The 72089-nt window shown below is 36.0% G+C and overlaps 1 protein-coding gene across 4 annotated transcripts; it reads left to right on the forward strand.

Moving 5' to 3' along the window:
* Positions 1-3599: 3599 nt before the first annotated feature.
* F13B (coagulation factor XIII B chain) lies at positions 3600-46252 on the forward strand. 4 transcript variants are annotated; one of them, XR_011975593.1, is made up of 12 exons: positions 3600-3724; positions 7572-7772; positions 23432-23617; positions 25083-25259; positions 28587-28763; positions 33090-33269; positions 33365-33550; positions 34231-34413; positions 39018-39224; positions 42336-42518; positions 43868-44010; positions 45187-46252. XR_011975593.1 is itself a non-coding variant. In XM_072648314.1 (12 exons), exons 1-12 carry the CDS (start codon positions 3661-3663, stop codon positions 45218-45220), a joined length of 1989 nt encoding a protein of 662 aa, XP_072504415.1. In that variant the 5' UTR covers positions 3604-3660; the 3' UTR covers positions 45221-46252. The 4 variants fall into 4 exon arrangements, 2 of the variants coding, with proteins under 2 accessions (XP_072504415.1, XP_072504416.1); XR_011975594.1 differs by having other exon boundaries at positions 43868-43970; XM_072648314.1 differs by lacking the exon at positions 43868-44010 and adding an exon at positions 43605-43815 and having other exon boundaries at positions 3604-3724.
* Positions 46253-72089: the final 25837 nt, after the last annotated feature.

Genomic DNA, 72089 nt, shown 5'->3' on the forward strand with positions numbered 1-72089 from the left:
GGAAGTTTTAACTAAAATTTTTTTTTCTATAAATCAAGCATTTACAAAAGTATATTTGCAAAAGGAAACCTGGTAAATATGCAAAGGCCTTGGTTTCAGATCTTTTCTTGTCAATTTTGTCAGATTCAAGAGGGTTTTGTGATAAATTGTTTTAAGAGAGGAAAATGTATGAAGAAATTGTATGAAGAAATGTTTTGTAAAATCTTTTGGGTGATTTTTGGAAGGCCTACCAAATTTATATTTGTAAGCTAATTTGTTATAATAACTTGAGGTTTTATGGGGGTTGGAAAATAAGAGACAAGATAAGGGAGACCAGGAATTTTATGACTTCAGGAAGCTCTGTGATAAATTTAAGACAAATGTACTCATGGCAGTCTCTTCATTTACCTAGCCTCTGGGACCATTACTAATTGAGTTCTACTACTCAGAGAAGAATGTGACTTAACAGAAGTTGACCACAGGGGACAGTGCTGTCCTCAGCCTGGGATGGGATCCTTCTGTCTCAGTTTCCCCATTGTGTAGGTAGAAACTGAGCTAAGAGTGAGACCACTCTCCCCAGAAAGGCCAGGTAAAAAAGAGTATTTCCCTGAGGTTTTGTGGGAGAAAACTGTTCTTTCCCCCCCCCAATATATCTTTGAAGTTAATACCCCTTTGTAAAAGCTAATTGATGTAAAGTGGTTAAATAGAACTGAGGCCTTATTTACTGACACCTAATGTAACAAAAGCCATTCAGATGATTGACATACAATGACTACTGAGAACTTACAAACAGTCGATAAAATGTGAAGCACTTGATGAAGCAGATTTAGGGACAACATTTACCAAATGACTACTAACACAACAGGAACAGAAGTCTGTTACACATTGGAATTTTCACTGCGTCACTGAACATGCAAGAACCTGTTCCATCTGGCATCAAAGCTAGGATCTCACAGGGCTAACTAGTTTAATTTATGCAGCTTCCCCAGCCTATCACAAACACACTAGATTTTTTCCACTTCATGTTTCATAATTGATACAAAAATCTGTGTCATTCAGCGGTGAAAGAGCTGCAAGAAAACAGATAAGTTAATTCATTGTTGGTGGAACTATGAATTGGTCCAGCCATTTTGGGAAGCAGTTTGAAACTATGCCCAAAAAGCTGTTAAACTGCATACCCTTTGGCCCAATCATGCCACTGCTAGGTCAGTACCCCAAAGAGATCAAAGAAAGAAGAAAAGGACCTATGTAAACAAAATATTTATAGCAGCCTCTTTTTGCAGTGGCAAAAAATTAAAAACTGAATTAAATGCCCATCAGTTGGAGAATGGCTAAACAAGCAATGACATAAATATGACGGAATACCACTGTGCTATAAGAAATTATGAAAGAATTGGTTTCAAAGAAATCTGAGAGGACTTATATGAACTGATGCAAAATGAAATAAACATAACCTAGAGAACAACTTGTAAAATAACATTAATATTGTAAAGACAACCCATTTTGAAAGGTGCAGGTATTCTGATCAACACAATGACCAACCACAATTCCATAGTACTCAAGAAGAAAAATGCTATCCATCTCTAGACAGAGAGGTGATAGAGTCACAGTACAAGCTGAGGCAAATATTTTATTTTTTGGACATAGATTTTTTTGTTTTGCTTGACCATACATGTTTGTAACACATTTTATTTTCCTACTTTTTCTCAGCAAGGATGGGAGAAGAGAGGAAATGCTGACCTTAAAATAAAATTAGATTAAAAAATAAAACAACAGCTAAAAATTGTCACTCAATAGCCATGGTTGATAAATAAATTTTGTTTCCATTTTAAAATTCAGCATGAAGAATATATGTAAAATGCCAAAAAATTTCCTGATGACAAAATGTGTTAATTGGTGCTATCTATGCTTTTCAGTTACCTTTAGTACAGTTTCTTTGTTTTCCTTAACCCCTCCTTAGCCAACATCTGAACTAAAAGAGTCCTTTTACACATATACCATATAATCACAGAACTGAAAGGCCCTTGGAAATCTTCCTCTGTCTCTTTGTGTCTTTGTCTCTGTCTTTCTCTCACTGTCTCTCTCACATAGTTCTTAAGTAGCAAAACAAAACAAGACATTTTCCTTTCCCATATACTCTTCTCCCAAAAGCCTAAGATGTTAGATAGTTTGATTGACTTTTAGGAATCTCCTCATATTTGAAATACATTGTTTGAAATAAAGCTTTTTTTTTCTCTGTCTTTTTAGGTAGTATTTGAATGAATTGGGAAAGTGGTCACAAACACTTAACTTATCCTAACTGAAATTTAATAGATTTGGAGGTCTAATGAATGTTAGAGAATTTTACTGTAGGCAATATGCATGTCTAGCAAAAAATGAAATAATTTTCTAAAATGTGTTTTGTTTAAAATAAATTTATTTTTTAAAAGTAGCATGGCAGAAGTGTTCCTGATTGTTGATTGTAACTAACTCAAATTACCACTAGATGTCATCATGACTCTGTCCACTATATTTTTTACCTCAATTTAGTGTGTGTGTGTTATGTGTGTGTGTGTGTGTGTCTGTGTGTGTGTGTAACATGTTAAATCATACAGTTTGTACAAATACATTTAAACTGTATATTCACATTTCCATAAAGAATTATAACTACCTTCAGTGGAACCATTTTACATAAATTCTTAGTTTTTTTCTAATTGTTCAGCCCGTTGAACTTTATCAGTGTAGGAAATTTCTTCCAGTAGTGAAAATCACCAATTTTTGGTAACTTATTGACTTAGAAAAGTACTTGAATACTTGAACCCAGATTTTCATGACCCCAAAGTCTACCCTCAGACTGCCTCCAGTTTTAACTTTTAAAAAAGCTTGACATCTAATGAACATTTGTAGGCTCTGTTTTGTTTATCTCATTCAAGCGTGTGTTGTTATTGTTTTACTGTTTATTTAAGACAGACTTATTTTTTTAATCTTTTTGGATTTTTTTAAAGTGAATTGTCCTCTTCACAGTTCACTCTAAAAATGCTTCTTTTATGGGTTTTGCCCAGGATCATGGCCTTACCTGTTACCTGCTAATGGAACTACCTCCTATAATGTCTTTTTCCCATCACCTCTTTTCATAGCTCTTTCTTACTTTCTTGATTCACAACTCTGTTAATTCTACCTTAGGCATTTTTTTGTAGCCATGCATTATACTCAAGTACTCTTTAACTATCCCACCTCCTTTCTACTTCTTGACCAGGTACAGCAGGAAAACATTCTTTTCTTTCTCCTCTCCAACCCAATTCTTTTTACATCTGTAAGACTTTTCCCTCTCCAATAACAGACCTGAAGAAAAAAGTCAACTATTCAGACTTTCTTAGAAACAATTTTAAAGAGGTCACTAGTTCTTTGTCCAAATCCCAAATTGGTTAATAATAGTAAGAGAAATTGGTGGCACCAGTGACCTTTACCCTATGGACTTAGATTTTACTCAATTTGGGATTGTTAATTTTTTCCCCTCTTTTGAAGGTTGCCAAAGTTAATTGTTAAATGATTTAGATCAAATGTATAAACTGTGTTTAAAAAGAGCTATAGACAACTATTGTAAATGATTAACATTTTTTCCAGAGAAATGCTGTGTATATTCACTAAGGAAAACTTTAGAGTACTTTCAGCATAGTTCATGGCTTTATTAAACCATTGAAGATGAGGCTAAAAGGACTGACTTTTACCATGATACTGATTTTTTCAGGAGAACTCTTTGCAGAAGGTAAAACTATACTTTTTAAAATATAAATCTGAAGTGTCATCTAACCTATATATTTATATGCTCTTATTGTCCTTTTGCCCTTTGAAAAGCATTATTATGTTTTCTGTAAATATTACTTTCCCTACTATTTAACATAGACTTTTCCTTGAATGAAAATGGTAATTTTTCTTTACAAAAGATTACCTCATTAAAAAAGTCTATTCAAAGTTAGGAATAATAAAAAATCAGACACTGAAATAGCTGACAATATTATAAGAAGTTGAATCTAGTCTTGTTTTCAAATACCATTTTAGAGATTTCAGTATTTTTAACTTGTATTCTAAAGTCATATCACACAACAGATTGATATTACAAGAAAGTTCAGAAGAGTAGAAATGTTTAAACTCACCTAGCCTCACAACAACCCAAGAAGGATGGTATTGTTAACATTATTATCTTTATTTGTCAAAAGAACAAGCATTTTATTAAGGTTTAAGTGGCTTGACTAAGTTAACACAATTAGTAAGTGCTGGAACTACCTCTTGCAATCAGTGTTTATAGCATTACTTTTATATATCTTGCCATCTCATCCCTTTTTATTCTATTGTGTCTCACTCCTGGAAGTATCAATTTATGAAAAAGGAACTCTAGATAGAAGCAGAGTTGTAGGGTAGAAATTGCCCTGTGTACCAATTCATGTAGTCCAGTCCTACCACCTAACTTCCCCGGGATGATTCTCTATATTATTAGTCTCACCATCTTATTCTTAGGTTTAAAATAATCACCCTAACCCTTCTGGGTGTCAGTCACTCTTAAGAATTTTCATTTCCAGTCTCTTGAGGCCCCCCCTTTTTTTTCTACAGAGACAAAATTCTCTCAAAAATTAAGAAAGAAAATATTTTTATCAAACTCTTATGAGACAAATATAGTCCTAATACACAAAGCAGGGAAGGGTAGAGAAAAGAGAGAAAGAACTATAGACCAATATTATTAATGAATATTGATTAAAAATTTTACACAAAATCCTGGCAAAAAAAAGGACCACAGCAATATATCCCAAAGCCATTCATTATGATCAAAGTGGACTTAAATCCATTATCTATAGGGGAATAACTTTTGGTCTTATTATTTTGGTATTAGTTGGTTGCATACCTTGGATATCAAATTCTTATCAGAGATATTTGATACAGAAGGTTTTTTCACAGTCAACCACCGTTCTTTGTTCTTGTGAAAGTTTTTCAAATTCATGTAATCAAAATTATCTGTATTATTCTCTGTAATTGCTTCCATCTCTTGTTTTGTTAAAAATTCAACCTTATTCTGATTCTTCTTTCACAACATGACTAATTTGGAAATATGTTTGATATGATTGTACAAGTATAGCCTATATCAGATTTGTGCTATTTTGAGGAGGGGGGAGGAGAGACAACAGAAAAATTTTGAAACTCAAAATCTTATAAAAATGAATGTTGAGAACTAAAATAAAAATTTCCCCTTATATAGAACTGTGAAAGATATATAATCTCCTTCCCTTCTAATTTCTTTATGATAAGATCTTTAACTATTTAGGTCAGTTATTCATTTGCAACTTGTCAAATATGGTGTAATATGTTTGTCTAAACCTAATCTTTGCCAAACTTTTCCTGTTTTTGTAGTAGTTCTTTATTTGTTTCTGATTTAGGGGAACATGTTTTGGGTTCTAAGTTTTTATTTTTACTAAGTTTTTATTATCTTTTTGTTTTTTTTTCACATCACCAAAATTTTAGCTCTCCCAACCCCTTCTTCTGAAATCCTGGAAAATGAAGCAGAACCAATTCTGATGGAGGAAATTCCAAAAAATTCACAGACAATCAATTTTCTAATCTAGGGAATCAGACAGAGAAGTCTGTAAAAACTGGGAAAAGGGTTTTCTCAAGATCCTGCATAGCACTCCAGTGAATAGAGAGGCTAGGCTGTAGGAAAAGAGGAGGTCCTAGATCCATACAGGGCCACCTCATATTGGGTACAGGAACAGATATCACCTGGCAGCTTTTTCACTCACTACTTGAGTCATAGATATAGGGCAGACTAAGGAAAGATCTGCCTTCAGGGGTGAAGGGGTAAGGGAGGTCAGGAGTAAGGAGTGGTGGAGGGTATTGTGCAAAGAAGACATTCATAATCTTGTAATAGTAGTGTGGTTTACACACCAGGAGCAGAGTGGTCTCTCAGTTCCATATCAGTCTGAACCCTTCAGGGAATAACCAGGGCAGGAATCTTAGATGAAAGAGAAGCTTTACTTATGCTCAGGTGAAAATTCTCTAAAAATTAGAATGGATCAAATAGAACAATGACTCCATGAGAAAACAAGAAATATCAAAACAAAATTAAAAGACCAAAAAAAAAAAAAAGAAAATGCAAGACATAGCAAAACAACTGAATTGGAAAATAAATTAGGGAAAAATTAAAAAAGCTATTTAAATACTTGAATGCAATGACATAAAAAAAGATAGTAGACATAATATTTCAAGAAATCTTAAAAGAAACTGTGCATATATCTTGCAACCAGAAGGCAAAGTAGAAATAGAAGAATCCACTAGTCATTTCCTAAAAGAAACCCCCAAATGAAAAAACCAAGGAACATTATAAGTAAAATCTAGAACTTCTAGCCAAATCAAAAATACCTCAAGTAGTCATAGAGAAAGGATTCAAGAACTGAGGACCCATGTTGGGACCACAAACAATTTAGCAGGCACCGAATATGATGTTCTGGAAAGGAAAAGGACATAGGCTGATAGCCAAAGATAATTTAGTGTATATAAATATATAAATATATATATATACATACACACACATACATATAGCTTGGTATATGTGCACATATATATATAATATAAAACTTTTTTTGGTATGTGTTTATTCATTCACTTTTAGTTGTCTCTGACTCTTTGTCATCCCCTTTTGGAGTTTTCTTGGTAAGGACACTGGAGTGGTTTGCCATTCACTTCTCCAGCTCATTTACATATGAGGAAACTGAGGCAAACAGAGTAAAGTGACTTGCCCAGAGTTCCATAGCTAGTAAATGTCATGAAGATGTCTTCCTGATTCCAAGCCCTGTGTCCAAATTCTATCCACCGTGTCATGTAGTTGCTGTGAGTATAATCCTACAGAGGAAAAAATGAATCTCTAATGAAATAGAGGACTTCCAAGCATTCCTGATGAATAGACTAGAGCTGCATAGAAACTTTGAAGTTCAAACACAGAAGTTATGAGATACCTAAAATGATAAACACAAATGAACAATAAGGGACCAGACAAGGACAAACTGCTTACATTCTAATATGGAGAAATATGCATGTCTCCACTCTGAGCCCTATTATCATTTGGAGTAACAGAGAAAGGTTAATTAGACAGAAAGCCTGAGAATAGTTTTGTTATATCTTAGTGATCTTAAGAGAAGAATGGAAAAAGAGGGGGAAGAGAATTATATTGGAATTGGGGGCAAAGGAAAAGGTCAAAAAAGGTCAAATCAGTGTAATAACCAATCACAAGTCTAGAGGACAGATGATAAAAATATGCTCCTGTTAGAAGAAAGACTCAGTACAGATTGATACACACACATATACACATACACACATACATGCATACACACACCTACATTTATATGCATATTTTTAGTTTAGTTATGACCAATGTTGAAATTTGTTTTGATTGATTACTGTTTGTAAAAGTTTTTTGTTTTTCTTTCATTCTCAGAGGGTGGGGATGAGGTGGAATGGGAGGAAGAAAGGGTGCATTTTGGTTGATTAAAATAAAATTTAGTAAAAAAAAAAAACTTTCAACAGTATAAAAATAAAATATCTCTCCCCCATCTGTACTTATTGTTTTTTAGATAAGTCCTGTGACATGCCTAATGTTGAACATGGAAGGATTGCTCAATATTACTATACTTTTAAAAATCATTACTTTCCAATGAACCTAAACAAAAAGCTTCCATTTTCTTGCTTGGCTGGATATTCAACCAAGACTGGGAAACAAGATGCTATAACTACATGTACATCAGAAGGATGGTCTCCAAAGCCAGAATGTTTCAGTAAGTCAGCTTACATTTACCAATGAAATGTCTTTGATTGTGAATGCAATTAATTTGAACATCTCAGGGACAAAATAAAACCTTTGAACTGTTTAATAAAAAACAAAAAGTATGTGGCATAGGGAAATGAAGTGCTGGGCTTAGAGTTAGGAAGAGCTAATTTCAAATACTTCCTCTGACATTTAGACCAATGTGACAATGAGTATACCACTTATTCTCTAGATGCCCTCAAGAAACTCTCTAGGATTTATCCAGTAAGTAAAAGATGAATTGTAGGGGGTCGAAATCTGTATTGATAGAAAGAGTTTCTACACCAGAATTTCCCCTCTAGAAAATGACCAATGGTCATAAAACAAGTCTGAGGACTTGGCACAAAACATATCCTGGCTATTGATAATTTAGAGGTCTTTCTCCAAAAACTATCGATTTATACAGGGCCATCTCCAGTCATCCTGATGAATAGCTGGTCACTGAATCCAGGTGGCTCAAGAGGAGAAAGTGAGGCTGGTGACCTTGCACAGCCCTGTCTTACTCAAAACAAAATCAAGTGAAAGGCATGTCATCATTTCTCTGATGTCATGGTCTTCTTCAAAAAAGGATGGACACAGCCTGTGAATAAACCAAACTGCCTGAGTGGGGTGCCATTTAGCTGGGTAACCCAGCTCATCCTCTCCCTTCTGTATCCCTCTCCTCTTCCTTTGGGGTTTACTGTCTAAATGTCCTTCCTTCCTTCCTTCCTTCCTTCCTTCCTTCCTTCCTTCCTTCCTTCCTTCCTTCCTTCCTTCCTTCCTTCCTTCTTTCCTTCCTTCCTTCTTTCCTTCCTTCCTTCCTTCTTTCCTTCCTTCTTTCTTTCCTTCCTTTCTTCCTTCCTTCCTTCCTTCCTTCCTTCCTTCCTTCCTTCCTTCCTTCCTTCCTTCCTTCCTTCCTTCCTTCCTTCCTTCCTTCCTTCCTTGTCGTTCCCCAAACTTTAAACCCAGACCACTCTGAAGCCCACAAGTTCAACAACAATAGGTCCCTGCCCAAGCTCCACTTAAAGGCTGGCTTACAGTGATTCTCAATAGTAACAGTTTCTGTTTTCCTCCCAGTTTGATTTACTTATTTTTTTCTTGTGTTTATTAAAAGGGCCATTCCCTGACCACTTCTTAAAGAGGTCTATGAACTCAATGGACTTTACCTCCCCCTAAGTAAGTATGTGAAAAGGCCCAGCGTAAAAAAGCCAAGGTCTCCCATTACATCCTCCAGATGAATATCTGGTCACTGGATCCAGATGGCTCAGCAGGAGAAAGTGAGGCTGTTGACCTTTAACAACCTTCCCTCACTCAAAACAAAGTCAAGTGCAAATCATGTCATCATTCCTCTGATGTAATACTTTCCTTGAAAATGGAGGACAAATACAACAATAACAATCTATTTATATCCCTTAACAATTTGTCAGTTGGGGAAAGGCTCAGTCTCATAAATGTGAGTAAGTTCCCTATATCTCTCAAAACTGAGATATTCATCAAAGAAACTTGTGGCAAAGATCTCTCTCTCTTCATATGACTTTTCTCTTCTAATTTTAGATTCATTAAAAATAAAACCTTTAAAATTTTATTTGATGAAAATTATTCATTTTAACTCTGTGAACCTCTCTATTTTTTGTTTGGTCATGAACTTTTCCCCTATCTATTGATCTGGCAAGTGATTTCTTCCATGTAACTTTAATTTGTTTATGATCTCATGTTTGATATCTAAATCATGTATCCATTTGGAGCTTATCTTGATATCAAATGTGGGATGCTGGTTTATAATTAGTTTTATCAGATGTATTTTTTCTAGTTTTCCCAGCAATTTTGATCAAATAATGAGTTCATACTCTAGTGACTTGGGTCTTTGGATTTATCAAACTCTGTGCTACTGTGCTTACTTGTTTCTGCATACTATGTGCCTAACCTGTTTTACTGTTCAAACTTGCTGCTTCTTATCCAGAAAAAAACTTAACTTTTTTTGAATGATTATAGCTTTGTAGGATAGTTTGAAATCTTATATTACTAGGCTCCTTTCTTCCCAATTTTTTTCACTAATTCCCTTGATATTCTTGGTTTTTGTTCCTCCAAATGCATTTGGGTGTTATTTTTTTCAGCTCTATAAAATGAGCCTTTGGTAGTTTGATGCATATGGCACTGAATAAGTGAGTGAAAAGGTAATATCATGTTTATTATATTGGCTTAACCTACCCATCGGCAAGTAATATTTCTCCAGTTATTTACATCTGTCTTTATTTCACTAAAAAGTATTTTGTAACTATGTTCATATAGTTCTTGATTGTGCTTTAGCAGTTAGTCTCCCAAGTATTTTATACTTTCTGTAGTTGTTTGAAATGGAATTTGTCTTCCTACCTCTACACCTATCTCTTTACGTTGTATTATGTTGATAATATACAGAAGTGATGATGATTTCTTTTGGTTTATTTTGTATCCTGAAGCTTTGCTGAACTTATTGTTTTAAGTAGTTGGGTTTTTTAGTTGACTCTCGAGGGTTCCCTAGATTAACTATCATTGTCTGCCAAAAAAAGATTTTGTTTTCTCTTTGCCCTGTATTTATTCCTTTAATTTCATTTTCTTGTCTGTGTTATGGTTAAAATTTTCAAACTACATTGAATAGTAATGGTGTTTAATGGACATCCTTGCTTTACTCCTTTAGAAAGGTCTCTAGCTTATCTCCATTACAGGTAAGGCTGACTCCTGGTTTTAGATAGATAACTACTTGTTGTTGCTGTGTTTTGTCCTTCATTCTTGAAGAGGACCATGACATCACTTATCATTTTAAGGAAACTCCATTTATTCTTTATATATACATATATATATACACACACACACACACACATATATACACACACATATATACACACATATATATACATACATATGTATATATACATGTATATATACATGTACATGTATATATACATGTATATATACATATGTATGTATATATATATGAAAATTTATTTTTCAGTTTTCAACATTCACTTCCACAAGAATTTGAATTCAAATTATCTCCACATCTCTCCCCATCCCCCATCCCAGGACAGCATGTACCCTATCCATCTCTTCCTCCAGTCTGTTCTCCCTTCTATTACCTCCCTTCTTCCATCTCCCTCCCCTCTATTTTCCCATAGGGCAAAATAGATTTCTATACCTCATTGCCTGTACATCTTATTTCCAAGATTCATGTAAAAACAATTTTTAACATTCATTATTAAAGCTTTGAATTCCATATTCTCTCCCTTCCTCCCTCCCCACCCACCCTCATTGAGAAAGCAAGCAATTCAATATAGGTCATACATGTGAAGCCATGCGAAACACTTCCATAATAGTTATGTTCTGAAGGATTAACCACATTTTCCTCTGTCCTATCCTGCCCTCCATTTATTCCATTCTCTCCCTTGACCTGTCCTCCCACAACAGAGTTTGCTTCTGATTATCCTTTTCCCCAATTTACTGTCCCTTCTATTATCTTCCCTCTCCTATCCCCTTCTCTCCACCTTCCTATAGGGTAAAATAGATTTCTATACCCACTTGGGTGTGTGCTATTCCTTCCTTAAGCCAAATTCCATGAGAGCAAGGCTCACTTATTCCCTTTCATCTCGCTCCTCTTCTCCTCCATCGTAAAAGCTATTTCTTTGCTCTTTTATGTGAGATGATTTGCTACATTCTACCTTTCCCTTTCTCTTACTCCAAGTACATTCCACTCAAAAGTAAATCTTATTTTTCAGGTATTCTCCCTTTATATTCAGCTCAACCTGTGCCCTATGTATGTATATTTATACCATACACACATACACCCATGTAACATATACATATTTATACATATATAATATACACATGCATATATACCCATATATACCTATTTTATATATATATATATATTCCCTCTAAGTGCCCTAATACTGAAAAAAAGTCTCATTGATTACAAATATCATCTTTCCATGTTGGAATGTAAACAGTTCAATTTTATTAAGTCCCTTATGGCTTCTCTTTTCTGTTTACCTTTTCATGATTCTCTTGATTCTTTATTGGAAAGTCAAATTTTCTATTCAGCTCTGGTCTTTTCAGCCAGAATGCTTGGAAGTCCTCTATTTCATTGAAATTCCATTTTTTCCCCCTGAAATATTATACTCAGTTTTGTTGGGTAGGTTATTCTTTGTTTTAATCCTATCTCCTTTGATCTCTGGAATATCATATTCCAAGACCTTCAATCCCTTAGTGTAGAAGCTGCTAAATCCTATGACATTCTGATTGTGTTTACTCAGTACTTAAATTGTTTCTTTCTAGGTGCTTGTAATACTTTCTCCAAAGTTTTCTGGAAACTTTGGACCTTGGCTACAATATTCCTAGGAGTTTTCCTTTTGGGTCTCTTTCAGAAAGTGATATGTGAATTCTTTACATTATTATTTTACCCTCTGGTTCTGGAACATCATGGGAGTTTTCCTTGATAATTTCTTGGAAGATGATGTCTAGTCTCTTTTTTTGGTTGTGGTTTTCAGGTAGACAAATAATTTTAAAATTATCTCTCCTGGATCTACTGGTCAGTTGTTTTTCCAATGAGGTATTTCACATTATCTTCTGTTTTTTTCATTCCTTTGTTTTTGTTTGATAATTTATTGACTTCTCATAAAGTCATTAGCTTCCATCTTCCCCATTCTAGTTTTTAAAGAACTATTTTCTTCAGTGAGCTTTTGGACCTCCTTTTCCATTGGACTAATTCTGCTTTATAACGTTAATCTATTTTTAAAGATGTTATTTTCTTCAGCATTTTTTTGGGTCCTCTTTAGCAAGCTGTTCACTTGTTTTTCATGACTTTCTTGCATTGCTCTCGTTTGTCTTCCCAGTTTTCTCTCCATCTCTCTTATTTGATTTTCAAAATCCTTTTTGAGCTGTTCCATGGCCTGAGACCATTGCATAATATTTGGTAGGCTTTGGATATAGGAGACTTGACCTTGCTATCTTCCTCTAGTTGTATGCTTTGGTCTTCTTCTGATTGCATGCTTTGTTCTTCTTTATCTTCCAGGATGGAGAAAACACTTTTCCACCAAGAAAGCAGCCTTCTATAGTCTTATTTTTCCCCCTTTTTGGGCATTTTGCCAGCCTATTGCTTGACTTTTGAGTCCTTTGTCAAGTGCAGGGTATACTACCCTAGGCTTCAGAGGCTTTTTGCAGCTGTTCCCTGAGATATCTCTAGAGACCTGTAAATTTTCAGTTTCTCCAACATAGCATAGTTAAGTGAGAGGTATTTACTCCTCTCCTAGCCTGTGCTCTTGTCTTTGAGCATCCAAAAGCACTCTTTTCTGCCCTGGAACTGTGAGTAGGATTCCTTCTCCACAACCTCCACCAGCTCCACCATGCCAGTACTCTTTCTCACCCCAGGACCACCACTCAAGACTGAGACCCAGATCATCTTCTTGATTTCCTCAGGGTCTGAAAACTCAGAGCTCTAGAAGTTGCCCCTGCTGTGCCAGTGGCTGCAGTGTCCCTAGAGCAGGTGCTGGGACTGGGGCCAAGGCTGGGGCTGGACTGTGCTCTTCTTGCACCCAGATGAAAGAGCTTTCTCACTCACCTTTGAAGCTATCTTTGGCATTTGTGGGTTGAGAAATCTGGAAATCACAGCAGTTGCCCATGATTCTGTGCCCTGAAGCTTGTTCCAGTCCTTTCTATGCCTGCCCTGCCTATGCTGGACTGGCCTATGCTCTGCTACAGACTTGGTGCAATAGACCCTTCCTGTCAGACTTCAAAGCTGTCTTGGGCTAGAAATCTGTTTCACTCTGTCATTTTGTGGCTTCTGCTGCTCTAGAATCTATTTTGAGTCATTTTTTACCGGTATGTTAAGGAGTTTGGGGAGAGAGCTCGTATGTGTTTCTATTCCATCATCTTGACTCTGCTACTGAAACTCCATTTATTCTTATGCTTTCTGGTATTTCTTTTTTTAAAAAACAGGAATGAGTATTGAATTTTGTCAAAAACTTTTTCTTCATTGTTTAATGTAATTGTATGATTTTTGTTGTTTTTATTATTAATTTTCTCAATTATGTCTATAGTTTTCCTAATATTGAGCCAGTTCTACATTACGATATAAATTCAACCTGGCCATAGTATTTCCCATATTCCTTTTATGTTACTGTATTCTCCTCACTAATATTTCATTTAAAATTTTTTCATCACTCTTTTTGACACGTTTAATTGTGGAATTTTAATTTGATGGTTCTCTAGTTTTTTTTTTTTTAGTTTCATGAGCAATTCATTGATTTGTTTTTTCTTTAGTCTATTAATCAGACTGTTTAGAGATATAAATTTCTCTCTAAACACTACTTTGTTTGCATCCAAAAAAGTTTAAGTATGTTGCTTCATTGTTTTCATCATCTTTAATGAAATTATTGTTTCCATGATTTGTTCTTTGATACTGATTCTTTAGGATTAAGATATTTAATTTCCAATTAGTTTTTAATCTTTGCTTCAAAGGTCCTTTGTTACATATAATTTTTGTTGTGTTATGATTGGTAAAAAAATGCATTTAGTAGTTCTACTTTTCTGCATTTGTGAGGTTTTTAATGCCATAATGCACAGTAAATTTTTGTGAGAGTACAATACACAGCTTAGAAATAGGTACTTTCTATTTGCATTTAATATTTTCCAGAGGACTATCATATCTAATTTTTTAGAAGTACGAATCAGGTCCTTCATTTATTTTTTGGGGGGGATAGTTAGATTCACCTAGGACTGAGAGGGAAAAATTAAGGTCCCCTACTATTGTAATTTTACAATCTATTTCTTCTTGTGACTATTTAAACTTTTCCTTTAGGAATTTAGATGCTGTGCCATTTGTTGCATAAGTGTTTAGTACTGATGCTAATTCATTATCTGTGGTACGTTTCAGGAAAATATAACTTCTCTGTTTTTTTCTTTTATTTAGGTCTATTTTTGCTGTTGTTTTTGCTGCTACTCATTTTTTCCCCCTCTAGCTGAAGCTCAATAGATTCTTTTCTAGCCCCTTGTCTTAATTCTATGTATCTTTCTGTTTCAGGTGTGTTTCTGGTAAAATATGTAGGTAGATTCTGGTTTGTAGTCCATTCTGCTATTCTCTTCTGTTTTAAGGATCAGCATATCCAATTCACATTCAGAGTTGTTTGTTAATTGTGTTACCCTCGATCTTATTTTCTTATAGTGTTCTTTGTTTCCTGCCCTCTCTTTAAGAGTTTAAGTTGTTCTAATTAATTCCTTGTTTAGTATACCAGCCCTCTAATTTCACCCCTTCCCCTTTCTCTTCTTAGTACTTTTTGCCCCTTTATCACCGTTGGCTAAAATCTATTTTTGAACCCAATTGTGTGTCTATATTTGTATTCTTTCCTCCTTTGATCAATTAGATGAGAATGTGGTTCAAGTTCTCCTGCACTTCCCATACCTTCCTTCTTGTATAGATTTCTGCTCATATACCTCATTTATGTGAAATAACTTTCCCCATTCTTCCTCTTCCTTCACCATTCTCCCAGTGTATTTGCTTTCCTCTACCTTTCCATTCTTTTTACAATTACCAAAACATTATCAGTCTTTGGTCTTCTCTCTAATTAGACTCCTTTTGTGTCCTCTGATAATGATAATTCTGAGGAGATATGTGTACCATCTTCCCATATAAGAATGTAAAGTACAATCTTGTTAAATTCCTTATGTTTGCTCCCTTGTAATTACCATTTTAATGTTTCTCTTGAATTTTGTGTTTGGATCTCAAATTTTCTACCCAGTTTTGGTCTTTTTACTATGAGGAATGCTTAGAAGTACTCTTTTCATTAGAAATCCTGTCCCTCTTCTTTCCCTGGATTATATTATTTTGTAGGGTATTTTTGGTTATAAGCCTAGGTTTTTTGCCTTCTGGAATCATATTCTAAACTCTCTGCTCTTTTATTACAGTGGTTGCTAAGTCATTTGTGACCCTGATTGTGACCCTGTGACACTTTGGTACTTGAATTCTTTTTTTTCTGTCTTCTTGCAGTATTTTTCTTTGGTGTGGAAACTCTGGATTTTGGTTATAATTTTTTTTGACACCTTTCATTTATGAGTTTCTTTGGGGAGGTGACCAGGGGATTGTTTCAATTTCTACTTTTCCCTCTGGTCTTCACAGATCTAGGCAATTTTCTTTCATGTATTTTTTTGAAATGTGATATTCAGACTCCTTTTTGAGTCATGGCTTTCAGGTAGTCCAGTGATTCCTTTTTTTTCTTTTTTGAGGCAATCAGGCTTAAGTGACTTGCCCAAGGTCACAAAGCTAGTAAGTGTCTCACGTCCTTCTGACTCCAAATCTGGTTCTATATGACACCTAGCTGCTCCTTCAAGTGATTCTTAAATTATCTCACCTTGATCTTATTTTCCAGGTTTGTTTTTGCTACAAGATATCTCATATTTCTCCTATTTTTTCCTGTCTTTTAAATTTATTTTAATATTTCTTGAAGTCTCGTGGAGTTATTACCTTCTATTTAGTTGATGCTAATTTTCAGGGAGTTATTTTCATGGTAAGGTTTTGTATTTCTTGTGCTAAACTGATAAATTATTCCCTAATTCTGGACTCCTTTTCCATTACTGCCCACATTAGGTTTTAATAATATTTTTAATCTCTTTTTTAAACTCTTGCTTTTACTATTCTGGGAATTCTGGTTGGACTTGTGTCCAAGTTGCACTTTCCTTTGAAATTTTCCTTGTAGATATTTTTTCCCTTTTTGTTGTTCTCTTCTTCTGGACTTGTTTCTAGAGCTCTCTGTCACATCTTTGTGGTGCAATTCTTTTTGTGTTTTCTTGTTTTTCCTTAGTATTTCTTGACTGTAGACTTTTTTCTAGTGTTGATCTCTGTACTCTTCTTTTTTTCCCCTACTGAATAGTATTTTTTCTCCTGATTACATGTAAAGATAGTTTTTAAGATTCACCTTTATAAAATTTTGAGTTCCAAATTTTTCTCTCTCCCTCTCCCCCCTCCCTCCTCCACAAGACAATCTGATTCTTTTTTTTTTTTTTTGAGGCAATCAGGATTAAATGACTTGCCCAAGCTCACAAAGCTAGTAAGTGTCTCAGGTCCTCCTGACTCCAAGTCTGGTTCTACAACCACTATGACACCTAGCTGCTCCTTCCCATGATTCTTAAAGCAAGCAATCTGATATAGGCTATACATGTACAATCATATTAAACATATTTTCAAATTAGTCATGCTGTGAAGGAAGAATCAGAACAAAAGGGGAAAATCACAAGAAAGAAAAAACAAAACAAAACAAAAGGAAAGACAATTCAGATGGTGTAGTTCTTTCTCTGGATGTGGATAGCACTTTCTATCATGAGTCTTTTGGAATTGTCTTTGATCATTGTGTTGCTCAAAAAAAGCTAAGTCTATCAAAGCTTATCATCACACAATGTTGCTGTTAGTGTGTACAATGTTCTCTTGGTTCTTCTCAGCATCATTTCTCATAGCACAATAATATTCCATTACTTCCATATATCACAACTTGTTCAATCATTCCCCAGTTGGACATCCCCTCAGTTTCCTATTCTTCACCACCACGAAAAGAGCTACCATAAATATTTTTGTTCGTGTAGGTCCTTTCCCCTTTTTAATGATCTCATTGGGATACAGACCTAGTAGTGGTATTGCCGGATGAAAGCATATACACAGTCTGATTGCCTTTTGGGCATAGTTCTAAATTGTTCTCCCAGATGGTTGGATCAGTTCACAACTCCACCAACAATTCGTTAGTGCTCTAATTTTCCTACATCTTTTCCAACATTTATCATTTTCCTTTTCTGTCAAATTAGTCCATCTGATTGGCATGAGGTGGTACCTCAGAGTTGTTTCACTTTGTATTTCTGTCATCAGTAGGTACTTAGAGCATTTTTCATATGACTATAGATAGATTTAATTTCTTCATCTGAAAACTGTCTGTTCATATTCTTTGGCTATTTATCAATGAGGGAATAACTTGTATTCTTATAAATTTGACTCAGTCCTCTATATATTTGAGAAATGAGACCATTTTTAGAAACACTTGCTGTAAAAATTGTTTCCTAGCCCTCTGCTTTCTTTCTAATCTTAGTTTCATTGGTTTTGTTTGTGCAAAAGCTTTTTAATTTAATATAACCAAAATCACCCATTTTTTATTTCATTACACTCTATTGTGTGGTCATAAATTCTTCTCTTCTCTGTAGATTGACAGGTAAATTATTCCTTGCTTTCCTAATTTGCTTATTATGATATCACCCTTTTTGTCTAAATCATGTACCCATTTTGACTTTATCATGGCATATGGAGTAAGATGTTGGTCTATGCCTAGATTTTGCAATACTGTTTTCCAGTTTTCCCAGCAGTTTTTGTCAAACAGTGAAAACCTTTGGGTTTATTAAACAGTCTTGCAGTTTATTAAATAGTAGACTACTGTAATCATTTGCTACTGCATCTTGTGTGCCTAATCTATTCCATTGATCCAGCATTCTATTTCTTAGCCAGTGCCAAATAGTTTTGATGATTATTGCTTTACAATATAGTAAAAGATCTGATATGGCTAAGGTTCCTTTCTTTGTATGTTTTCATTAATTTTCATTAATTCTCTTTATATTCTTGACCTTTTGCTATTGATGGATTTTATTATTAATTTTATCTAGTTCTATAAAATAGTTTTTTGGTAGTTTGGTTTGGCACTGAATTAATTTAAGTAGAATTGTCATTTTTTATTATATTAGTTTGACCTACCTGTGAGCAATTTTTATTTTTCCACTTGTTTAGATCTGACTTCATTCATGTGAAAAATGTTTTGTAATTGTGTTCATATAGTTCCTGGTTTTGTATTGGCAAGTAAACTGCCAAATATTTTATATTGTCTCCAGTTACTTTAAAAAGAATTTCTCTTTCTATCTCTTAATGATGGGCTTTGTTGGTAATATATAGGTATGCTCTTGTTTATGTGGGTTTATTTTATATCCTGTGCCTTTGCTAAATAATTAATTAATTATTTTGATTTGTTTTTAAATTGATTCTCTAGATTCTCTAAGTATACCATCATATCATCTGTAAGGAGTGATAATTTTGTTTCTTCATTGTCTATTCTAATTCCTAATTGTCTTCTCTTATTGCTGAAGCTAACATTTCCAGAATGATATTGAATAATAGTGGTGTTAATTGGCATCCTTGTTTCACCCCTGATCTTGTTGGAAATGCTTCTAGCTTATCCATGTTAGAGATTACTCTTGCTGATGATTTTAGATATATACTACTTATCATTTTTAATGAAAACTCCACTTATTTCTGTGTTCTCTAGTGTTTTTAATAGGAATGGGTACTGTATTTTGTCAAAAGTATTTTCTCCATCTATTGAGTTAATCATATGATTTCTCTTGGTTTTCTTATTGATATGATCAATTGTGCTAATAGTTTTCCTGATATGAAACCAGTCCTGTGTTTTTGGTATAACTCCCATCTGGTCATAGCATGTTAGTCTGATGATAAATTGCTGTAATCTCTTTGTTAGTATTTTATTTAAACTTTATGTATCAATATTCATTAGGGAAACTAGTCTATAATTTTCTTCCTATATTTTGACTCTTCCTGGTTTAAGTATCAGCGCCATATTTGTGTCATAAAAATAATTTGGTAGGATTCCTCTGCCTATTTTATATAGTATTGGAATGAATTGTTCTCTAAATGTTTGGTAGAGTTTACTTTTAAATCCATTTGGCCCTGGAGATTTTTCTTAATGAATTCACTGATGACCTGTTTAATTTCTTTGTCTAACATGAAATTATTTAAGTATTTCATTTTCTCTTCTGTTAATATAGGCAATTTATGTTTTTGTAAGTATTCATCCATTTCACTTAGATTGTCAGATTTATTGGCATACAGCTGGACAAAATAGCTCCTAGTTATTACTTTAATTTCCTCTCCATTGATAGTGAATTCACTCTTTTCATTTTTGTTACTGGCAATTAATTTTCTTCTTCTGTAAAAATCAAATTAATAAAAGGTTTTTCTATTTTATTGTTTTTTTAAATAAAATCAGCTCATAGTTTTATTTGTTAGTTCAATAGTTTTCTTACTTTCAATTTCATTAATATCTCCTTTGATGTTCAGAATTTCTAATTCAGTGTTTAATTGAGGATTTTTAACTTGTTTTTTTTCTAGGTTTTTTAGTTGCATGCCCAATTTATTGATCTCTTCTTTCTCTCTTTTATTCATGTAATCATTTAGAGATATAAAATTTCTCCTAAGTACTGCGTTGGCTACATCCCACAAATTTTGGTATGTTGTGTCATTATTGTCATTCTTCGGTAAAATTATTGATTGTTTCTGTGTTTTGTTGCTTGACCCACTCATTCTTTAGGATTAGATTTTATAGTTTCTAGTTTTTAATTTATCTTTTCATGACCCTTTATTATGTGTAATTTTCATTGCACCATGATCTGAAAAATATGCATTTAACAATTATGCCTTTCTGCATTTGTGAGGTTTTTATGGACTGATGCATTGTCAATTTTTGTGTAGGTGCCATGTATTGTTGAGAAAAAAAGTATATTCCTTTCTATCCCCATTAAATTTTCTTCAGAGAGTTATCATACCTAACTTTTCTAATATTATATTGACCTACTTACCTTCTTTCTTGTTTATTTTGTGGTTAGATTTATCTAGTTTTGAGAGGGGGAAATTGAGGTCTTCCACTAATATAGATTTGTTGTCTCTTACTTCCTGTAAGTCACTTAACCTCTCCTCTAAGAATCTGGATGCTATACCATTTCATGAATATTTGTTTAGTGTTGACATTACTTCCCTGTCTTTTAGGAAGATGTAGTTTCCTTCCTTGTCTCTTTTAATTAGTCTATTTTTGCTTTTGCTTTGTCTGAGATCAGAATTGCTACCCCTGTTTTTTTTTCTTCAGCTGAAGCATAATATATTCTGCTCTAGCCTTTTACCTTTACTTTGTGTGTATCTCTGCTTCAAATGTATTTCTTGTAAATATTGTAGGATTCTGTTTTTAAATCCACTTTCCTATCTGCTTCTGTTTTATGGGAGAGTTTATCCCATTCACATTCATAGCTATAATTGTTGTGTCTTTCCCTCCATCCTATTTCCCTATTTCCACCCTTTACACTTTCTCCTTTCACCCTGTCCTTTTTGTTTTGCCTCTGATCACTAGCTCCCTCATTCTTCCCTCCCTTCTATCAGTCCAGCCTCCCTTTCCTTTTTCCCCTTTCTTCCTACTTCCCTATACAGAAAGATAGATTTCTTTATCTGAATGTGTATGTTATTCCCTTTTTGAGCCAAATTTGATGAAAGTAAGGTTCAAACAATGCTCACCTCCTTCCTTCTTTCCCTGTACTGTAATAGATCTTTCATGCCTCTTTATGTGATATAATTTACCCATTCTGATTCCCTCTTTCCTCTTCTCCCAGTACAATTATTTTTTTCTCCCCTTAATTTTTTTTTGTCACATCACTCATTTTATACCCACACTCTCTATCTATGTGTATGTGTAACTCCCCTAATAGAGATACAGTTCTTAAGAGTTGCAAATATCATCTTCCCATATAGGAGTAGAAACAATTTAACTTTATTGAATTCCATGATTTTTTTTTTTGGTTTCCTTTTTACTTTTTTATGCTTTGCTTGAGTCTTGTATTTAAAGATCAAGTTTTCTGTTCAACTCTTATCTTTTCATTAGGAAAGTTTGAAGTCCCCTATTTTGTTGAATGATTATTTTTTTCCCTTGAAAGATTATGCTCAGTTTTTCTGGGTAGTTGATTCTTGGTTGTAAGACAAGCTCCCTTTGCCTTCCAGAAGATCATGTTCTAAGCCCTCAGATCTTTTAATTTAGAAGCTGATAAGTCTTGTGAAATCCTGACTTTGGCATAATACATGAATTGTTTCTTTCTCGCTGCTTGCAGTATTTTCTCCTTGACCTGATAGTTTCAGAATTTGGCTACAATATTTCTTGAAGTTTTCATTTTGAGATCTCTTTCATGAGGTGATGGATGAATTCTTTCAATTAATATTTTACCCTCTGGTCCTAGGATATCAGGAAAATTTTCCTTGATAATTTCTTGAAAGATGCTGTCTGACTCCTTTTCTTTGATCATGACTGTCAGGTAATCCAATAATTTTTGCATTCTCCCTCTTTTTGCCCATTTTTTAGCCTATTTCATGACTTTTAAAGTTGAGCTCTGCTCCTGGGATACAGGGGGCACTGTTCTAAGCTTCTTGCACTGGGAGTCCAGGGACCTGATCATTGGCTTTCTGTTCTGGGGCTGGCAGTTTGCTCTGCACTAGGGTGGCCCAGTCTAGTTGTGCCTGTTGTGCCCTGGGTTTCTGGGGCTGGCAGTTTGCATGTTGTGTTGGAGCCTCACAATTGGCCTGCTATGCCACCATCCTGTTGAGCCAGGATCATGGGGCCTCTCAGGTGCTGATCTGTGCTATGGCTAAGAGCAGCACTGGCTTGCTCCAACGTTGCCTGTACTAGCCTATTCTCTCATTTTATCCAAGTGAGACAGACCTTTCCTGAAATCCTTCTAAGTTATCTTGGGTTGGAAAATGGTTTCACTCCGTCTTTTTGTGAGTTCTGTCACTCCAGAATTGTTTTAGAGGCTTGATTTAATGTTCTTTCTGAGGGAAATTGGGGAGAGCTCAGAAAACTTTTTGGTTTCTCTCCACCATCTCAGTTTGCCCTGAAGCCTCCCCTTTGTTCCAAGACTCTTGTCCTAGTTATTCCATTGTGGGCTTCAACAGGGCCTGGAAGCTAGAATGAAGTCCCTGCTGAGCTTGTTTTTGCTCAGTTCACAGCCAGGATCATGTACTTGCAACTTATCCTCTTTGCCACACCTTTATACAGGTTCCCTTTGGCTTCCCCCCAGTTCAATTCAGAACTGAGTAATGGATAACAGGCTGCCAGAAGGTATCTGTTCTGCACCTGTTCTGTTTTAGTAACCCCCACTGCCTTCTCCCCCCTCTACTGGAATCTCTTCCTGCCTTAGTTTTTCTTACCCTGGTGCCTAATCCTGGCTCTCTTTCAAGTCTTTGGTCACTGGAATGCTCCACCAGCCATACACTTCTAGTCAAATCCTGTATTCAGCATCTACCAACCTCTCTGTCTGTCTGGGCTAGGAAAATGACTCATCATGACTTTTCCCTACATTTTCTCAATTAGAATTTGTTCTGGTGCATTTTCTAGATCTTTGTTGAGGAGATTTGATTGGGAATCTAGCATATAATTCTTTCTGATATTCTGACATCTTGGGACAATATTTTATATAGCTTATCAATACTTGCTAAAGACAGATGCTTGACATCTTCAGTGACATGGTAGAAGGAAGTGGAATTTGTAAATATAGAGATAGGAAATGCAAAATTGTTAAATTAAAAATATTTTTGCATGTCCAGTTGATTTTCAAAAGCATTCAACAGGCTTGTTTTTTTCCTTTGCCTAGAAAAGATATTCTAACTTTTTACAATATTGAATTTTTCAAAGTTTAATTACAGCCTAAGAAGTGTAAAGAATGAAATTTAAGTTCAGCATAACATTCCTCCACTTCTTTAAATTCACCATTTAAATGCAAAAGAGTTTAATTAATTGCATTATTAAAACTGAGGTAAAATATTTCTTTTTACTACAGAAAAATGCAACAAACCAGTCTTACATAATGGCTTTTTTTCTGACCAGAAGATGTTATATAAAATTCAAGAAACTCTCCATTACAGATGTGCTTCAGGATATAAAACTACTGGAGGAAAGGATGAAGAAGAGTTACAATGTCTTGCCAATGGATGGTCTTCTCAGCCAACTTGTAACAAGGAAGTTGGTATGCATCCCTGAACTGTTTCTGATATTTCTAGATACATACTTTTGTTGTTACTTTTTTTGGAAGGGGTGTGTGTGTGTGTGTGTGTGTGTGTGTGTGTGTGTGTGTGTGTGTGTGTGTTTTCAAAGGCACTGTATACTCTTCTCCTGAGATTATAGTCATTATAAATTAAGGCATATTATGGAAACTTTTGCTGAAGAGGCAGGTGTTCAGTTGAAAAAACACAGAGATTAAAAAATTACAACTTTCAGGTTCATTTAACTTTTTGACCTTGGATAAATACTTTAATCTCTTTATTTCTCTGACAGTTTTATATAGTGGAAAAAATGCTGGACTTAAAGTCAAAAGATCTGGGTTTGAATCTTGGCTTTTTTCCTTACTTACTTGTATGGTCTATGTAAAATGTGGGAGCTGACCTTTGTGCATTCTATGGTCCACTTAAAATCTAAATCTCACTATCCGATACCTTTAAAGATTCAGAAGACAGCAATTTACATTTATATATGAATGTCTGACAGCCCCTAACCTTCCCAAACATATTTGCATTTCAAAAGAAAATACCTTTCTTTTTTAATCCAAATGGACTTATAATTGATTTATTTTAAGTGTCCTGGGATGAAAAATGAAGTGAGTATGGGGGATGTATTTGAATAATAATATTAACAGCAGAGCTAAGACTTGAACCCAGGGCCTTTGATTACAGGTCCAATGATTTTTTAAAAATTATATTGAGTCTCAGTTGGGATGGAAGGGAGAGAAAAGAAAAATAATTTTAGGATATAGTATACTTTGGGAAGAGAATAGTGTGGTTTCTGTGAAAGCTACAGCTTTTTAGAGCCACATGTGAAGAGTTGTGGACTGGTGGACACGGAAGGTGGATGAGCTGGAAAGGGCTAGTCCTTAGAGCTTGGTCAGATATTAAATATGCCAAGGTTATCTACTGCATTTCAGGCCTTTGCCCGTCTTGACGTTTGTCTTGCTATTAGACTCTGATGACTCTGGAGGAGAGAATGAGGCTGATAACTTTGTGCAACTCTGACTCACTTAAATCCAATTCAAATATCAGTCAAGACGTCACTTGGTGATGTCATCAGTCTTCTTTGAAAACAAAGGATAAACAACAAGAAGAATAGGAGGAAGTGGAAAAAGTGGGGAGGGGAGTTTGGGCAGTAGAAAGGAGCACCATGCACAAGAGATTGGGGTGGAAGAGTGAAGGGAGGAAAGTGCATGTCAAAGATTTACTCTAAGTGCTTTCCAAGGTTAGTCTGCTAGGTATTATGATTCTATATTCAGTGATCCAGGACTTTGAGGTTTCTTAGTATTCTACACTAAAAGTGGAGATATATTTTTGAAGGAGTGTGTGTGTGTGTGTGTGTGTGTGTGTGTGTGTGTGTGTGTGGGTATGAGATGGGTTTTTTTCAGGAAGTTATCTGAATATGAAATTTTTTGGGGAAAATTTTTTTAGAAACTTGCCTGGCTCCTGAGTTACACCATGGGAATTACTCCACAAGCCAGAAGATCTTCAGAGTAAAAGAGAAACTGCAATATGTATGTGATGAAGGATATTTCACTAGTGGGGGAAAGAGATCTGAAGAAGCAGAATGTTATTCATATGGATGGTCTCTCCCTCCAAAATGTACCAGTAGGTGGAGTCTTTGAAAAGAATTTCCTTCCATTAAAAAAAATGTACCTTTAGTTCTCTTTCATTTTTTATCTATCTTATTGATATATTCTAGGTTTCACAGGTTTTGCTTTGTTTTTAGTTACAGTAATAGTGAAAAGATATGTCTGTCAAAAATTCCAAGGTAGTTGGGTGGATAGGAACACTTTTAAAACCTATTTTAAAAATTATATTAGGGGGTGGAGCCAAGATGGCGGAGTAGAAAGATGCATATAGACATAGCTCCGAACCCACAACCCATAGAACATCAGTAAAAAGGAAGTCACGGCGAACTCTGGAGTAGTAGAGGCCACAGCACAGTGGAGCAAAGGAGATTTCTGTTCCAGAGGGACCTGCAAACCTCTCGCAAAAGGTCCGTCATGCTGGGGACACGGAGCCCAGCCCAGCCCTGCTGTGGCCGTGGCACAGAGAGGAGCGGATCTGAGCGGGCTTCAGGGACGGGATCTCCAGTGGCCGTGTGGGTCCCTCCACCCACAGGTGACGGGGTTGGTGAGAGGGTCTTCTTGGCAGGTCGAGAGGGGAGTGGGGTGCCTCCATGACTCGGGCCCCCTCGGGAGGCAGTAGCTGATGCAGCGGCAGACCAAGGCTCCCCAAGCAGGCAGGAGCCTGGATCCATTGTTGAAGGTCTCTGCATAAACTCCCTGAGGGAACTGAGCCTGAGAGGCGGCCCTGCCCCCACCTGAGCACCTGAACTTAATCACACTCTGAATAGCAGCCCTGCCCCCGCCAAAAGCCCTGAGGCTGGGAAGCAGCATTTGAATCTCAGACCCCAAGCTTTGGCTGGGAGGATCAGGAGGCAAGGTGGGTGTGAGGAGAATATTCAGAGGTCAAGTACTGGCTGGGAAAATGCCCAGAAAAGGGAAAAGAAATAAGACTATAGAAGGTTACTTTCTTGGTGAACAGGCATTTCCTCCCTTCCTTTCTGATGAGGAAGAACAATGCTTACCATCAGGCAAAGACATAGAAGTCAAGGCCTCTGTATCCCAAACATCCAGACTAAGTATTCTGTGGGCTCAGGCCATGGAAGAGCTCAAAAAGGATTTTGAAAATCAACTTAGAGAGGTGGAGGAAGAGCTGGGAAGAGAAATGAGAGATATGCAGTCAAAGCACGAACAGTAGGTCAGCACCCTGCTAAAGGAGACCCAAAAAAATGCTGAAGAAAATAACAACTTGAAAAACAGGCTAACTCAATTGGCAAAAGAGGTTCAAAAAGCCAATGAGGAGAAGAATGCTTTCAAAAGCAGAATTAGCCAAATGGAAAAGGAGATTCAAAAGCTCACTGAAGAAAATAGTTCTTTCAAAATTAGAATGGAACAGATGGAGGCTAAGGACTTTATGAGAAAGCAAGAAATCACAGAACAAAGTGAGAAGAATGGAAAAATGGAAGATAATGTGAAATATCTTATTGGAAAAACAACTGACCTGGAAAATAGATCCAGGAGAGACAATTTAAAAATTATGGGACTACCTGAAAGCCATGATCACAAAAAGAGCCTAGACATCATCTTTCATGAAATTATCAAGGAAAACTGCCCTGAGATTCTAGAACCAGAGGGTAAAATAAATATTCAAGGAATCCACAGATCACCTCCTGAAAGAGATCCAAAAAGAGAAACTCCTAGGAACATTGTAGCCAAATTCCAGAGTTCCCAGGTCAAGGAGAAAATATTGCAAGCAGCTAGAAAGAAACAATTCAAGTATTATGGAAATACAATCAGGATAACGCAAGATCTAGCAGCTTCTACATTAATGGATCTAAGGGCATGGAATAGGATATTCCAGAAGTCAAAGGAACTAGGACTAAAACCAAGAATCACCTACCCAGCAAAACTGAGTATAGTACTTCAGGGAAATAAATGGTCTTTCAATGAAATAGAGGACTTTCAAGCATTCTTGATGAAAAGACCAGAGCTGAAAAGAAAATTTGACTTTCAAACACAAGGATGAAGAGAACCATGAAAAGGTGAACAGCAAAGAGAAGTCATAAGGGACTTACTAAAGTTGAACTGTTTACATTCCTACATGGAAAGACAATATTTGTAACTCTTGAAACTTTTCAGTATCTGGGTACTGGGTGGGATTACACACACACACATGCACACACACTCACACACACACACATAGAGACAGAGTGCACAGAGTGAATTGAAGAGGATGGGATCATATCTTAAAAAAATGAAATCAAGCAGTGAGAGAGAAATATATTGGGAGGAGAAAGGGAGAAATGGAATGGGGCAAATTATCTCTCATAAAAGAGGCAAGCAAAAGACTTATTAGTAGAGGGATAAAGAGGGGAGGTGAGAGAAAAACATGAAGTTTACTCTCATCACATCCCACTAAAGGAAGGAATAAAATGCACACTCATTTTGGTAGGAAAACCTATCTTACAATACAGGAAAGTGGGGGATAAGGGGATAAGCAGGTTGGGGGGGGATGATGGATGGGAGGGCATGGGGAGGAGGGAGCAATTTGAGGTCGACACTCATGCGGAGGGACAGGATCAAAAGAGAATAGAAGTAATGGGGGACAGGATAGGATGGAGGGAAATATAGTTAGTCTTATACAACACAACTATTATGGAAGTCATTTGCAAAACTACACAGATTTGGCCTATATTGAATTGCTTGCCTTCCAAAGGGAAGGGGTGGAGAGGGAGGGAGGTAAAGAAGTTGGAACTCAAAGTGTTAGGAACAACTGTCGAGTAATGTTCTTGCCACTAGGAAATAAGAAATACAGGTAAAGGGGTATAGAAAGTTATCTGGCCCTACAGGACAAAAGAGAAGATGGAGACAAGGGCAGAGAGGGATGCTAGAAGAGAGAGCAGATTGATCATAGGGGCAATTAGAATGCTCGGTGTTTGGGGGGGGAGGGGACAAAAGGGGAAAAAATTTGGAACCCAACATTTTGTTAAAATGAATGTCAAATAAATAAATTAAAAAAAATAAAATTAAAAAAAATTATATTAAAGAACCTGGCTGTACCATCTTTAACATATGCATTTTTTAAACACAATCAAGTTTCATACATTTTTATGACTTTAAAATACTTGAGTGATTATTACCTTGTCCTATAGGAATGATAATCAGTCAGTAAACATTTATTAAGTGCCTACTATGTATCAGACATAATGCTAAAAGCCGATGGTACAAAGACAAAAGAACATCCCTGGTCTCAAGGAACTCACAGTCTAATGGGGAAAACAATATCTGAACAATTACATATGCAAATATTAAGCAAATTTTTTGTTGCAGACATTAACTTCTTGATGTTTTCAATCTTTGTTTTCAGAATTAACCTGTTCTCCTTTAAAAGTAATAGAAAATGGACACTTTAATCCCATGAAGAAAACCTATGAAGAGGGAGATGTAGTTCAGTTTTTCTGCCTTGGAAATTACTACCTCAGTGGATCAGATTTAATTCAGTGCTATCATTTTGGATGGTACCCAGAACCTCCAGTGTGTGAAGGTAATTTTGTTTTTTACTTCATACTCATAAAAATTAAAATATAATTCCTCTATCACTTTGAGTCCCTAGGAGCTTTTAAAACTCTGAAATATATCCTTAATAATTTCTAATTCTTGATTTAGTTCCATGAAAGTATAGATGTTTCCAAATAGATACATATGATATATAGTAACTATATAGATATCATTTATGATATAGATAGTAACTATATACATCATATATACATACATGTATATATGTGCATATATTTATATTCCAGACTTGTGATTTCATTAGTGCAGGGATCTCCTAAGGAGAATCTTTCTCTAACCAATATGAATCACTATCCTTTCTGTATTTTGTCTTTCTAGTTTCTTGTTGTCTCTCTAAGTTCTTCTTGTTGTTTATCCTTCGTTTTCAAAGAAGACTGATGACATCACCAAGTGACATCTTGACTAACATGTGAATTGGTTTGAGTGAGTCAGAGTTGCACAAAGTTATCAGCCTCCTTCTCTCCTCCAGAGTCATCAGAGTCTAGTTGCCTGGGGTACTCGCAGTTTAAATGTCTTGCCTAGAATCACAAAGTCAGTATGTGTTGGAAACAAAATGTGAATCCAGGTCTTTCCAGCTGTGAGTCGGGGCTCTTTATCCATGCTGCCTCTCTAAATACTTTGATAGAATCTTGAAATATTGCACTTTTAATGACTGTAAGAAAGTCTAAACCAAGATCTCAGCTTGGAGTCGAACATAAGTTGGTAGATTGGGGTCGACAGTAACATTTAGTCTTTCACTTCTAGTGCTAGACATTTTTATTACACCAGAATTATTGTTTTTAAATGGTTTTGTTCTTAAACCATGGTTATGATCAAATATAGTAGTTTCCTTTATAAGGAGATGCTATGTTTTTGAGTCACCCCAAATTGACAGTTTCCAAGAAACCATGTCTTTTTTTTTTGACCCCTTCTGTGAAATTGTTTTCCAAAAAAAAAGAGTAAACTAGGAAGTAGCAAAGTGTGCTCAGATTCATGAAAGACAGTTTCTTAATCTGATTGAGGCATCACCAGTCACATGGACTATTAGAAATAGGATGGATCATTTTATAATTTTACCAGAGATATCTGTATAGGGGTTCTCTCTCTTTATTTTCCCTTATTCTTTTCAATCTTTGCACCAGAATTTAATGAGATAATCAAGTTCTACATTCTCCAAGGGGAAAGACTCATTACATCATATAGTAGATGCTGCTTACTTCACCCAGCTCTAAAATTATGGTCACCTCTCTGCCCCCCACCCAAAAATAAACCACTCTAAACTTCTGGCCATTTTGTGACCATAACACCTAAAATGAACCCATTTTCTGCACTTTTAAAAATTAATCTGGCTTTGTACTGGTTAATATTGGGTTGAGGAGGCTATCTAGGAATATCAGCTATACTTATGTAGTAATCCTTGAATAAATATCTACTGATAATTACTATATGGGATTCTCACTGTGCTAGACAGCAAGCTCTATGGAGTCAAAAGCCATGTCCTTATTATTTTGTTTTCTACAAAACTTATCACAGTGTTCTACACTTAGCAAGTCCCTAGTATTTCCTCTCTGAATTAAATGACTTAGTCACCAAACTATTCTGAACAACAAATATCTTCTTTTCAGGAAGAGTGTAGGAAATTTTTCGTTCCAGGGCCTCTAAAACTACAAAGAGAAAGCCTTCCACACTAATTATTTCAACTAAGATAACCAAACTTTACCTAAAAGAACCTCAGAATGGCTACTGATAAATGGGTACTCATCCCATTGGATTATCCAGCAGTTGGTCACAAAATCTACAAACAAGGATCGGCTTATTTGTTATATTTAAAATAAAACCTGCTAATTTTTGAGGGAGGAGGTGGCAGACCATTTCTCCTTTGGATAATTCTAATTGTTAGGAATTTTTTTTCCTGACACATCAAACTGAAATTTACCTCTTGGCAAATTTTAGCCTTTGCTTTGGGTTCTGTATTCTGGGATTAAATAGAGCAAGTCCATCCTTCATGTGTCATCTCTTCAAATACTCAAATTATTGTGTCCCTCTTGAGTCCTCCCTAATTTAATTATGAATTTAAAGTCCTTCACCACCTGATGATGCTCAGTTCAGATGTAGCCTGACCACAAAGCAGCCTATTTAACTGTCAGATAGTTTTAATTGTATGAAAAATTCTTTTTATGATGAATATTAAATTTATCTCTCTTGATTTTTTCACTCATTGGTCCTCCTCTCTAGGTCCTCAAAGAATAAGTCGCAGGCCTGTTTTACACTGTATTTCTTCCAATATTTGAAGACAGTTCTCTTTTCTCCCTTAATTTTTCTCTTCCTAGACTAAATCTTCAGTTCTTTCAGTCATTTCTGCCCTGGTGTAGGACATAGGCCTAAGTTATAGAATTTATAGCATTATGTAACAAAGGGTTACAGTTTATAAATTTATAAATAAAAATTTAATTATCTTTGGTTATATCTTTTGTTTTCATATATTTCTAATTAATATCATACTTATCCCAGAAATATTAATTTAACCTTAATCATCATTGAAAATCTAGTCATTGTTTTCAGCCTTGAAGATGGCAATAGACTGTATAAATATTTTAATTATTTATTTTAGATTCCTGATTAAGATGAAAAATTTGTATTATATTCAGATGACTAGTAAGTCGTATGCCCTAGTAATTTAGTTAGTTTTCTTCCAAATGTATAATTTATTTCTTGAATATAGACTCACTTAAAGTTTGCCCCACCTGTCCAAACCAGTGATCTTATCTATCTATATAGCATAGTAAAATATGCATAATAGTAATAAATTTTTTTTGGTTTAGACATGTGGTTTTGTTGGTATAGGAAACTGTCAGTTCCTCTATCAATTCAGATCTTCAGCTATTCATCAACTTAATTTTTTTAGCATAGGTTTTAATCTGAGGTTCATGAACTTGTTTTAAAATAATTTTGATTTATTTCCTTTTCAAACAAATGTATCTTATGCATTAAAAATATTATTATGAGGATTCCATAGACCTTATATGACTGCCAAAAGTGACACAAAAAAGTTAAGAACTTCTCTTTTAGAAAATGTTTTGGGCAACTGAAAAATTAGGTGACTTATTTAAACTAACAATCCCATTATATATAAAAGGGGCGGGGAACCTAATCATAGCTCTTTTTCTGAAACCGCTTCTCTATCCACTAGCAATATTAGCTCATAATAATTATGATAACTCACATTTGTACATTCCCTACTATATGTCAGGCACTGTTAAACACTTACAAAAATACAAGTTTTTATTTTTAAAAGTTTTATTTTATATAAAGCAAAAGGGAGATCCCCTTTTAGAATGTAAGATCTGGGAGGGCAGAGGCCACACGCACACACACATACATACTTGCATATAAAACACATATGTATATATAATCATATATATGTCATGTGCATACACACATGTCTCTGTGTGTATACACACAAATGTAGCAGTGCTAAGGGATGGTGTGATGATCAAAGTTTTTTGCTCCCTTCTATTTGCCCCTCATCTTAATTTTGAATCATTATTCAGAATTTCCTGGTATACACACTCTACTTCCACTCTCAGAAGTAATATCAAAAGATATGTAATTGTCTTTAACACCTTATTGTTAGGTCTATTTAATGTCCTTTGCAATACAGCTCTCTTTCAGTTGCCTCTTCCTAGTTTGATTTTCAGTTAGTACATCCCAACAGTCAGATGCAGTTAACTGTATTAAGACAAAGTAAACATTTAAAAGAAAGAAAGAAAAATAGGCTTTTCTGGAGCCTGAGGCTCCTAAAGAGAAGAATCAAAGGGAGAAAGATCTAGGATTATTGCCTTGGGGCAATAATATAGCTTTCGGGGTTTCAGTAACAAAACTTCCTCAAACACCTCATGCCTTAAGGAGCCTTCCTTCAAGAGTCCTGGATTGTGACTTTGTATCAGATTTGGATCTACTCTCCCAGATCCAAGTGGCTTCCTACTACAGCTTCTCTTTCTTCAATTCCATTCTTTTCTACTGTTCCTGTCAGGAGTTAAGTGCATCATTGATTCTGTCTCCTGGATTAAGGAAATTAATTTTTAAACTACTTTCCTCATAGTCACTTTGAAGCAGTCAGTGCAAAAATCATCCCCATTTTGTATTTGGGGAAACTGACACTTGGAGAGGTTAAGTATGAATTGATTAGGGTCTCACAACTAGTAAATGTAGCAGCTGCTACCAGGACCCAATTCTTCTGATTCTAGAATTAGAACTCTTTTTTTTTTCTATAGCAAGTCTTATATAACTAAATGTACAAGCTTCTTTTCTCAAGAAAGAAGAAATAGATGTCCTCCACCACCACTGCCTCCAAATGCCAAAATGCAAACTCACCCCAGTACCTTCCAACATGGAAAAGTAATTCACATAGAATGTGAGCTTAACTTTCAGATAGAAGGATCAGAAGAAATACGCTGTGAAAATGGAAAATGGACAGCACCTCCAAACTGTATTGGTTAGTAATTGATAGTCAAAATTTGTCCAATAAAATCTGTCATGTAAATATAAATGATCTTTGCCCTTTTATTTGTGGGGATTTTTCTTTTTTAGAAATAAAGGAGAAAATACCATGTGAGGAGCCACCTGCCATCATGAATGGCACAGCAAACCTCCTTTCTAAGATCTATTACAATGGGGATAAAGTGACATATACTTGTGCAAATGGCTACCATCTTAAGGGATCTGATGTGATAATTTGCAAAAATGGAAAATGGACCTCATCTCCCAAATGCATTGGTAAGTATGCTATATTCAGGATAAATGGTATGGCTGAGTAGATCAACCACATGCCTTCTGGTTTAGAAAATTTATGTACCTCTAGCAAGTATATACTGCTTGAATTAATTATGAATAAATTATCTGCCCGGGCATCTCTTATGCTTGGGATACCTCTGTTCAAGTTATGTTGAGACTAGAAGTAACACAATAGGAAATAATAGGCTGGAAGAGGAGCATTTGACTAGAATTGTTTTTGTGGTCAGTGTGATTGATGTCTATCCTCAATGAAACAAGTTTTAACTACAGAGACCCTTTAAGCAGTGTTATCCAAGGTTTTGCAATAGCAGTCTCCATGATCAGAAATCCACATGTGTGAATCTCATAAATTTTGTGGACTAGGATCATTTTTCATATATTTTCCATTTATAGCAATCTAGTAGAGCACTTTGATTTAATAAAGATCTGTTGAGTTGCCTTGAATGAAATGATGACATATCCATTGAGATGTTAGTCATTTAAATATTTTTTTAATTGTTATACAAAATCTGCCCAGGTATTCCTGATTTTAAGATCTGTTCTCTATGCATCACAGCAAATGATTGTTCTCTGAATAAAAAGATATGAAAAATAAATAAAGGAGAGATTATGCATTTATGAATGCATATTATCTTATTTTAACAGTTACCTTTTTTTCTTAGAAAACAGTGAAAGCTGTAAATCACCACCTGAAATTGAACATGGGAGTATTGTTAGTGAATTGTTGCCAGACTATGTAACAGGGTCCTCAGTGGAATATAGATGCAATATATACTACTTGTTGAGAGGATCTCAAAAATCACAGTGTGTGCAAGGAAAATGGTCAACTCCACCTATTTGCTTAGGTAAGAGCAAATTACCTAATAGCAATTGTATTTCTTGTTTCTTCCATGGTGTGATGGAAAATAATTATTTAAATCTTTCTTCTATACATTTTCCTCATCATTTCCTCTAGAGGAAAATTCCTAATAGTTTTGCTTAATGTATTGTTTTTCTTCTTTTGAAAATAGACTTTTGATCTTTTGCTTTTATATTATCTAGATTTCCCCATCAATCCCTTTCTTTCCCTCCTCCCAGAGAACCATCCCTATGATATTTTTTTTAAAAGAGAAAATAAGAAAGAAGAGAACATTTCAGCAAAATTTGGACAAAAAAGGTCAATACCTCAAAATATATTTTATATTTTTGTATTTTATATCCATCAACCTGTTGCCTTTTCTCTGCAAAGGAGCAGGGGTGGGTGAGGGGAGGAAGATGTCTCCTCATAGCTCTTCTTTGGGCCCAACTTTGTTTTGTATAGTTTTACAACATTCATTTTTACAGTTTTGTGGTGATTATTTGTTTAAAGTATTTTAGTTATTGAGTATCTTATTTTTTGTCTCTGTTCACTTTTCTGCGAGTCTTTCAAGTCATATCAACAAGCATTTATTAAATGTCTATTCTGTTCCAGGCACTGTGCTAAGTGCTGAGGATACACAGAGAGTCAAAAATAATCCTTGCCTTTAAGCAGCTCACAATTATGTTCACAGTTTCTTATAATATGTAAAATTTCATTATATTCATGTAACACAATTTATGTATCCCATCCCCACTCAATATATATTGACTTTGTTTCTAGTTATGTGATAAAACAATAAGTGCTGCTATAAATGGTGTGTCATATATGGAACCTTTCTCTTTGCCTATGTCTTCCTTGGGGAATAGGTCTCACAGTAGAATTTCTGGATAAAAGGATAGGGATGTTCCAACCACTTTATTTGCATAATTCCAAACTGTTTTTTAGAATAGTTGTTTATATTTCCAGATTCACCAACAATGAATTAGTTGTCTGTCTTTCCACAACCCCTCCAATATTAGCATTCCCATCTTTTGTCATCTTTACCAATTTGTTAGGTATGAAGTAAAACCTTAGGGTTATTTATGATTAGTATTTCCTTTCTTATTAGTGATATAGAGAATTCTTTCATATGGTTGAGAATAGTTTACAATTCTTCATTTGAGAATTTTTAGTTCATATCCATTCATTGCCCGCTTATTTACTGGAAAATGGCTATTGGTCTTATAAAATTCTTTTAATTTTCTATATGTCTTGAATGTCCAATCCTTATCATAGATATATGAGTCAACGATTTTCTCCCAGTCTGTCATTTCACTTCTTATCCTAGATGCATTAATGTTTTTGTGCAGAAACTTTTAAATTTCACTAAATTAAAATGATCTATTTTGTCTATTATAATTGCTTTTTTTTTGCTTAAGAATTTACATTCTGCCTATAGTTGTGAAAGGTGTATGAACTGCTTCTCTCCTAATATTATTGTGGTATGAGATTTGATACTCAGGAGATCAAAGGCAGAAAGATCTAGGATTATTGACTTTGGGCACCTTGGAATTTCATATCCATTTTGAATGTATTGTGGAGTATGGTAAAACATTTTGTCAAAGCTTAATTTTGGCTAGACTGTTTCCAGTTTTCCTAGCAGGTGAAAGCATCCACCCAGTGGTGAAGGATCTTCCCACCACCTGGACATCCAAACACAATTGTTTCATGAGATTTATTACACATACTTTTAAATGTTTATTAACTGACAAACTGTTAATGTTTAATTACTAAAATTGATGATTGGTCCTTGAGCCAGAACACTGAAATTAATATTTAATCCTTTTAATATGTTGAAACTGGGCTATAGTTTATTGCAGTAATTGAAGTCCATTGTAATCTTTAGAGAGATAAGTGTTAAATTCCTATTAACACTGAAAAAATACTTTATTGAAAAATATTTTATTAAGTACTTCATTTCCATCCAAAAGGCAAGAGCAGTTTGTATTTTGTTTATTCTCTGGAACTCAAAGTAATGTTAACCAAAAGTTGAAGAATTCTGTTTAGGGTAGTGTTTTCCTGTAGGAATCATTTCAGATATTTTTGCATTTAGATAAGACACATATTACTTGAATTTTTCTCTGATAAGAATTTAAGGGCAGGTGGAAACTTGCATGATTTTTATTTTCGGGAGTAATGTTTAAAGTAACTCATAAATTGTTAATAGGTTTTATTTGTTTTTTAAATTTAAAAAAAAATTTAAAAATGAATTCTAAATTCTCTTCCTTCCTTCAAATGTCCCTCTATCCACTTAGAAACAATCAACATGACACTAATTATACATGTGAAATTAAGCAAAGTATATTTTTATATTAGCCATTGTTGGGATTGGAAGCTCAATTCCGTGTGGACGGTCTTGGGCGGGTAAAAGTGGGACTTCTAAATCTTAGAGTCTTACGAGGCCCTCCATGAACAGCGGGGATTCGAGAAGGTCAGACTGAGCTAGCTCAGCTAGCTCGGGTATTTCCGCCTCTCCCCGGGAGATACGTGATGGGTGGAGTCTCCCTGCCCTCGAGATTGTCCCGGATTGGAGCACACCTAGTTACCTAACAGCATGGTATTGAGATGCAAACTGTGTGGCTGAAGGTTAAGTAGGATTGAGGAAGCCTGAAAGCTCTCTCTTAGCACGTGTGGAGCCAAGAGGACAGTAGGCTCCGCTTTCCTTCTTTCCTCTCTCCCCTCCCCCTCTCTCCCCGCTTGTACTTCTACTTCCAATCTCTTAAGCTTAGCCTCCTTAGGAAATCTCCCCCTCTTCCTCCTAAGGAAGACCCTCCTGCACTTGTAACCTAGACCCTGAAATAAAGCTCAACCCTTGTTCGACTCTGGAACGTCCTTTTTCTCATATGTGCATCCGGCGTGGCCAGCCGAAGACCTCGGGAGGTGAGGTAAGAAAGACTCGGGTAGCCCAATACAGGCCTCTAGGCCTGACAAGCCATATTACAAAAAAAAAGCAATTTGTACTCAGAGTTCAATAGTTCTCTGGAGGTGGATAGCAGTTTTTTTTTAATCATGAGAACTTTAAAACTGTCTTGGATCATTGTATTGATCAGAGTAGTCAAGTTTTTCATAGCTGACCATCATTATGGCTTTGCTGTTACTGTGCACAGTGATCTTCTGTTTCTTCTAACTTCATTTTGCTTCAGTTCATATAGGTCTTGTCATGAGTTCTTTTTCTTCTGAAATCACCCCACCATTTCTTATATAACACAATAGTATTCCATCATAATAATATGCTGCAACTTGTTCAGCCATTCCCCATGTGATGAGCATTACCTCAATATCCAATTCTTTGCCACTACAAAAAACGAGCTTACTATAAATATTTTGGTACATATAGGTCCTTTTCTTTTTCCTTTGTTTTCTTTGGGGTAGAGACCTAGTAGTAGTATTGCTGAGTCGAAGGGTATGCAAAATTTTATAACACTTTGACCATAGTTCCAAATTGTTCTCTGGGATGGTTGGAGCAGTTCACAACCCCACCAACAGTTTGGTTGTTGTCCTTTGTCTTCAAAGAGGACCAAAATGACATCACATTGTAAAGTGAAGTTTCAGTGTGTCTGACTGTAGCTGATCAGACCAATAGGACCTTGGAATGCCCTACCACAAGTTGGTCCCTATGAATATTTGGAGTGCATATCCCAAATTTGTGCATCTTACATTTACTTTGTGCTGTCTCAATTCTGCTTTGCTCAAAGAGCACAGCACCTTTTCTGATGTGGGCACGCCATGCTGAGCGATCCTGTGCCAGTGTCTCCCATGTTGCACAGTCAAATCCAAAGTTTTTGAGAGAGACCTTGAAAGTGTCCTTGTATCTCTTCTTCTGACCACCAAGTGATCGCCTGTCCCATGTAAGTTCTCCATAAAATAGTCTTTTTGGTAAGCATACATTTTGCATTCAAACAATGTGACCAACCCATTGGAGTTGAGCTCTCTGAAGCATAGATTGAATGCTTGGCAATTCAGCTCGAGCAAGGACTTCAGTGTCTGGTACCTTATCCTGCCAGGTGATCCTCAGAATCTTCCTAAGACAGTTCAAATGAAAGCGATTCATTTTTTTGGCATGGCACTGATAGACTGTCCATGTTTCACAAGCATAAACAATGAGGTCAGCACAACGGCTCTGTAGACTTTCAATTTGGTAGTCAGTCTAATATCTCTTCTCTTCCAAACCTTTCTTTTCTTGGATCCCATGCTTCAGAGTGCATGGGCTCCAAGGCTTTAGGAGAGACAAGAATGAAGGAAGTTAAGGGAAGACAAGGAAAGAAAATGGAAGGGAAATGAGGGGAAGGGAAGGGAAGAGAAGGAAAAGGCCTGTTTAGATTGCAAGCTTTCCAAGCAGGACCATTTATTCCTTTGTCTTTAGTTACACAGCCCATAATGGTGCAGTTATGAGTTCTAAAAGATAATGGTTTGTGCATGGGATGGGTTCCATCTAGACTCATCTACTAGTACTATAGCCAAAATGCCCACCATTTTTAGGAAGACTCTCTAACATAAGACATAAATTAAAATAATGTCCCAATGTGGGGAAAAAGTATGTGAAATATGTAAAGCTTTTTTTTTGTCTTTCAGAGCCCTGCATTGTTAATGCTAATTATATGAAAAATAATAACATAGAAATGAAGTGGAATATTGAAGGAGAGAGATACTTTTTACATGGTGATAACATAGATTTTATATGTAAAGAGGGATATGATTTATCTCCATCAACTAGACCTTCTGAACTGACAGTACAGTGTAACAGAGGAGAACTGAAATATCCAACATGTTTAAGAAAAGGTAGGAGTAATTTTGACAGTTTCCTATTAATCCAAATATCCCCAGCTATATTTAAAGAATATGACCTTGGACAAATTATTCAATCACTCTAGACCTCTGTTGCATCCATAAACCAAGGGTTTGGGCCAGTTCAAATCAGTACTCACCTATCAAAACTACAGTAATTCTCACATCTGGGGCAAATGGGAATAAGGGTGAGGAGGATGGGTAAGACCTTAGTGAGAAAAATCAGACATCAGGGTGCAAGTCCCATGGTGGGAGAAACCCTGGGACATCACTCCTTTGGGAGACTTGTAAAGTTCTGTATTAAGGGTGGGCTCAATACCAGCACCCTAAAAGTTCAGGTTCAATGTTGAGACAAAATGAGGCAAGTCATTGAAGACCTAGCAAAAGAAGGATTACTTAGCTCTATGTAGCAAGAACATGCAATAAGGATACAATGACAATGTGACTGATATAAATCACCAATAGATAACACACAGATTGGAGAGTAAAGCTGGAGTTTATTATACTCAGAGCAACATGATGGATTTCACTGGACACTAACTAATGAATCAGTGAGCTCTGAACATAAGTTTTAGCAACCTTATATATAATGTGAATACAGTGGCAGGATGGGTATAATGGGATTTTCCACATCAGAAAAGAGACAATGGAGGTGGAAGATAAAAATGTCTGCATCAGAAAGATCAGGGAATTAGCTAGTTAAAACTAGAGCTCTGGCTGATGTCTCAAGCTTGATTTTTGCCAATTTCATCAGGGGGCATGAACTTCTTGCTTCAAACAAGCTGTGTAAGGAAGTTCAAGATAGAGTTTTGGGCAGAGGGGTTTTTTGGTTTTTGGTTTTTTTGGTTTTTAGCATAATGAAAACAAGAAACCTGAGACAAAAATTCTTTTATCATAGCACTTAGCTTCTTACATGTGGCCCCTTTCAACTTCATATGGAAATTCATCTGTTCAGCAGTTCAGGGTATGGTCTTTAGATATCCACCAAGTTGAAAGGCCCTCAGCCCTAATATGGTAGGATCTTTTATGGCTATAGGTAACCAGGAATCCGTCAACACAGCCAGAGGCCATCAGGAAGTTGTGTTAAAGGAGCTTGTTCCTTTTAATACCGTGTTCTGTTCTGGCTTAATCCTAACCCATGTAGGGGAGGGGACAGTGGAACCTTAATAGAGACTGGTCCCATAAACCCCCTAGGACACAGATAGGATATTGAGGGAGAGAACAAGGTAGGACTGGATAGGAATGGGGAGGCCTTTGGATCACATCTTGACAAGTTCCCAAAACTATTCAGCTTTATTCAACTTTATTCAGTATTGTAGTGTGTGTGTGTGTGTGTGTGTGTGTGTGTGTGTGTGTGTGTGTGTGTGTGTGTGTGTGTGTGGTGACTTTTCTACAAGAGGGAAAAAGGGAAGGAATCAAGCCTTTATCAAATATCCACTATGAGCCAATTACTGGGCTATGTTCTTTAAAAATATTATCTTATTGAACTGTCCATAGAGGAGAATTACCTGCCTTACTTAATTAATCATTATTTAGGTTTCTGATATTGAAAAAAATGGGTAGATTCAACTTCTAATCCTTAAAATTTTTTTTATCAGGATCCTCAAAACATATCTATATAAATGTTGAATATAAGTGTTGAAAATTAAAATAAAAAAATAAAATATTGAAAATAACAAGTATATTGCTCATGTGGTATTGGAAAACTATTGCTGTAACAAAAATGGGTTAAAGTAGAAAAAGTGTACAAATGTACCTTTGTTATTATTGAGAAGCTGTCAGTAGAAGAGATTATAGTAAAACAAGTAAACCGGCCATGTGGTATTGAGTGGAGTCAGATCAACAAGGATTTATTCAGTACCAACTATGTTCCAGGTACCACAATAAGCATTAAGAAAGCTAACAATAAAAGAGACTACAAGAAAACAAGCATACAGCCTATATACTTTAGAAGAATACTGTTAGGTGGTATTGTAAGGTAGGTACTGTCAAGTCTTCTCAAAGTGTTCTTAGCTGAAACACAGTGGTTCTAAGGCTGGGCAAAGGCTTAGAGATGATTTTGTCATAAATGAAAGGGAGCTATGACATGGTGATGGAAGAGGGCTGCAGCTACCTTCAAGATGTTAGGTGCCATAAGATGAAATTCTGGGTGCCTCTGCCCTACTTATACCTATGTACCTATTATGGGATTCCTTCTAGTTCTGTAAAGACTCTTCTTCCCATGAGGATAAATACACATCAGCATAATCAGAGATTTATTTCTGTGTATGAGCTAAGCAGTTCTGCAAGTAATTACATTTCCAGGTTATGTCCTAGTGGGCACCAACTGTAAAGGGTGGAAGACTAGGGTGAGGCAGAGGGAAGGTCAAGATCAGTAGTACACTTTGCTTTTTGTTAGTTTTATTTTTAATTTGAGGAATAAAGCAAGCATTTCCATAACAGTTCAATAAAAACGATGATTGTATATAACACTGAAAATCTACTATGTACAGATTGCAATTCCTTTCAAAAAGACAGAAAAAAAGCATCATGTAATTTATTTCTGTTTTCCTTTCCCCCCATTTGTCCATGGCTACTGTTAGTCACAAATAGGTATATGTGTGTGGACATATATACACACATATATGTAGAATTATTCTGCATATACTTCTATTTGTTAGTTGTAAAAATGTAATTCTGTAGGGCACACAATTCAATTTTATCTTCTTGTTAGGTAGTGGCTTTATGTGCTTTAAAAAAAAGAAAGAAAAGAGAAAATATCTTCTTAGAGAATAATTTCAAGGTAGGAACTAGTGAATTTTCTTTTTTGGACCAGTTGTGAATAAATACAGTCATAAATATTAAATTTTGTATGTATAAAAGCTAATTTGAATGTTAGGAGATGGAATTTTAAAGTTAATAATAAATTTAAAAGTAAGACATTATTTTGATGACATATTTGGAAACTGTAATAAAGTGTCTGAGTTTCATATGTAAAAAAAAAAATTAAATGGTTTAAAGTCTGTCTATCTTTTAATTGCCTAACAATTTGAAGAGTAATAGTATTTCTTTACTGTTTGGTCTCTTAATTTGATATAAACAATTTAAAATGATTTTTTTTTGTAGAATATGAAGGAAAGTGTGGCTCTCCTCCAGTCATTAGATATGGCAATGTCATTGGCTTATCACAAAAGAGTTATGAAAATGGTTCCTCAGTAGAATACAGATGTTCAGATTATCATTTCCTGCAAGGGTCTAAGACAGCCTATTGTTTGCATGGACAATGGACTCCACCACCGTCATGTTTAGGTACGTATTTTTTAAAATATTTTTATTCTAATACACAAGTTTTCATTATATGGTAGTATTAAAACCAAGTAGAACTTCTACCAGCTTCTTTTTGGCATTGTGTTATTGTCTGCCCAGAACATTTTGACTTCTTTTCCTACTTAGAATAGTTGTATATAGCTACATGCCTCATCATTTCTGTATTAGATATAATTTGGAGTACACTGGAAATCCATAAACATTAACATCTTAGCAGGATGTAACTGAACTTGAATTCAGAAGTACCTAAATAGAACCTTTTGATTCCCACACTTAACGATGTCACAACTCTCAGCAGCTGTCTCTTCCTCACTGAAAATCAAAGGTGAGAAGTTATCCATTACCTGATGTAGGACTAGAGTCTGAGCAGTTAATTTTAGCTGCCCTCAAACACCTTAGAAAAGGAATACCTTCCTGCCAACATCAGTCTTCAATGACTCTTTTCCTCTTTGGATTTTCTAAAGAAGGGATAAAGAAACTTCTCTTTAAATGGATGTTTACAGTTTACCTACTCAAGTGGGCAGGAGCTATCGGGCTATAGGAGAGCAAGTTCTGACCATTTTATGCTGTGTCCCTGAAAACCAATTAAGGTGGACCTGTCAGTGGATTAAAACAAAGAGTGGGAAGGACCTTTGTTGTAGGTTTCTAGGCCATAGGACCCAGCTTTAAATTTCTCCCCCCATTAGGTTAGTATTGGTAACCATAAGATATACCATTGACTTACTTTTGCCTAATTTTTGAGATCATGCTATACATATTTGTAATTAATTTCATTTTCTTGATTTCTCAATGGGGAATGGAAGAGGAGGTGAGAGGGAGAGAATGCAGGTCTTAAAATTAAAATTTATTAAATAATATTAATTATTAAATTTAATTAAATAAAATATTAAATTTATTTTCATTAAGTTTGTTAAAAATAAAATTAAACAAAATTCCATTTTAACATGTTAAAGTCATGGTATGTTAGAAAATGCCAGTTTCTATATTTGCTTAAAATTTTTTTCTTGATGTTATGTTGGTACAACTTTTTACTTTCACTGTTTCCTTCCCATCCCTTCACCTTACTAGAACCTTGCGTGCTATCTTCAACTGAGATGGAAAATAATAATTTGATTTTGAAATGGAGTTTTGACGACAGGCCTTATTTTTTCCATGGCGAGTACATTTCGTTTCTCTGTAAAAGGAACAGTTTTCTAGCTGCATCTTTTACAGAATCTGAATTGAGAGTGCAGTGCCACAGAGGGCAATTGAAATATCCTCAGTGTATTTTAAAAGGAAGGTAAGATGAGATCTCTTGGGACTATTCCTATGTTTGCACAATCATTTTTCAGTCAAGGAAGGCCGCTGTGTATAGTGAGAAGAACTCTGCACCTGGAGTCAGGAGACCTGGATTGGAATCCCACCTCTATCTCTTTATTAGCTGTGTGACCTGAGGCAAGTCATCTCATCTTTCAGACTCTCATTTTCTCCAAAGGTAAAATGGGATTAGAATGTTTGCACTTTCATACTGAAAAGGTTATTTTGAAGAGAACCCTCTTTCCCATAGTCAATATTCCATCTCCCACTTCTACATCTGTTCTCAAGTTATCCCCTCTAGCCTCCATTATCTCTGACTTTGAGAATCTTTATCTTTCTTCAAGGAGTAGTTCAGGAACTACCTCCTCTATGAAATCTCATTATTTTCCCCAGTTGGTAATGCTTTCTCTCTCCTTAAGTCACTTTGCATTTATTTATCTTTGCACATGTTTTATCCCTCCAGTAGAATGCCTGCTGAAAGGGAAGGGGTGTTTAGTTTTATTTTGTACTAGTGTCTTTTATTGTTTAGTTGAATTGAAAGATATTTCATGTAGGCTTCTAAAACTGCAAAGGAGCTTAATTCCACACCCAACTCAATTTATAGATGAGGAAACCGAGTTTCAAAGAACCTAAGTACTTGGTCAAGGTCAAGGTCAGACATTAGTCACAATGATGACATTTACCTAGGCATCCTGACATCGCATGATGTCAGTAGCGTGTCATGTATACCCTGCTTTCTTTTCTTGGGTAACGTTAAAAAAAAAGTCAAGATTAGGTGACTAGAGGTCATGGACAGCATTGACACATCTTCCAGAAGCAAAGCTGGTATTGACAAAATTCTCAGTGGCTTAACTTCGTCATCTCAATAAAGAAAATACACTAATAGTCCTAGATGGTTACCACAAGAACTAATGAATGTTTTTATCATTTTTAAAAATTTATTTATTTTTAGTTTTCAACTTTCACTTCCACAAGATTTTGAGTTCCAAATTTTCTCCCATCTCTCCCCTCTGCCCACCCCAAGACAGCATTCATTCTGATTACCCCTTCCCCCAATCTGCCCTCCCTTCTATCACACCCCTCCCTTCTCTTGTCCTCATCTCCTCTATTTTCTTTTAGGGCAAGATAGATTTCTATACTCCATTGCCTGTATGTCTTATTTCCCAGTTGTATATAAAAACAATTTTAACATGAATTTTTAAAGCAGTTCTTTGAAACTAATAGGTATATTTAACCACCTGCCTATGTTACTGCCTTATCAAGAAAAAATAATTATTTAAACAGACGGTTGATAAGCTAAAATGTCAGTAGGTAGCGGGAACAAAACTCACATATATTCTTTTTCTTTTTAAAGGATTCAATACAACCAACAACCATTAAGGATATGAAAAATGATGGAAAGAAGAGGCATGTTTGAGAGCATCATAAAATACAACATACTTAAGAAGAATTAAAATAACACTTAAAATAAATTATCATTTGAGCTGTTCACAACTTTCAGCCAAAATTATATATGCTAAACATTTTCTTATTGCTTATAAAAAGTTCATAGTATCATTGATTTAGAGCTGGAAGGGAACTTACAATGCATATAGTCTAACCCCATCATTTTATAGATGAGGATGTCCTTAAGGCTGCTGAAAATCCATACCTTTAGCACACCGGACAACCAAGTAGTGCCCTGACCAGCAGTTTTCATGTATTACATCCACACATACCTTATAAAAGTAAAATAAAGCAGAGAAAATATTTTCTACTATGCAGACATATATATATATATACACATATATCATATGTATATATTACATACATTTGTACATGTAAGCCTTTATTCATTTGATATTCAAAAATTTTGAACTACACATTTATTATGAAATTGAGATAGAGACTAAACAGTGTTTTGCTCATCCTAGAAAGAGTAAGCTCTGTCAATAATATAATCCTAGAAACTATCCAGAGGTTGTAGCAATAACTTTCTTCCAAATCAGAAATTCTCAAACTTATTTGGCCTATCATCTCCTTTTTAAAAAAAATTGCTCATCTCCCCCCTAGACATCTACTTTCTTTAACCCTTTAGTGGTTTTTAAAAAGATTTTCATCATTTAAAAAAACACAAAGGATTTTTTATAAAAAATGATGCATCTTTAATTTAATAATTTATTGTAAATTTGTGGGTTTTTTCCTGCATTGAAATTTTGATAATGCAATGTTATGCCATGTAACCATATAGCATTGTATTATAAACAAGTCATTACATGCATGTATTCCTGTCAATGCATGCTGGACTGTCCAATATTGTGTGACAGGTTCACCTGCCAACACTTGTTTGTTAAAACCTGTCAGCAGACTTAACCACTGTTTGGTTATAACTTGAATTTTGTGTATTTATTTGGAAAATAATATAATCATTATGACTTTAACTCTGTTACCCACAACAGATGAAACATGTACAAATGGTTTTTCAAAATCTTTTCATCGTCTTTCCTTATGCTCCCTTATCTTTATTCAACACCTCCCCATTGTGCCTGAGGCTACTCTTGCTCCCCACCCATTGTTGCAGCACCCCCCAGAGGGTGGTATTGTTCATTTTAATGATCAAATACTCTTTCATTAAGCTTAACAAAAATTGGCTTTAAAATACATAAATGGAAGAGAAATGAGGGAATCTTTCCAAATGTAATATGAGAAAGATCTAGATTACCAATAGTGCCACAATGAACAACTCAAGTTCTATTGTCTACTTTTGTAGGATTTTTGTTTTGCTTGATTGCCTTTGTTGGTTGCTATCATGTTAAACAGTCCTTTAAATATTATTTCTGCCATTGAGGACTTTTTCCAATTAAAAAAAGATTTGTTTATGTAACATCTGAAGATAATTCTTTATCTAACCTCTGTAGAAAAGAATACAGAGTAAAATACCTGTTATATGAAACAATATCCTATTGAATATGCCAAGGTGAATTTCTAGAGTCAGAGATCTTCTCTTGAGAAGGGATAAAAAAGAACAAGATGGAGAAGAATTGCGTATTGGAAGTAGTTCATCTGCTTAGTTCATGACATTGTATTTTCCCTATTTAATGGTCACAAAAAGTCTACTTTAAAAAATCATCCATAGGCTGAATTCTACACATTTTAGCAGTCCCCTCTTAGGTGGTCATGTAAGGTTACCAAGAATCAATAAAGTCCCATGGGAGCTTTGTTTAGCATATTTGACTGATGGTCACACTTTCAAGGTGCCTGGCATCTAGCTCTCTTCCCAGAGGTACGTTTCATTATCACAAGGCGGCAGAACATTCTATCATTAGGAGTAAGGCTTCAACTTTATACATTTGAATGCATCAATTACTAATTCATTTGGTATTTAGTTAATTATTAGCAACTGTGTACTTCAAACTGGACTATGCTTGATTTATGTGTAGTCCAAACAAGTGCATACATATTTAATCTGGTCCAATAAAGTTCAGTCTGGTCCAATCTAGTTCAACCTGCTCTGGACTTAACTGTTTCATTGGACTTAGACCAATTTAATTAAGTTCAATCCAGTTCAAACCAGTTAAATCCAGTCCATTCTAGTCCATGGTATAATCTGGTTTAATCCAATATAGCCTACAGCCTATAAACATGTTCATGTCTCTCCTATCCTCAGTAAATCTTCACTTGGTCTGTCCATCTCTAGTTCTTCTTCCTTATCCTTAAGAAAACTGTCTATAGTAGGTGTTTCTACTTCCTTTCTTCTCTTTAGTTCTGTAGCATCCTGCCAGTTCCTGAAGCTCACAATTTAGGTGTCATCCTTACTCTTTCTCAAGTTTCATACCCAGTCAAATTTACCAAGTCTTGATATTTCTACCTTTGCAAACTCTATTTTATACAACCTCTTCTTTCCTTTGACGTTGTCACCACCTTAGTAGCAACTCACCACCTCATACCTGTATTATTGGACTAGCTTGTTGGTTGATCTCCCTGCCTTAAGTATCTCCCTACTCCAGTTTATTTTCCACTTGGCTATCAAACTGATCTTGCTAAAGCACAGATCTGATCATGTCATCTCCCTATTCAATAAGCTCCATTGGCTCCCTGTTTCCCCCAGGATCAAATATAAAATTCTCTGACTTTCAAACCTCTTTGTAACCTATCTCCCTATCTTTCCAGTCTTCTTAAATCTTACCTTGCTTCCCTGAAGTACTCTGATATCCAATGACACACTAGCCTTTATGCTAACCCTTGGACATGACACTCCATCTCCCCATTACAAGCATTTCCATTGTCTGTCCCTCATATCTGGAATACTCTCTATCTCCTAGCTACCTTTTAAGTCTCAGTCAAAGTCCCAGTTTCTATAAGAAGCTTTCCCCTAATCTTCCTTAATTTCATATTTATTCTGAGGCTTCTTTTAATTTATCATATATATATATATATATATATATACATATGTATATAAATGGAGGTCTTACATATTTAATATATATCTATTTTTCTTGCACATGTTTCTTTTCATGTTGTATCCCCCCGTTAGATTGTGAACTCTTGGAATATTTTTGCCTTTCTTTCTGAACTTAGTGCTTAGTGTCAAAAGGTTGCTCTCCCTTCCTTGGGGCATTGATGCTACGTAGGCTTCAAAACCTGACTTAGAATATCAGAACACTGAAATGTTTTCAATACTCTGGAATGTTGGACTATTAAGACACCCTTTGGACTTTTTAAACTCATAAATTCGTGTAGGTTTCACTCCCTTTATCTAAAATGGAGATGAATAAAAGCAGAAACCCATTTCTTGGAGACCTTGTGGCCTTAGAGGGAGAAAATCCCAAGGCCTTCTCCTTACAGCACTATCCTCACTAGGCTCTATGAATGAAGAGGTCCCTGAATGAGGCCAAGGACAATATTCTATGACTGAAACTGACAGGGCTTTGTGAATGCCTCTGCAGCAACTTGATTATCATTCATGAATTGTTTGCCGGGTCATCAAACAGTAATGTTCCAAGAAGAGAGAAGTTGGGAATGAGAAAAAAAAATAAAAGTCATTGGAGACCTCTGCTTCTGAGGTCAACCAGTGTGTCACCAGGGGTTCTAAGTCAGAGATCAAAGTTACCCACATGTTTTTTTGCCCTGGGTGATCCAAAACCTTTCGATTTTTTTTGCCTAGTTCTTCAAAAAGGAGCTTGAAAATTTCAAGGGGAAATGAAGAATTCATAGATGTCTCTTTTTTATCTGTGAAAAAAAGTAAGATCAAAACATTTGAGTGCATTACACATTAAGCTGACCTTAGGGGAAACTGAGCATGGTTGCTAATAGGATTTTTTAAAAAAATAATAAAGCACCTCATGGCTACTATATTTAATTCAATTCCACCAGAATAAATATTAAGTATATGCTATATGTAAAAAAATTCAACACACAGCACAGGTGATTTGCATCAGCTGAGACTGTTGTGTTCATCCTTTGTTTTCAAAGAAGACCATTACATCAGAGAAATGATGACATGACTTGTACTTGGCTTTGTTCTGAGTGAGGGAAGGATGTGCAAAGTCACCAACCTTACTTTCTCCTCCTGAGCCATGTGGATTCAGTGACCAGAGATATTCATCAGGATGACTGGAGATGGCCCAGGATGTAATAGGAGACCTTGACCTTTTTAGGCTAGGCCTTTTCACGTACTCACTTAAAGAAAGGTAATGCTCATTGAGTGAATAGACCTTTTTAAGAAGAGGTCATGGAATGACTCTTGTAATGAACAACAACAACAAAAAAAAATAGCTAAATCAAACTGCGGGAGGGGGAAGAGAAACTGTTACTATTGATAATCACTCTAAGCCAGCCATTAAGTGGAGCTTGGGCAGGGACCTATTGTTGTCCAAACTATAGGCTTCAGAGTGCACTGGGTTTCAGGTTTTGGGAACACCAAGAAAGGAAAGAAAGAGGGAAGGAAGGAAAGAAGGTCATCTAGCCCATAAACCCCAAAGGGAGGAGAGAGGGGGACAGAAGGGAGAGAATGAGCTAGCTTACCCAGCTAACTGAGTCCCTACTCAGGCAGCTTGGTCCAGTCACAGGTTGTGTTCATCCTTCATTTTCAGAGAGGCCATGACATCAGAGAAATGATGACATGACTTGCACTTGACTTTGTTTTGAATGAGGAAGGGCTGTGCAAGATCACCAATCTCACTTTCTCCTCCTGAGTCATCTAGATTCAGTGACCAGATATTCACTCCTTATCAAAAATCTTATATTCTGGATGGAGACAACACATAGAAAATCTGTAGATTTAATCATTTACTTGGGATAAAGTTTGGGAAATCCTTGTGTCCATTGATACCCTTCGTTTTCCTTGGGGATGTGAACCTTCACTACAGGACAATTCCTGACATTATTCACTTGAAATTAGCACTGTATGTTGTGTTACCATTTGATGGAATCTGTAATCTCTTCCTACTATTGTTTTATGATAATATATGGTGCTAAAGAAAAAGAATGAAAATATACTGCCTTTCCTTGAAAATTTTAAAAGTTGTCAAACTTTCCAAGAGTAGTGGGGAAAATGAATGGGTAATGTTTATGTTTACTATGTTGCCCTCATGTAATCTGGATTCAAATAATCACACTTAACAACAACAACAAAAAAACCACCATGCTTATTTATATGGATCAATTATCTCATGGATGTGGATGATCTCTCCATTGATGCAGAACATAAATTCTCCATAGCTTCCAATTCTTCCTATGTCTTTACAGAAATTCTCCATCAAGGATAAACCCTAAATGCTAGGTTATCTCCTCTAGTACTTTTAAAATCTCATGCAAGTAGCAATGCATTACAGTGATGTCTTTCTGTTCTTTTTTTTATGTCACTGGCCCACTTCCATCATATTTATTTTTTATTTTGATGACCCAACAATTCATTGAGGAAAGAGAATTCAGGAGGAGAGGTGGTTCAACAATGTCAAAAATTGAATAAAATTCAAGATGAATACTGTTTTCAAGGAAAATTTCTAGGGCATGGGTGCTTTGTTGTTTTAATATATACGTGAAGAATACTTTATTTGAAATGACTCTTTAAGCCTAAAGATTGCTTTGCTGAATTTAAGTGTGTTTCGACAATAAATGAGTCTATGTCATAGTTTGGCAAAACAATATCAATTTAGAAGAAATGACACAAAGGAGAATATATTATATGCAATTACAAAACCACCAGCCTAATCTATCTAAACTATCAACTTTAAAAAAATAGAAAATGGATAATTGGCTCTAATTACCACCATTTCTTAGATATGTTTACCTAGTTGTAACCAATTGCCATAACAAAGAAATCAAAAAAAGAATCTAGAATGCACCATAACCCACAAATTCTTGTTGCCACTCTGAGTGATCTAGAAGCTAAAGACAATTTATCTAAGAATATAACCTCATTTGCAGTGGGAGGACAAAAGAAATTTTCCCTGATAAACAGTGAAAAATGGTATAAGAAAAAACAAGACTACAGAAAGATGATCCTAGGACCCTTTTACATCAGTTCATCCTGAGATCATTAACAGAGGAAACTGTGAAGAGGACAATAGGTAGTTGTGAAACTGAACAGAACCGCCTGAATTTATATCACAATTTATTCTCACCATCAGTGATTATAGAACTATCACAACTGGACTCATTGCTAAGTTTTACAACATGGTATAGTAGAAATCGCTCCACGTTTGGAGTTCTGCTACTTTTTAACTTGTATGTCCTCAGAAAAGTAATGTATCTTGCTGTGAATCAGTTTCTACATCTTTAAAAAGGAGTTAAAATAGATATGCTTTCCAGCTCTAAAATCTATTGTCCTATGAGTCTGAAGAAGTGAATGGACATGGTCCAATATCTACAGGAAAAAAAATTCATGTTGGATGTGATATAATTTAAAGGTATAAGAAATTTGAATTTTAAGATATGCCAAAGAGAAAGATTAGAGAATAGAAAAATATCTTAATGCTGTTGTAGTGGGGTCTGGCCCACCTCTGATGGTGTTTCTCCACAGAGATATGGAGTATCCTCATCCCAGGTGAGTCTATTCTGTGTAATGGAAGTACCCTGGAGAGACTGCAAAGCATGGACAGATTTTTTTTTTTGTAGCTGTTTGCAATCTCTAATCATGTAGTTGAAAGAAGCCTTTTTTGAGTAAAAAATAATTGGAACTGTTGAAGGCATTCAGAAGGTTTGGGTCAGCCTTGTCTTGGTTTCCTGTCTGTCCTTTTTGACTTCCCTGTTTGTGATTGGACTCCTTAACTCACAGTGGCTAATGAGAGACTGTACTATAAAAGGAAAGGCCTTGAGACCTTCTCCTTGCTGAAGCCCTGGGGCCCCTAGAAAAGATCTCATTTGTGGTAGGAACAATATCTTAACTCCTCCTTCCATGCAAGTTTGGTTAATTATTCCTTAAATGGTATTGAGATCTTCCTCAAGACTTGGTTGGTGCAGGGGTCTAAAAGATCAGACCCATGATGTCACTTTCTCATTGGCTGAGTAGTGAGCAGCTAGGGAGAAGTTCCCAGAACTCTCCAAAGTTTAGCTGGTGAATCACAATGGTACATAATAAAATGTATAATTAATATACTGAAGGAATTAAAGAAATGAAATTAGAAACATATCATCAAATGAAAAAAGAAGGAATTAAATGTTATTACAACCCCTCCCCTCCGGGTTTTTCAGTATGTCATAGTGGAAAAAACAATGAATTTGTTTTTTTTTTCAATTCAGCAAAATTAACTAAAACATTAACCATACCTGACAGTGTAGAAATGTTTTCGTTAAGAATAGAGTTTGAAGGAATTGGATATGGTGGGTACCTATTGATCACTCTCTCTCTCTCTCTCTCTCTCTCTCTCTCTCTCTCTCTCTCTCTCTCTCTCTCTCACACACACACACACACACACAATTTTATTACTGAATTAAAAGAAAGTAAAAAATATTAGAACTCACTGCATGTGACTATAGCAGTTCAACTGACCTATGTTCAAATTCCAATTATTCTACTTAAGACCTTAGAAAACTTGGGGATGCATCTTATTCTCTCTGGGTCTCAGTTTCTTTGTCATTTCACAATGAAGGTGTTGGAATAGATGATTGTTAATATATTTTACAGCTCTCAGTCCTAATATGATGAAACTCAATAGGTTAGGATAACTATAGAAAATATTAACAAGACAATAGACACTTTCACAATAGATTTAAAAAGAATTATTTTATAGAAGAAAGAATCAGGAAAAACAGAGGAATAAGAAAAATAATTAGAAAAATATTTATCTGGAAAATTATTTGGATTCTATGCAAATGAAAGTAACAGATCTGGAAGATAAAAAGATAGAGAAAATGTAAGAATTATTGGGCTGCTTGTAAACTGTGAAGAAGTAAAGACGTTGACTAGCGTATTTCAGAAAATTGTACAAGAAAAATTTTCAGCCATATTGTGAATGTAGGACAGGTTGCAAACTGATAGAATTCACAGTATACCAAAAATGAAGAACCCCAAATTCAATTAATATAGCATGCAAACTTTGAGATAATAAGGAAATAATTTTACAAGTAGTCAAGTATAAAGACATCATGCATCAAAGATTTTTAGGATTTTAGTATTGAAAGAAACCTCAGTGACCATGTAAGTCTAACCTATATCCAAAAACTGAATTTCCAGTGCAATGTACCTTAGAGGTCTTTCACCTTCTGCTTGAAGACTAAGAGAAAATGAGAAAGTGAACTCTTGAGGCAGCCCTTTTAGACAGCCTTAATTGATAGAAAGTTTTTCCTATCATCAAATCTAAAATTTTCTCTTTACAGCATTTACCCATTGCTCTTAGCAATGCGCTCTAGGACCAGTCAGAATAAGTTGAATCTGTTTTCCTTAAGGCAGCTGCTAAAATACTTGAGGAGTGATAACATGAATTATCGTAGTCTTCTCCATTTCAGATTGAAACTTTTTTACTTCAGCTTCATATGGCATAAGCTCTAGGAACTGCACCATTTCACTGGCCCTCCTCTGGATATTCTTGGATGGAGGAGTGAAGCTAATGACTTGATACAAGCCTGACTCACTTAAATTCACTTCACTTGTAAGTCAAGGCATCAACTTCTTGATATCCTTGGTCGTCTTAGAGAGCAAAGGACAAACAACAATCTGTGAGTAGTTGTAACTGCCCCACTGGGGACCCACCTAGCTAGTTCCAGTTGGACAATGCTCCTCCCTCCCTCCCTCCCTTCCTCCCTCCCTCCCTTCCTTCCTTCCTTCCTTCCTTCCTTCCTTCCTTCCTTCCTTCCTTCCTTCCTTCCTTCCTTCCTTCCTTCCTTCCTTCCTTCCTTCCTTCCTTCCTTCCTGACTCCTCCTAAGAATGCACTAAACAAAGTTCCTGCCTCCAGAGAGCTTATATTCCATTGAAGTAGACCATGTGTGTGTATGTGTGTATTTGGCTGTTGTTGTTCAGTCACCTTCAGTTTGTCTGACTCTTAATCACCCCGTTTGAGGTTATCTTGGCAAAGATACTGATGTCGTTTGCCATTTCTTTCTCCAGCTCATTTGATGTATGAAGAAACTGAGGTAAAAAGGATTAAGTGACTTGCCCAAGGTCACATAGCTAATAAGTGTCTGACACTGGATTTAAACTTTAAAAAGTCTTAAAAATCAAATGAGAAAGATTGAGGAAAATTAAAAAGAAAAATAAGGGTGAGGGAATAGGTTAAAAGGAGGGTATAAAAGGATGTTTAGATTTAGGGAAATGGGAAGATAAGAGAGGGATTGCTGAATTGGGGCTAGGTTAAGTAATAGGAGGGCAAGGTAGCAAGCAGAAGTAAAGTAGAGGAGTTGGGAAAGACAGGAAAAAAGAGATATGCACAAACAAAAATGATAGTAAGAGCAGAATCTTTTAGGGAAAGTAGATGTTTATATAAGTATGCATTTGTGTATATGAATATGTGTCTGCATATATTAATACCTATATGTAAATATATCTATGCTGTTGTAGCCTTGGGATGGTGGGTAAGGGGGGAAAGGTGGAAAAAAGAACAAAGTAAAAAGTGTACAATAGAGAACAAAAGAAAACCTACAAGTAAGCAAAGAAAAGACATACAACTTTCAACTTAAGGCATAGTATTTAATATATAGGCTTTCTTGAAATAATTTGTTATTGCTATATATTTTTAATCTTCTCCTATGTTCTACTGTGCACATGACATGTTTTTTCTTTTCTTATTTTATATTTAAGTTTATAATGTTTCTTTTTCTTTTCTTATTATGTATTTAAGTTTTAATATTTGTCTCAAATAAAAATAATTTAAAAAAGAAGCAGTTTCCGAGCTGAAGTGGGGCCAAAGGGACCTCAAATAAAAATACCTAGCATGTATATATAGAGTGCTTTAAGATTTGCAGGGACTTTGCAAATACTATCTCTTTTGATCCTGACAACAACCCTGTAAGATAGGGTTTTCTGATTCTAGGAGTCAGTTTTAATACATTGTGGGTGTCATTCAAATATCTGCTTAGATTTTTGAGTGGTAACTATAAATTGAGAGAATGAAAAAAAAAATTCCTTAAAGTATACTTATGTGGGCCCCAAAATGTTTAATCTGCAAGAAAAACCCCATTTTAAAGATTAGGAAACTCATGTAAATAGAAATTAAATGACAGTCAATAAGTACCTGAGATCAACTCTGAACGTGTGTCTTCATGAACCTAGGTTATGGACTCCTTGACTCCAGGTCCAAATAACTAAATAGAATAGGTCTTTTTTTATAAAAAGACCCTAAACTCTTTTTAAAAAGCTTCAAACCTTTAATGAAAGGACTCAGATTGTATATTACTTAATCAAAAGATCACTTCTCACAAAATTTGCTTGCTTAATTATAGAAAACTAACTAGAAGACCTTTAACTTTCTTTTTGCTGAACAGAGAACCAAGACAAGCATGACAGAGGTGTCTAAATAATATGGAAAGTCCCCCGGCCATTCCATTGTTACTCCACCCTTCAGTATCCCCTTGTTGTCCAGTGTTGGGAGATGATTATGAGCATTTGGCCAATGAGTAACCCTGGCTGCCAAACTGCAGTCTACCTTTTTACCAGTCCAATAGTCCATGCAGATATTTTGATGTCTGTTCATCAGCATAGCCCATGAGTCTGCTCTTCAACTTTGGTAGTATCTCCTGAAAGGTCAAGATAGGTCTTTTAAAGTCTGTTCATTAGCTGTTTGTCAACCAACAGGATTCTGCATTTGTGTAGACTCTCCTGGAGGGTCAAGGGCAAAGTTCATCCACCAAGACTGTATTGTTAGTCTGCTTTATCAGTATTATTTGGGTATTAAACACTATAGAACTATGGACCTTGAGAAAGGGGGCATCTCAGATGATGGAAAAGATCTGAGGAATTCATTAAAGGGGCGCAGGTCCCTTTAATAAATGGTTATTGGCTGTATGCTCTGCCTTAGTGGTTTTTCTTGTAGATTAGACATTTTTGGGCCCACATAAGTATACTTTAAGGAATTTTTTTTTCATTCTCTCAATTTATAGTTACCACTCAAAAATCTAAGCAGATATTTGAATGATACCCACAATGTATTAAAACTGACTCCTAGAATCAGAAAAAAACTCTCAGTTTTGAGGAACCTCAGAGCTCATTTACTCCAAACTGCCCTTGACTGAGGATACCATTAACAACATTCCAACAACAGGTAGTACAGCTTTCACTGGAAATCTCAAATGAGGGAGAAATTAATTCCTCCCAAGGCAATCCATTGCATGTTTGGACAACTCAAAGGAAGTTTTTTTCTTACACTGAGTTGAAATCTACTTCTTTGCAGCTTCTGTCCATTACTCCCTCCTCTTTCATCCCCTGTCTTCTCTTGCACAGTGAATAGAATGCTGGACCTAGAACTGGTAAGTCATGTGACCTCTCTCAGCCCATTTCTTCATCTGTAAAATACTATAGCATCTAACAGGGCTGTTGTAATGATCAAATGAGATAACAGGTGTAAAGAATTTTGCAAACCTTAAAGTATTATATATGTAAGCTATTACAGTATTAATAATAATAATAATAATTCTCTGGTCACTACCTTTGTTCTCATAATACAAAATAATATACTATTAACACAGCATAATATAATATAGCAATATACTATGTGACATAATAATGACAATAATAATAAGTAACATTAATATAATGCTTACTATATGCTTTTGCACTGTGCTAAATAACTTATAATTAATATCTCACTTTATCCTCATAATAATCATAGGAGCTAAGTGCTATTATGATCCCCATTTTACAGTTCAAGAAGCAGATAGAAGTTATATGACTTGCTCAAACTCCTACAGCTACTGTTTGAGGTTTGAACACTCAGAACAACAGAGTTTAGGAAGCTGAGCCCAAATAAGTCGTGTTACTGGATTGAAGAAGCAGCTTTCTGTTAATGGGATTGAACTTTCTTGATTCAAAACAGACTAGTCCCTAAAATTAAAAAAAAAAAAGGCAGCACCATTCCTTACCCACAGGTCATGTAGCTCAGAAAGTAAAAGGTATAATGTTGTTTGTATTTCTCAGGAGAGCTGAGGAGGAGGAGGCGCAAAAAACATCTAGCATGTCACCTGATTGGTGTGTTAGTTCTTAGATCAAAGGCAGAGGAAAGACAAGTTTAAAGCCTTAGATCTTTTGAGATCTTGATTTCTTTTCCCCACCTCCTGCCCTCCTTACACCTCAGAGATATTTCTTTTTTTTTCATGGTTTTTTCTTTTCTTTTTTTAACAAAAATATTTATTTATTTACATTTATTAATTTTATTTATTTTTAGTGTTCTACAATCACTACTATAAAACTTAGATTTTCCCTCTACCACTCCCCTCCCTCCCCAAGATGGCATATAATTCTATATAGGATCTAGACATACATTCCTATGGAATACATTTTCACTACAGTCATGCTGTCTAGAAGAACTAAAATAAATGTGAAAAATCATATAACAAACCAAAACATTAAATACACACACACACACACACACACACACACACACAAATGATCTGCTATATTCTGCAATAGAATCCCATAGTTCTTTCTCTGGATGTGGAAGGCATTTTGCCTTAGAAGATCACTGGGAATTTTTTTTTAAGTCCTTGCATTGATATGAAGATCCAAGTCTACCAGAAAAAACTTGCACACTGTGGTCGTTGCTGTGCATAAAGTTTATCTTGGTTCTGCTCTTTTTGCTCAGCATCAGATCATATAAGTCTTTCCAGGCCTCTCTGAAGTTTTCTTGTTCATCATTTCTTATAGCACAGTAGTATTCCATTACATTCATATATGATAACTTATTCAGTCATTCCCCAATTGATGGGCATCCCCTTAATTTCCAGTTCTTGGCCACTACAAAGAGTGCTGCTATAAATATTTTTGTACATGTGGGACCCTTTCCCATTTTTATGATCTCTTGGAGATACAGTCCTAGAAGTGATATTGTTGGGTCAAAGGGTATGCACATTTTTGTAGCCCTTTGGGCATAGTTACAAATCGCTCTCCAGAATGGTTGGATGAGCTCATAGCTCCACCAACAATGAATTCGTGTTCCAACTCTCCTATATCCTCTCCAACATTTATCATTTTCCTGTTCTGTCATGTTTGACAATCTGATAGGTGTGATGTGGTACACCAGAATGGTTTTGATTTGCATCTCTCTAATCAAAAGTGATTTAGAGCACTTTTTCATGTGATTATAGATATCTTTAATTTCTTCCTCTGAAAATTGCCTGTTCATATCCTTTAACCACTTATCAATTGGGAAATGACTTATATTGTTGTATATTTGATTCAGTTCTCTATATATTCTAGAAATGAGGCCTTTATCCTCGAGATTAGCTGTAAAAATTCTTTCTTAGTATACTACATCCCTCCAAATTTTGTTTGCACTGAGTTTGGTTGTGCAAAAACTTTTCAGTTTAATGTAATCAAAATTATCCGTCTTGTACATCATAATGCTTTCAATCTATTCTTTAGTCAAAAATTCTTCCCTTCTCCATAAAACTGATAAATACACTATTCCTTCCTCCTCCAGTTTATCCATGGTATCAATCTTTATACCTAGATCATGGACCCATTTGGACTTTATTCTTGTGTACTGTGTCAGGCATGGGTCTATGCCTAGTTTCCATCACACTGTTATCCAGTTTTCCCAGCAATTTTTGTCGAACAATGAGTTCTTATCCCAGAAGCTGGGGTCCTTGGGTTTATCAAACAGGAAATTGCTGTATTCATTGCCTGCTGTGTCTTGAGTGCCTAGCCTATTCCACTTGTCTACCCGTCTGTTTCTTAGCCAGTACCAAGTGGTTTTGATAATTGCTGCTTTATAATACAATTTGAGATCTGGTAGTGCTAGGCCACCTTCCCTAGCATTTCTTTTCATTAGTCCCTTTGATATTTTGGACCTTTTGTTCTTCCAGATGAATTTTGATATTATTTTATCCAACTCTAGAAAATAATTATCTGATAGCTTAACTGGTATGGCACTAAATAAGTAAATTAATTTAGCTAGAATTTTCATTTTTATTTTATTGGCTCAGCCTACCCATGAGCAACTGATGTTTTTCTGCTTACTTAAATCTGACTTTATTTGTGCAAAAAGTGTCTTGTAATTGTGTCCCTGGGTTTGTTTTGGCAGGTAAACTACCAAATATTTCATAGTGTGTGCCCTAGCTGTCAATGGGATTTCTCTTTCTATCTCTTGCTATTGAACTTTTTTTTACTAATATATAGGAATGCAGAAGATCTGTGTGGGTTTATTTTGTAACCTGCAACTTTGCCAAGGTTATTTATTATTTCAAGTAGTTTTTTACTTCAACCTCTGGGATTCTCTAAATATATCATCATATCATCTGCAAAGAGTGATAATTTGTTTTCTTCTTTGCCTATTCTTATTCATTCAATTTCTTTATCTTGTCTAATTGCTACAACTAGCATTTCTAATACCATATTGAATCAATATTGAACCAATAGTGGTGATGATGGACATCCTTGTTTCACCCCTGATTTTACTGGAAATGCATCTAGCTTATGTCCATTGCATATAATGCTTGCTGAAAGTTTTAGGTAGGTACTGCTTACTATTTTGTGGAAAGTTCCCTTTATTCCTATGATCTCAAGTGTTTTTAATAGGAGCTGGTGTTGTATTTTGTTGAAAGCTTTTTCTGCATCTATTGAGATAATCATATGGTTTCTGTTAGTTTTGTTGTTGAAATGATTGATAATGCTAATAGTTTTCCTAATATTGAACCAGCCCTGCATTCCGGGTCTGAATCCTTCCTGATCATAATGTATTATTCTCATGATAAGATGCTATATTCATTTTGCTAAAAACATTTAAAATATTTGCATCTAGTTTAATTAGAGAAATTGGTCTATAATTGTCTTTCTCTGTTTTGTCTCTTCCTGGTTTAGGTATCAAAACCATATTTGTATCATAAAAAGAATTTGGGAGGACTCCTTCTTCCCCAATTTTCTAAAATGTCTATATAGCATTGGAATTAACTGTTATTTAAATGTTTGATAGAATTCACTTGTAAATCCATTTGGCTCTGGAGATTTTTTCCTAGGGAGTTCATTGATGGCTTGTTCAATTTTTTTTTTCTGAGATGGGGTTGTTTAAGTATTCAACTTCCTCTTCTGTTGATCTGGGCAATTTGTATTTTTTAAAATACTCACCCATCTCATTTAGATTGTCCAATTTATGGGCATAAAGTTGGGCAAAGTAATTGCTAATTATTGTTTTAATTTCCTCCTCATTGGAGGTGAGTTCACCCCTTTCATTTTTGTTATTAGTAATATGATTTTCTTCTTTCTTTTTTGAATTCAAATTGACCAAAGGTTTATTAATTTTATTAGTTTTTTCATAAAACACACTATTGGTTTTATTTATTAATTCATTAGTTTTTTAATTTCAATTTCATTAATCTCTACTTTGGTTTTCAGGATTTCTTATTTGGTATTTACTTGGGAATTTTCAATTTGCTGTTTTTCTAGCTTTTTCAGCTGCATGCCCAAGTCATTGATCTCCTCTTTCCCTATTTTATTTATGTAGGCATTCAAAGATATAAAACTTTCCCTAAGAACTGCTTTTGCAATATTCCATAAGATTTGGTAGGTTATCTCATTATTGTCATTCTCTCGAAAGAAGTTCTTGATTGTTTCTATGATTTGTTGTTTAACCCACTCCTTCTTTAGGATTAGATTATTTAGTTTCCAATTGATTTTTCATTTATCTTTCCATGGCCTTTTATTACATGCAATTTTTATTGCATCATGATCTCAGAAGGATGCATTGAGTATGTCTGCTTTTCTGCACTGGACTGTGAAGTTTTTATATCCTAGTACATGGTCAGCTTTTGTATATGTGCCATGAAATGCTGAGGAAAAATATATTCCTTTCTATTCCCATTCAGTTTTCTCCAGAGATCTATCATATCTACCTTATCCAGAGTTTTATTTACCTCTTTAACCTCTTGTTTATTTTGAGGTTAGATTTATCAAGTTCAGAGAGGGGGAGGTTGAGGTCCCCCACTAGTATAGTTTTGCTATGTATTTCTTCCTTCAACTCCCCCAACCTCTCCTCTAAGAATTTGGATGCTATACCACTTGGAGCATGCAATGATATTGCCTCAGTGTCTATGGTGCCTTTTAGCAGGATATAGTTTCCTTCCTTATCTCTTTTGATTACATCTATTTCTGCTTTTTCTTTGTCTGAGATCAGGATTGCTACCCTTGCTTTTCTTACATCAGCTGAAGCACAATGTATTCTACTCCAGCCTTTTACCTTCAGCCTATGTGTATCCCCCCATTTCAAATGTGTTTCTTATAAACAACATATTGTTGGTTTATGGCTTTTAATCCATTCTTCTATCTGTCTCTGTTTTATGGGAGAGTTCATTCCTTTCCCATGCATAGTTATGATTACAATCTGTGTATTTCCCTTCATCCTCTTTCTCCCTCTTTGTGCTTTTAGTTCTTCTATCTCTCTTCCCCTCCCCTTTAACTTTTCACCACCACCTCCTGCAGCCTTCCCTCCCTTCTTTTAGCCTCCCTCCCTTTTACTCTCCTTTACCCTTACTACTTCTCCCCTCCTGCTTGGGGTCAAGGCCTGAGCCCCTGGATCCGCCTGACCCACGGGCCTCTAATCTGTGGGCCCTGAAGGAAGGAGACTGGAGACAAGATGATCCAGGAAACAACAACTTTATTCAGGTGAGGGTTAGGGTTTATAAAGGCTGTATCCACCAATCACATACATGCTGAGCTCATCCCATTACTTCACCATCTCATGACTATTCCACATCCTTAAACCCACAGTAAGGAAGGAAGCTTATCTTGTTCCTGCAGCTAGTTCCTGGGTTCCCAGGCTCACTTGTAACTTTACTGTACACAACATCAGGTTCCAGGGTCACACAGAGCTTCTGCCAGGGTGTGCGTCAGCACCATTCCCATGGGAACAGGCTTTGCCTCTGACTTGCACCCCCTGGGACCCTCTGGGCCCCTTACACCCTCCTTTTTATCTTCCCCTCCCATTTCTTCCCCCTTCCCCTCCCCTTTCTTCCCCCTTCCCCTCCTATTGCCTATAGTGCTAATTAAAATTATATATTTAAATTTATTGTTCCCTCTTTGAACCAAATCAGATGCAAGTACCTCTCAAACAATGCTCATCTTCCTCATCTCTTTCCCTCTACTATAATTTTGTACCTCTTCCTGTGATGTAACTTACCATTTTCTGCATCCTCCTTTCCATACCTCCTGTTACAATCACTTTGCATGCTTAAATCATATTTTTATCATCACATCATTGACTTTATGCCTGTTCCCTCTATGTATATCCCTTTTACATTTCATAATAGATGCCCAGTTCTCAAGATTAACAGGTATTATCTTTCCTTATAGGGAGGTAAGCAGTTTGCCCAAATTGAGTAACCAGTTTTTGTTTTTTGTTTTTTTTCTCTCCCCATTTAACTTTTTATGCCTGTCTTTAGAGCTGGGTTGGAAGATCAAATTTTCTATTAAGTTTTGGCATTTTTGTCAGGAAGGTCTGGAAATCCCTTACTTCACTGAATGACCATCTCCTTGTCTGAAATGTTGTGCTGAACTTTGCTGGGTCATTGATCCTTGGGTGTAGTCCCAGCTCCTTTGCCTTATGGAATATCAGATTCCAATTCCTTTGATCTTTTAAGGTAGAAGCTGCAAGGTTCTGTGTGATCCTGACTGTAGCTCCTCTATATTTGAATGGTTTCTTTCAGGCTGCCTGTAGTATTTTATCCTTCATTTGATAGTTCTGGAATTTGGCAACAATATTTCTTAGGGTTTTGAGTTTGAGATCCCTTTCTGGAGGTGAACAGTGGCTTCTTTTGGTGACTGTTTTGCCCTCTGGATCTAGCACGTCTGGGCAGTTTTTCTTGATGATTTGCAGGAAGATATTGTCCAGACTCTTTTTTTCATTGTGGCTTTCTGGCAGGCCAAGAACTCTTATATTTTCTCTCCTGGATCTATTTTCCAGGTCAGTTGTTTTTCCAATTAGATTTTTGTCATTTTCTTCCATCTTTTCATTCTTTAGATTGTGTTTGACTGCTTCTTGCTGTCTTATAGAGTCATTATTTTCTACTTGACCAAGTCTAATTTTTATCAAATTGTTTTCTTCAGTTGACTTTTGCATCTCCTTTTCCATCTGTCCAATTTTTCCTTTTAAGGAATTATTTTCTCCAGTTAGTTTTCGAACTTCCTTTTCTATTGTTCAATTTTCCTTTTTAAAGAGATGTTCTTTTCCTGGATTTCTTTTTTCATATTTTTAAAATCATTGGCCAGTTTGTTTTCTATTTCCTTCTTCAGCTGTTCCTGGAGAGCTGTTTTTAGATTTGAGCAGTTCATAGTTCCTTCTGAAGTTTCAGATGGAAGTACGGTCTCACTACTCACCTGTTTGGTATATATGTTTTGGTCTTTGTCTCCATAGAAAGATTCTATGGTTTTTTTGCCCTTATTTTGCTTTTTCCTGCTCATGATGGTGATTGTGTGTTGTGGCTTCTGGTTTTTTCAGTTAGAAGCTGCAGAACTTGGTGTTGAGCTGACTGGTGTGGAAAAACTAAGGGCAAGTGTCTTTTTATCTTTTTGTTTTGTGTTTCCCCTATCAGCCCTGGGGACCTAGCTTGTTAAGTGTAGGGGAGGGGTGGACTGGTTCAGGGAGATCTCCTCAGCTGAGCTGAGGCAAAGGCAAGCCCAGGGGTTGCTAATCCCAGATGCCCTATTGTCTTCTCGTTTCCCCTGGAGTTTTGAGGCATGCTTGGATCCTAGTGTGAGTTTCTACTCCTCCTGAGGCTCCTCTCCTAGCTCTGAGGCTTGCCTGGGTCCTAGTGCGAGTTTAAACCTCCCCTGGAGCTCCTCTCTTAGTGCACGTGGGTCTTAGTGAGATTTTTCACTGCTCTGGGGCCCCTCTTCTTCCTGTTCTCCTCTGCTACAGTAGGAGGAATCCCCCTTAGCTATTTTCCTAGCCTCAGGTGTTATGAGACTATTTTCCCCCTCTGTTGTTCTCACTGATCCAGGATTTTTCTGGGGAAATATTTTATGGTTCTTTAGAGGTCATCCAGGGGAGAGGAGAGAGCATTTACTGATCACTCCACCATCCTGACTCCTGGAAGTTGAAGTAGGTGACTTAGAAAAGTTTAATTTGTGAGCTGAAATTCTCAGAAGTTGCCACAGCTGATATCTGGGGCTCAGGGGCTGTCACTCACTTGGCTCTGTTGGTGTCTCACCCTGTGCTGCTGCTCAGTAGATTCTGCTTGCTGCTGTCCCAAGTCTCCCTGGGCCATCCCACTTTGCTCCACTGGATGTGCTGTGCTGTGTGCTGTGGGCTCACCCCCGTGGAACACATCCTTCCCGTCAACCTTCCAGTCTGTCCTGGGCTATGAATCTGCCACAGTCTGTCTCCTATTGGATTCTGCACCTCTAAAGTTTGGTGAGATTCTCTCCTTAGAGGTATCTGAAGGAGTTTGTTAAAGAGCTTAGGTAAGTAGTTGCTCTCACTCCACCATCTTGGCTCCATCTCCTCAGAGATATTTCTAATGCAAAACCACTTAACAATGAGCAAACTTCTCTCAAAGATTTATATGTTACATCTATGGTACACTGACTATTTGGATCTTTTTAGTGATGAAAAGGGCCCCCAAAATATTTTTCATGTAAAGGAAAACATTTATAATTATTATAAAAACATGTGTGATGCTATTTCTGTTATAGATTAATACCTAAAAGGAGTAGGAGATAAATTTTGTTTTATGAAAAATTGTTAATATATGTGTATGTATATGAAGAAACACCACTTTGAAATGAGATTTAAACAGTTTTGGCAGAAAATGAACTGTACTATAAATATAAAGACTCAAATCCTCTTGTGAACAATACAGATTAATGCCTTGCTTTTACATGAATAATTTGGTGTAACAAAGAGGCAAAGAAGTTTTATTTGTTGAGACATAGAAAAATGTGAATAAAAAAACCCCCACAGTTTCAGTGACACCAAAGCAATATTTGGAGCATGTTGAATATTTTACCTTTACAAAATATTGTGGTACATCAGATCACTTGCATCTAACTATCTGATGACTAGAAGAGGTAAGACTAAAAGAAAATTGACTAGTAACTTAGAGACTGAAATATAATTTCACAAGTACTATCAATTTCGTAGGGTAAGTTTAGAGACTTGTGACTTTTTAAGTGAAAGATGCTTCTCTGAGAACCAAAAGGTACTCTTTAAAACCATTGAAATATAACAAAATCAGAGTTTTAAAAATTTAGTGTAGGAAACTGAAAGTAAAACCTGACACAGGAACCTTAGGGTAAGAACTGAAGACAAAGCAAGGGCCTAGAAATCTGTTCTGTCAATACCATGGTAGTTAAAAATAACCAACTTACTGAAGTCTTCTGCTGGTGGAGGAAAGAACTGACTTCATAAGCTAAGAGCTAATGATAACTATTGTCTTTCCGCACCATTTAGGGTTGGAAAGAGTTGAAATTTCTCATAGTCTTTTTTTTGCTGCCTCTGTCTTGAGAAGGAAAAGCAGATGAGGCTTTGTAGATGCTTTGCTATTTCAAGGACCTGAGTAAGTTTTGTTTGCCTGAGCTATGTTGCTGTAAGCTTCATTGCAACAAAACAATGTACCATGGGTAAGTGACCCACTGTTTGATCTGTTCTTTATAGCCCAAAGAAATACAGTTTGATGAATTTTGTAGAGAACTGCTATTCGCATTAAAAGGTAATGCTTTCTAAATATCATTTTAAAGTGATTGTAAATTGATACAGCTTTAAATGTTATTTTCCAGTAGAGAAGAGGAGAAGACTTATTTATATCTTAAAAGCAATAACAGTGATAACAGTAAAAAGTGACTGTCAAGTAGCAAGTGGAAAAGCAGGCATGTTTGGTGCAGGTGTTTCCAAGTGGACTAATGCCATCAAATATGGAATTCCAGAGTTACCCTAAAGACATGACTTTTCTTCCCCTAGTTGCCAGGTGTTATTATAGATTTGATTCAGTTCTCTACATATTTTAGAAATAAGGCATTTATCGGAGACACTGGCTGTAAAAATTGTTTCTGAGCTTTCTGCTTTTCTTCTAATACTGGTTGTATTGGCTTTGTTTCTGCAAAACCTTTTAGGTTTAATGTAATTAGAATCATCCATTTTGCATTTAAGAATGTTGTGCATTTCTTTTTTAAAATTTATTTATTCATTTTTAGTTTTCAACATGCATTTCCACAATATTTTGAGTTCCACATTTTCTTCCCATCTCTCTCCTTCCCTTCACCCCAAACCACCATGCATTCTGATTACCCCTTCCCCCAATCTGCCCTCCCTTCTATCATACCCCTCCCTTCCTTTATCCCCATCTCCTCTATTTTCTTGTAAGGCAAAATAGATTTCTATACTCCATTCCCTGTATTTCTTATTTCCCAGTTGCATGTAAAAACAATTTTTAACAATAGTTAAAAACTTTAAATTCCAACATCTCTACTTTCCTCCTTCCCCACCCATCCCCACTGAGAAGGCAAGCAATTCAATGTAGGTTATACATGTATACTGATGCAAAAGACTTTGATAAAAGTCATATTGTGAAGGACTAACTATATTTCCATTCATCCTATCCTGTCTCCCCCTCATTGATTGTATTCTCTCTTTTGACCTTGTCACCCCCCAAAAGTGTTTAATTCTAATTACTACCACCTCCCAGTTGCTCTCCTTTCTGTCATTCTCCCTACACCCCATTTATCCCCTTCTCCCCTACTTTCTTGTAGTATAAGATAGATTTTCATAGCAAATTGATTGTCCATATTATTCCCTCCTTAAGTCAAATGTGATGAGTAAGTTTCACTTTTTTCTCTCTAACCTCTCCCCTTTTCCCCTCCACTGGAAAAGCTTTCTCTTGCTTCTTTTATGAGAGATAATTTGCCCCATTCCATTTCTCCCTTTCTCCTCCCAATATATTTCTCTCTCACCCCTTAATTTTATTTAATCAGATATCATCCCTTCCTATTCAAGTCACCCGTCTGTATGTATATCATCCCTGCAACTACTCACATACTGAGGAAAGTCTCAAGAGTTATGAATATTATCTTTCCATGTACGAATGTAAACAGTTCAACTTTAGTAAATCCCTTACAATTTCTCTTTCCTGTTTACTTTTTCATGCTTCCTTTGATTCTTGTGTTTGAAAGTCAAATTTTCTATTCAGCTCTGTTCTTTTCATCAAGAATGCTTGAAAGTCCTCTGTTTTGTTGAATGACCATTTCCCTTCCTGAAGTATTATACTCAGTTTTGCTAATAGGTGATTCTTGGTTTTAATCCTAGCTCCTTTGACTTCTGGGATATCATATTTCAAGCCCTTTGATCCTTTAATGTAGAAGTTCCTAAGACTTGTGTTATTCTGATTGTATTTTCACAGTAGCCAAATTCTTTCTTTGTGGTTGCTTGCAGTATTTTCTCCTTGAACTGGCAACTCTGGAATTTCCCCTACAATATTTCTAGAAGTTTGGATTTTGCAATATCTTTCAGGAGGTGATCAGTGAATTCTTTCAATGTCTACTTTACCTTTTGGTTCTAGAATATCAGGGCAGTTTCCCTTGATAATTTCCTGAAGATAATGTCTAGGTTCTTCTTTTGATCATGGCTTTCAGGTAGTCCCATAATTTTTAAATTATCTCTCCTGGATCTATTTTCCAGGTCAGTTGTTTACCCAATGAGATATTTTGCATTGTTTGCTATTTTTTCATTCCTTTCATTTTGTTTTATAATTTCTTGATTTTTCATAAAGTACTTAGCTTCCATCTGCTCCATTCTCATATTTAAGGAATTATTTTCCTCAGTGAGACCATTTTCTACCTGGCCAATTTTGCTTTTTAGGGCATTTTTCTTCTCATTGGCTTTTTGGTCTTCTTTTGCATTTGGGTTACCTTATTTTGAAAAGTGTTGTTTTCTTCAGCAGTTTTTTGGGGTCTCCTTTAGCAAACAATTGACTCCTTTTTCATGATTCTCTTGCATCACTCTCGTTTCTCTTCCCAATTTTGGCTCTCCTTCTCTTACTTGATTTTCGAAATCCTTTTGAGCTCTTCCATGGCCTGTGACCAGTTCATATTTTTCTTGGAGGCATTGAATGGAGGAGCTTTGACTTTGTTTTCTTCTGTGTGCATGCTTTAGTCTTCCTTGTCACCAAAGTAAGATTCTATAGTCTGATTATTTTTTTGATTTTTGCTCATTTCCCCAGTCACTTACTTGGCTTTTGAGCTTGTTTACATAGTAGATCTCTACTTCCAGTGGGGCTGGGTGTACTGTCAGCAGCTCAATCCCCCCACAATCTGTAGGCCTAGAGCTCCAGAAACAGTGGCTGCAGCTGCCCCTGCCCCTGTTGTGCCTCCCAAGGGTTCCTCTGCCCCCTCCTCCCTCAGCTGCCCTGGGGCTGGGGCCAGACCATTCCACTCTCCTGCACTGGTCAAATAGGCTTTTCCCACTGACCTTCCAATATATCCACAGCATTTTTGGTATCATGAAGTCTGGAAACCTCCACAGGTGTGAAAGATTCAGTCTCCCTAAGGCCTTCTTAGGTCCCATATGTGCACTTGTGGCCCACACTGGATTGTACTTTGCTCCCAGGGTAGGACAATAGACACTTTCAAGTGACCTTCCAGGCTGTCTTGGACTGGAGATTTGCTTCACTCCATCACTCTGTGGGTTCTACAGCTCCAGAATTTGTTTAGAGACATTTTTACAGATATTTGGCTGGGCTTGGCAGGAGTGCTCTAGAAAGTCCTGGATGTTACTTCTCTATCTTGGCTCTGCCCCCCAATTTTCTCTATTTCTTATTTGGTCTTAAATACTTCTGTTCTCTATAGATCTGACAGGTAACCTATTCCTTGATCTCCTAATTTCCCTATAGTTTCACCCTTTCTTTCTTAATTGTGTACCCATTTTGACCTTATCTTGGTATATCATGTAAGTTTTTGGTCTATGCCTAGTTTTTGCCAAATCATTTTCCTGTTTTCCCAGCAGTTTTTGTCAAATAATGAGTGCTTATCCCAGAAGCTGGGGTCTTTGACTTTATTAAACAGTAGATTGCTATAGTCATTAATTAGTGTCTTGTGTACTTAACCTATTCCATTGATCTACTACTTTATTTCCTAGCCAGTACCAAGTACTGCAACTTTTGCAAAGAATGTCAGTATCTTCAGGAACATCAGGTTCCAGGGTCATGGAGAGCTTTTGCCAGGGTTTGTGTAAGCATAAGTCCCACGGGAACAGGCTTCACCTCAGCTGTGGCCTTGATCACAGGACTCACATTCCTCTTAGCCCTCTACAGTATAGCTTCTGAATTCATAGAGGAAAAGTTGGGGAAGTTGAAGGAAGAAATTGACAGGAAAACTATAGTGGTGGGGGACCTCAACCTCTCCGTCTATGAACTTGATACATCTAACCTCAAAATAAACAAGAAAGAGGTTAAGGTAGTAAGCAAAACTCTCAAAAAGGTAGATATGATAGATCTCTGGAGAAAACTGAATGGAAATAGAAAGGAATATACCTTTTTCTCAGCAGTACATAGCACATATAGAAAAACTGACCATGTACTATGACATAAAAACCTCGCAATCCAGTACAGAAAGGCAGAGATAATCAATGTATCCTTCTCAGATCATAATGCAATGAAAATTATATGTAATAAAAGGCCATGGAAAAATAAATAAAAAATCAATTGGAAACTAAGTAATCTAATCCTAAAAGGGAGTAGGTTAAACAACAAGTCAAAGAAACAATCAACAACTTCATTCAAGAGAATGGCAATAATGAGACAACCTACCAAATCTAATGGGATACTGCAAAAACAGTTCTTAGGGGAAGTTTTACATCTTTGAATGCCTACATAAATAAAACAGAGAAAGAGGAGATCAATGGCTTGGGCATGCAGCTGAAAAAGTTAGAATTGAAATTGAAATTGAAAATCCCCATGTAAATACCAAATTAGAAATACTGAAAACCAAAGGAGAGATTAATAAAATTGAAATTAAGGAAACTATCTAATTAATAAATGAAACTAATAATTGATTTTATGAAAAAAACTAATAAAATTGATAAAGCTTTGGTCGATTTTATTAAAAAAGGAAAGAAGAAAATCAAATGACTATTATCAAAAATGAAAAGGGTGAACTCACCTTAAATGAAGAGAAAATTTAAAAAATAATTAGAAATTACTTTGCCCAACTTTATGCCCACAAATTAAACAGTCTAAATGAGATGGATGAGTATTTTAAAAAATACAAATTGCACAGATTGACAGAAGAGGAAGTTGAATACTTAAACAATCTCACATCAGAAAAAGAAATTGAACAAGCCATCAATGAACTTCCTAGGAAAAAATTTCCAGGGCCAGATTGATTTACAAGTGAATTCTATCAAACATTTAAAAAACATTTAATTCCAATACTATATGGACTATTTTTGAAAATTGGGGACGGAATCCTCCCAAATTCTTTTCATAATACCAATATGGTTTCACTACCTTAACCAGGAAGAGACAAAACAGAGAAAGAAAATTATAGACCAATTTCCCTAATGAAGGGGGCGGAGCCAAGATGGCAGAGTGAAAGCAACCTAAGCTCCTGGACAAACTCCTTTGGATATCTCTGAAAGGAGAATCTGACCAAACTTTGGAGGTGTGGAATCTGGTGGGTGATAGACTTTGACAGATTCGGAGCCCAGGTTATACTGGAAGGTCCACGGGAAGGATCTGTTCCGCAGGGGTGAGCCCCCACAGTGCAGCGTGGTCAGTGCAGCGGGGCGGAAAGGACCTGAGAAGCCTGAGAGTGGCGGGCGGAACCAGCGGAGCAGGAGACAAGCCAAACCCAGCAGGTGAGAGCCGCTGAGCACCAGATATCAGCGCAGCAGCTCCTGAGACCTTCAGCCTGAAGATTAAACTTCGGTAAGTTACCTACTTGAACTTCCGGGAGCCAGGATGGCGGAGTGATCAGTAAATGCTCTCTCCTCCCCTCCCCCCCCCATGACCATGAAAGAACCATAAAATATTTCCCCAGAAAAATCCTGGATCAGTGGGAACAGCAGAAGGGGGCAAATAGTCTCATAACACCAGAGGCTAGGAAAATAGCAAAGGGGGATTCTTCCTACTGTGGTGGAGGTGATCCAGCAAGACAGAGGACCCAGGGAAGAGAAAATTTGCACTGAGACCCAGGCAAGCCTCAGCGCCAGGAGAGGAGCCCCAGGAGGGGTGGGAACACACATTAGCATCTAGGCGGGCCTCAGCCCTCCAGGGGAAAAGGGAAGACAATAGGGAAGCTGGGATCACCATTCCCTGAGCTAGCCTTTGCCTCAGTTCAGCTGAGATCTCCTGTGACCAGACCACTCCTCCCACACACTTAACAAGCTAACCCCAGGGTTGATCTGGGAAACAAAAAACAAAAACCTGCTTTTAGCTTTTTCACACATCAGCTCAATACAAAGTTCTGTACCTTCTGACTGAAAGAACCAGAAGCTATAACAACTCAGTCAACAACAGGAAAAAGCAGACGAAAAGTGAAAAAACCATAGATTCTTTCTATGGGGATAAGGACCAAAACACAAACACCAAAGAGGTCAGAGCTGAGACTGTACTTCCATCTGAAACTTCAGAAGGGACTATGAACTTCTTGCAAGTATGACCAGCTCTCCTGGAACAGCTGAAGAAGGAAATAGAAGAAAAACTGGCCAATG

The sequence above is a fragment of the Notamacropus eugenii genome, chromosome 2 (assembly GCF_028372415.1).
Source record: "Notamacropus eugenii isolate mMacEug1 chromosome 2, mMacEug1.pri_v2, whole genome shotgun sequence".
Taxonomy (NCBI): Eukaryota; Metazoa; Chordata; class Mammalia; order Diprotodontia; family Macropodidae; genus Notamacropus; species Notamacropus eugenii.

What these genes read in the sequence shown, in the direction of transcription:
- F13B (XM_072648314.1), top strand. Translation starts at nt 3,661, where the DNA reads ATGAGGCTAAAAGGACTGACTTTTACCATGATACTGATTTTTTCAGGA. An exon ending in AGCACCTCCAAACTGTATTG is followed by an intron (nt 33,270 to 33,364) that starts GTTAGTAATTGA and finishes TTTCTTTTTTAG; the next exon opens with AAATAAAGGAGAAAATACCA. An exon ending in TCCAACATGTTTAAGAAAAG is followed by an intron (nt 39,225 to 42,335) that starts GTAGGAGTAATT and finishes TTTTTTTTGTAG; the next exon opens with AATATGAAGGAAAGTGTGGC.